The 72,089-nt window shown below is 43.1% G+C and overlaps 2 protein-coding genes across 3 annotated transcripts in view; one reads left to right on the top strand and one right to left on the bottom strand.

The window, feature by feature from the left end:
* Positions 1–15,334, top strand: part of atp2b3a (ATPase plasma membrane Ca2+ transporting 3a) — a gene marked incomplete at both ends in the record, with an annotated part of 173,604 nt that extends 158,270 nt beyond the window's left edge. Inside the window, 3 exons of the mRNA XM_084333459.1 lie at positions 765–857; positions 14,700–14,880; positions 14,994–15,334. Of these exons, the coding sequence (XP_084189585.1) occupies positions 765–857; positions 14,700–14,880; positions 14,994–15,334 (615 nt within the window). The remainder of the gene's footprint in view (positions 1–764; positions 858–14,699; positions 14,881–14,993) is intronic.
* Positions 15,335–24,768: 9,434 nt separating this feature from the next.
* asxl1 (ASXL transcriptional regulator 1) lies at positions 24,769–70,183 on the bottom strand. 2 transcript variants are annotated; one of them, XM_084333893.1, is made up of 10 exons: positions 70,070–70,183; positions 64,478–64,691; positions 59,810–59,964; positions 48,882–48,966; positions 44,524–44,649; positions 39,389–39,555; positions 38,067–38,163; positions 30,362–30,467; positions 28,888–30,010; positions 24,769–28,290 (listed from the first exon to the last, which is right to left on the bottom strand). In XM_084333893.1, exons 1-10 carry the CDS (start codon positions 70,154–70,156, stop codon positions 25,393–25,395), a joined length of 5,058 nt encoding a protein of 1,685 aa, XP_084190019.1. In that variant the 5' UTR covers positions 70,157–70,183; the 3' UTR covers positions 24,769–25,392. The 2 variants fall into 2 exon arrangements, with proteins under 2 accessions (XP_084190019.1, XP_084190020.1); XM_084333894.1 differs by lacking the exon at positions 44,524–44,649.
* Positions 70,184–72,089: the final 1,906 nt, after the last annotated feature.

Raw genomic sequence — 72,089 nt, 5'->3', positions numbered from 1 at the left:
GTTCTGATGGTTTTGGGGGGCTGTCAGCGGGGTGTATTTGTCAGCCAAGTGGCTCCGCTTGGCCTCCCTTGTGCAGTAGTGATGCCAAGCTAAGCCACTAACGATACAGAACGATAGGTTATGACTATAACCAAGTTCTGTTAGTTAGGGGCGATGCTTGGCATCAGACGGCCGCTGCAGCCCTTGTCCTCACCTTGTGGTGAAAGCTTGGGAAGGAGGAGAGCAGGTGACCACACACCTGCTTATGAAGGTAAGCTGATGAGGGGTGTGGTCAGACTAATACTGGTATTAGAGGTACATTTGTGGTTTATTCAGTACGCGTGCACGTACGCGAGATAGTGCAGTAGTGATGCCAAGCATCGCCCCTAACTAACAGAACTTGGTTATAGTCATAACCTATCGTTGTCACATCTTCACTTCCTGGTTCGGCATAGAGGAGTGAAAGTCTTTGTTCTTGGCTACTTGGCTATAAAGTTGTACTAAAAGAAGGCAATACAAATTTGATCAAAATGTAAAAGTTAGCAGCACTAATTTACAATAATAAGAGTTTTCCCACCTGAAATATTTTTTTCGTTTTGAAGACTTTTGCCCATTCACCATTTATTTTCTATGAAACCTTTAAACTTCATCATTTACAAGAATTGTGTGTGTGTCATACCACTTCTAGCTATGATACCTTCCACCGACTCCTGCTGTGCTCCTGCAGTGCCGATTCCGTATCACAGTGTGCCTGTAAATGTGTAATACCTCTCTCTTTCCTACAGATGGAGGTAGTGAGTACCTTCAAGAGAAGCGGTTCGTTTCAGGGCGCTGCTGTGGTGCGCCGCCGCTCGTCGGTGCTCAGCCAGCTCCATGACGTAACCAATATTTCTACTCCCACTCACGTAGTTCTCTCCACCGCCAATGACACCGGGGCGCCTGGGAGTGAGTTTCTGACGTCCATAAAAAAGATCATTAAAAAAAAACAAGGGTCCCACAACCACAATTATAAGAAATGAGCATGAGTGGAATAATTGTACCCGGATGTAGATATCCGTCCTGCAACTGCCATGAAACATCCACATCTAAAATGTGCAGGTGTTTGAATTGGTGGGTCTGGTTTGCACGCATGCATGTGTGTGATGAAGGATGACAGGCTTGAGCAATGTAATATGACCTGACTGGCTGCATTTGAGGTCTTCTGTTTGCACCTTTCTCTCCCTTTCTCTAAATTCTTTGTGAATGAGTGTATTTGTTCATTTGTCTCTATTAGCTCTAATTCCTTTCTTCACTACCTCACAATCTTAATCTATTGCCTTTTTTGCTGCTCTATTTTTGCCGGTCGATGCACTTAGTTACATTAAAAATAAATGCATCCCAGTATTTAAAGCAAGGGTCAAACTTTAAATTTTTTTTTTACATTTCTTACACACATATATATATATATATATTAGGGCTGTCAGTTTATCGCGTTAATTAGATTAATTAATTACCATTTGCATGTTCTTGGTATCTGATAGGGACATCTATGGATCTCAGGGAATGTATTCCCAGTGTCAGAAATACTGTGTCTGTTACTAGGCTTGAGTAAATTGTAATGAACCAAATGAGAATATCAATTAAATTTGTTTTATCTTTGACTGTGAATAACACCATGCTAAAATTTACCAGACCTGAAAAATCTAAGCAAATGAATAAATGGAAGATGATTAAACAGAAGGTTTTGTAGATACAGTACTGAATTCTGCCATGATTATAGAATATAGAATATCAGGCCTAAAATGGTTATGCGATTAAAACCTGACAGCACTAATATATATATATATATACATATCTTCACTGTATAAAGATACAGTAACACACGACGAAGCAGCATGCTCCATTCAGACAGATCAAGTTTGAACACACTGCTGAATACTAACAAATCCCAGAATTTGGAAACAAGTGGAAATGTATGTGACAATTTAGTTTTGAGGTCACATATTTCTTGGTAATTGTAAAGAAATGTCCTCATTAACAAACACTTTCAGTGAAATCCAGGGACATTGCTTTGGTCTTCCCAAAATTACTTAAAATGTTGTTGAATAAATTGCCAACACTATGGAATAAAATCGACATCTTTTGAAAACTATGATCCTCCGACTAGCAGTATTTAGCTATAGCTAGTTTAGACCACCCCAAATCAGCATTAATGGTTTGTTTATCACAGAGTCTGGTTAGCATGAAATGAGTGACTCCATTCACTTTACACGGAGCGGTTAGCATTAGCTAGCAGAAGGTTTAGTTTGTTTGGAACTCTCCAAGTTAATACAACGTATACATTTCCTAAAAGGAGAGAATCCCTTATCACAAACATGAGCACAGATAAATTGGATACTTATATTACGACAAAATATAAGTACGTTTTCTATGTTACCTCCAGACGCTCACGCATCAAAGTTTGTCAGACTCAACATCAACACGTCAGAATGCCATGGAAATTGCCATTGAAATCTTTTAATAATTTAGTTTTTTATGTATTCGAGTTTTACGTGTTACTCTTATCAAGGATCAAGGAGACCCCCCTGCCAAGTGAGTTATTTTGTCCTGGGCACAGGCCTCACGCACTGCGGCCCTGGTAACGCTGCTTGGATATTTAAGGTATTGTGAAGTGTGGATTTCAAGAGTCACCACATCAAAATGACATTATCAATCCTAGGGCGATCTTTTTTTAAACCGAAAAGAGTAGGGAAGGGCTCTCTGCTGACCTAAATATGGTGTGATGTATTGCATGATATACACACACCAATGTACTTGGATAATCTTTTTTATTTTTATGGGTAGAAAGGTAATGTACGATTTATAAAGTGCATTTGATAATGTTACAGCCCAATTAGTAAAGTACAAAGGATATTGCCTAGACATTTGTATTCATATTCCCAACATTTATCCCTAACCCATAGCACAGATACCAATCTCAAGTGGTCCTTTACAGATAAAAAAAAACTGAAATATGCAACAGTAAATGGAAAAGATTAGGCTACATGTGGCAATGCTGTTACAGTTTTTAGAGAAATTTTCTGAGAATTATCAAGTCATTGCCACAAGACACTGGTACATATCCTGGAAGTGAAGTGTTAACCAAAATTCCCTATATTAATTTCCTGCCATTTTAGAGAGAGAGACATTCTTGTCCTAAGCCCAGTGTGAGCAACAAATTACCTTTGCTTCTGGAAAGGGTGCTTCTGTCAAAAAGTTTGAAATCGTATATCAAAGGTATGGCGTCATAATACAATGGGGAGAGCAGTCATATCAACAAATAAGGAAATCAATCATGTAAACTTTCGAGTATACTGCAACCTTTTTGATTTTGTTATGATTCAATCTTTTTCTTCTCCACAGGCGAATGGATTGCTATGTTAATTAATTTCATATGTAACAAACAAAATGCCTTATTCATTCCCCCCTTACAGAGATAACTTTGTTCTTGCCCTCCTTTTTATGTAGGTCCAGTTTGTGGCAAGTGATGCCTCAAGATGCCTTACGTACTTTTTTTTTTTATTTTTTTTTTTACTTGTCTTTCTTGTCACAGTCGCTCTTAATATTTGTGTTCTGATATTTTCACATTCAGACATACAGTATGCACGGCTATGGATACACAGTCATTTTATTGAATAATTGGCAGGTCTTCCAATTAAAAATGATTTATTCCATACTTTAAATCTTTTAAATGTAATTAATTAAAAATCAATGGTACAAGATACACATCTGTAATCGTATGAGGTTGTTCATCCAAATGAGAGGAAACGTCCATACACTGGTACCTATAGTTAATTATTAAGTCAACCACTCTATATTTTTTTAATATGCAAAACTAATCCTACCTTTAGTTTAGCAATTTTTTCCAAATGTCACAAACATCATTGCAACATATTGGCATCGGTGTACAATCAGAATCTAGAGGAATTTTCAATGTATCAAATATTTTGTCCACAGTACATAAGACATCTGACTGTAAATGGCACTGTACACATGTACTGTAAGGAAATTACTTAATCAATATACAATCTCCACAAAATTGAATTATGGAGAAATTATATCAGATGAACTGGGTATAGGTACAGTATCACTATTATGTTATATCAGATAGCATAGAGATATAATTAGAATGAATATTGTGTTATATCAGATGGCGGCAATAGAGACACTGTATAGGTAGAATCACTATTGTGTTATATCAGATGACGATAGAGATATAGGTAGAATCACTATTGTGTTATATCAGATGGCGATAGAGAGTGGCAAACTAGATGTTTATTTATAATAATAATAACTTTATTTGTATAGCACTTTTCATACAGAAGTTGCAGTTCAAAGTGCTTCACAACAGTGAAAAATACAGGCATAAGCTAGCATAAAAAAGATAGAGAGGTAGCAAGGTAAGGTAAATCACAGTGTTTCACATTAGGATCTAGCATCCCAATAGGCTTCTCTGTTTACAGTTTCATTCAGTAATACAAATAATAAAAATAGAATAGACAGAGTAAAAAAATAAGTGCGGTTTGATTCAGTTTAAAAATACGCTAAAAATTATCAAATAGAACGGACATACAACAGGGTATTTAACATACAACAGAGCAGTGCATCAGTAAAAAGTAAAAAGTGTGATAAAATAGTTAAATAAAAATATAACAGAGCAGTGCATCGCTCTTAATCAGTTTTGAATTACAACAGAGCAGTGCTCTTAAAATTACAGTGCATAGGACCGACACATGAATTTGATAGGAAGTGTATACAAGTAGGCAGGGTAAGACAAGTGCAGGTAAAGTACAATTTGTGTCAGGATGTCCCTGATGTTTCATTTAAATGCCTGAGCAAAGAAATAGGTTTTAAGCTTTCTTTTGAAGATGTCTAGTGAGTTGGCTTCCCTGATGTTTTTGGGCAGTTTGTTCCATAGTTTTGGGCGTAGTTGACAAAGGCTGCATCACCGATCCTCTTTTGACTGTTTCTGGGAGCCTCTAGTAGTCCAGCAGCTGATGATCGCAGTGTTCTTGCTGGCCTGTAATTTATTAGAGTGTTGGCGATGTAGCTAGGTCCCTGTCCATTTAGAGCTTTGTATGTAAGGAGAAGAACCTTAAAGTAAATTCTAAATGTTACAGGAAGCCAGTGTAGAGCAGCTAAGTTGGACTAATGTGCTCTCTCCTTTTGGTTCTAGTTAGCAGTCGGGCTGCAGAGTTTTGGATTAGCTGAAGCCTCTCTGTGGTTTTCTTAGGGAGACCTGTGAAAAGTGCATTACAGTAGTCTAACCGGCTAGATATGAATGCATGAATTAGCTTCTCAGCATCATTTTGATTAATAAATGGTCGTACTTTTGCTATATTTCTGAGATGGAAGAACGATGTTTTGGTCACTTTGTTAATATGATAATTGAAGTTTAGTTCTGAATCTATGATAACCCCCGAGACTTGTGACCTCAGATTTGATCCAAGGGGTTAGTCCTCCCAGGTTCTTTATTAACGTTTCTTTTTTTGTTTTGGGGCCGATAATTAGAATTTCAGTTTTGTTCTCGTTTAGTTTCAGGAAGTTCTTACTCATCCATTTATTTATTCCCAATAAGCAGTCTGTGATGGAGTTAATAGCTGTATCATTTGGTTCAGTAGATATGTACAGTTGTGTATCATCCGCATAGCTATGGAAACCTACATTATGTTCTCGGATGATATCACCCAGCGGTAACATGTAAAGGGAGAAGAGTAAAAGACCTAAGCAACTCCCTTGTGCAATTCCATAGTTGTTGTCATATATCTCAGACATGTGGCCTCCTAGTTTAACATAGAATTTCCTCCCTCTGATGTATGTTTTAAACCAGCTTAGCACATAGTCTGAGAAACCGACAAGGTTTTCAAGACGATTGATTAGAATATCGTGATCGATTGTATCGAATGCTGCACTGAGATCTAGCAGGATAAGGAGGATACAGACTGGGACATGTTTAAAGGAAGCGCCAGTGACGTCAGCGAGTACGCTGATACCGTTGTGAGTTACATATCAACTGTGGCAGACGGTATTGTCCTCACAAAGAAGGCGCAGGTTTTCCCAAACCAGAAACCTTGGGTGGACAGCACTATAAGAACAGCCCTGAACTCACGCACCACGGCTTATAACCTGGGCAGAGAGTCAGGAAATATGGAAGAGTACAAGGCTTCAGTCTACACTCTGCGCAAGGCTGTTAAACTTGCTAAGAGGACATATGCTGAGAAACTGGAGACACAAATGGCACAAAACGACACAAGAGGCTTGTGGAGGGGACTGAAGACAATAACTGACTACAAAGTCAGCGCCCCCGAAATGGGGAGCGACGACGCCTCTCTCGCGGACAAACTCAACTCCTTCTACGCTCGGTTCACTGGCGCACCGGCTGTTGTGGAGGGGGGGGGGCAACCGCGGGGGGGCGGGGGCGCTCTCTCATTGTCGGAACACAGTGTGAGAAGAGCATTTATGCAGGTGAACACCAGGAAGGCTGCGGGTCCAGATGGTATAACAGGACACATACTTAAGTCCTGTGCAAACCAGCTTGCCCCGGTGTTCACCGCCATATATAATCAATCCCTGGCGGAGTCAGTAGTCCCTGCCTGCTTCAAGATGTCTACCATCATCCCTGTACCGAAGAAACCCTCCCCAACATGCCCAAATGACTACAGACCGGTGGCACTCACCTCTGTGGTCATGAAATGTTTCGAGAGGCTGGTCAAGGACCACATTTGTGCCTCTCTCCCCAGTGATATGGACCCTATGCAATTTGCATACAGGACAAACAGGTCCACTGACGACGCGGTCTCCCAGGTACTGCACAGCACTCTCTCCCACCTTGACCGTCAGAAGGGGGGCTATGTGAGACTGTTGTTCATTGACTACAGCTCAGCGTTCAACACCATAGTCCCCACCAGACTGGTGGACAAGCTGATCGAGCTAGGTCTGAGCTCCGCCCTGAGCGCCTGGGTACTGGACTTTCTGAGTGAAAGACCCCAGGCGGTCAGGGTGGGGGGTCAGACCTCCAACACCATCACCCTGAGCATCGGGTCCCCCCAGGGCTGTGTTCTAAGCCCCCTGCTGTACTCACTCTACACACACGATTGTGTGGCCAAGTTCAGCTCCAACTCCATAGTGAAGTTCGCCGACGACACGGTGGTGGTGGGGCTGATCTCGGACAACGACGAGAAGGCCTACCGAGAGGAGGTTGAGGTACTGGAACGTTGGTGCCAGGACAACAGCCTGCTCCTGAACATTGGTAAAACCAAGGAGCTGATCGTGGATTATAGGAGAGGACAGCAGGAGACACACACACCACTGATGATTAACGGGGCTACCGTGGACAGGGTGAGCAGCTTCAAGTACCTGGGGGTCCACATCTCAGAGGATCTGACATGGTCAACACACATAGACACAGTAGTAAAGAAAGCGAAGCAGCGCCTCTACCACCTGAGACAGTTAAGGAAGTTCAGAGTATCGGGGAAGATACTCCAGTCCTTCTACTCAGGAGCTGTAGAGAGCATCTTGACCGGAAACATCACTGCCTGGTATGGGAACAGCACGGCACAGGACAAGAAGGCCCTACAGAGAGTGGTGCGCTCAGCCGAGCGTACCACGGGTATTGCGCTACCTCCCCTGCAGGCTCTATACAACAAGAGGTGCAAATCCAGAGCCTGCAGGATAATGAAAGACCCCCACCACCCCAATAACAGCCTGTTCCAGCTGCTGAGGTCAGGCAGACGCCTGCAAACCCCAGCTACTAGGACGGAGAGGCTTAGGCTAAGCTTCTTCCCCCAGGCCATCAGAGCCTTGAACAATGAACATTGAGAGACACAGAAACTGAACTATCCACACACAAGCACACACAAGCACATACACGACACGCACGCTGAGCACGCTCACACACTAGCAGCCACTTTAACACTCATGCCGCACATACGCACACTTATGGCCAGAGGAAAGGCCACTTTAAATTAGTATAACATCAGGAACAGTGTATTGCACTACTAAAGCTACCTAGCATGTCCTATATGCTCTGTAAATACTATGTACAGATACCGAGATGGCACACCATGTACCTGTTTATTGCACTGTTGTTTTTTACTGGATTCTATTAATATGTTGTACCACTGTATTTTTATTGGATTCTATTATATGTTGTACCACTGTATTGCACATCGTCGCGGGCAAGACCAGCCGCATTTCATTGTATACCTGTATGCCGTGACAATTAAAACTCTTGACTTGACTTGACTTGAAGGATGGAGACCTTATTCTCGTCAGAGTTTAGTCTGAGGTCACTGATTATTTTGGTGAGGAGCAGTTTCAGTGCTATGATATTTTCTGAATCCTGATTGAAATTCTTCTAAAATGTTGTTTTCTTCAAGAAAGGAATCAATTTGAACTGAAACTATCTTTTCAAGTACTTTACTAATGAATGGTAGGTTAGATATTGGTCGATAGTTTGCCAGTACATTACTATCCAAGTTAGTTTTTTTTAGTAATGGCTTTACAACTGCTGTTTTAAAGGCGTCTGGCAAAATACCAGTTCTAAGGGAAGTGTTGATGATATCTAGCACAGGGCTTGAAACACGATTAAACACCTGTTTGAAGAAAGCTGTAGGTATAGGATCAATGTCTGAGGTGGAGGAGTTACATTCTGAGACAGTTTTGCAGAGTTCATCTAATGTGATGCATGTGAATCTTCTCATGGTTACATTGCGCGGTTTGCTGTAATCAGCTTTATTTCCATCACGAGTAATTTATTTGAAAATATAGCATCAGATTTCTTTTTTAGACATAGCACAATAATCACATTTAATGTGTTATCATAGCCTAAACTACCAGATAAATTACATGCACAGAATGTTTCCCAATTACAGAAAGTACAGTAGTTCATGCTATAGTTGTAGTAAGACATACATCTCCTCACATAATTAAAAAAAGGATTCTTCATACTTTCCCCTTGTTTTGAGTCATAATGATAATTGGACACCATACTCGAACGTTTACAATTTCAGGAATTTTCAAGAGATGGGGACTTACATGTAAAAACAAACAAACCCATCCATTTGTTGATAATTTGCTGAATGAGAATAAAAGAGGCTCCTTGGAATAAGGAAATAAGACAGTGTTGAAGTGTGTTGCGTGGGGGACATGCTGCACCTCGTCTGTTGCCAAGACATTCACCGCCAAATTTGATTTCATTGATGAACATTAAATGTACATTTGATGTACAAAGCTCGAAAATGACTGCGTTGAAAAACAATCTGACTAATCTGAGTCAGGTAATCATGAGTTTGTAATTCCAATAGTGTATCCTGTCTGGTGTTTGGACTATTTTTGCTTTTGTAAGGTTGTCCTCTCAGCTACACAACGTTCGCTCTTAGGTACACAGTCTTACCCATGACTTTTTTCTTGTTTTTCTCAAATTCCAGAATGCTAATCTCATTTGAATATGCTCAACTCTGCTCCCGTAAAATGTCAGACCAATTGAATAAGTGGAACTCTCTCTGAGACCATAGGGCAGAACTGACATAACTTTAGTTTCCTGCGCGGCCCACCTGTATAGGGATTTATCATTGGGAAAATGTATTATTGGCTATTGTAATAATTCTGCCTCATGAACATTGGCAGGCTTTCCATTTTTGCACAAAACAAGTTCCCTTCTATCACTAACATTATTGGTTAACCTCTTAAGCCCGGAGCCCTATTTTCTGAAAATCCGCCTAAAATACATACCTAAGTAAATGGAATATTGCTCCACTTCTACAAGGCCCATTTGCATGTTGTTGGTATCTAGGGACATCTATGGACCTCAGTGAATGTATTCCCAGTGTCAGAAATATACTATTACTAGGTTTGCTTAAATTGTGATGAAACAAATGAGAATATGAATTATGATTTTTCTTTGCATCTTTCACAGTGAATAACACCATGCAAAAAATTACCAGACATAAGAAACTGCCACTGAGCTCGTTCAGTACCTTCTTGAGATCACTTGTACAAACAATCTAAGGACATTAATAAAGGGAAGATGATTAAATGGAAGGTTTTGTGGCGGCTAGGTGGTGTAGTGGGCAAGGCGCTCGCCACCAACGCAGGAGACGCTGGGTTCGAGCCCAGCTCTCGGCGTTGCTACCAGCTTGGCTGGTCGTTCATACTAACACAATTGGCAGTGTTAGGGGTTGGAAAGCTGGTGGGTGGGTCCTGGTCGTTGTAAACAGCGACTCCTACAGTTCGGTCGGGGCGCCTGCTCAGCGAGGAAAGGATCTAAGGGGGGTAGTGTGATCCTTCCACACGTTATACCCTCTCAGTGAGAGTCCGCGCTGCCAGGTGAAAAGAAGCGGTTGATTGGCTACACATGTGTCGGAGGAAGCATGTGATAGCCTCCACTCTCCCAGACCGACTGTAGGGGGTAGGTGCGCAGCGACCAGGAAGGGGATTGGGAATTGGCATAACGACTAACATTGGGATGGGAGAAAAGGAGGGGGAAAAAGATTTAAAAAAAAATTGAATTTTGTAGATACAGTACTGAATTCTGCCATCCGGACCCATGCAATTTGAAATATTATTATAGAATATAGAATATGAAGCCTATACATTACCTTATTATAGCCAACTTGCACACTATGGATCAGGCCAAATCTACTCTTTCCAATGGCAGAGTTCAATTTGGATTTAGTATCGGCGTGCATGAAGAACAGAATGAAATCTACTGTATGTACAGCTCCGCCATTTTGAAATTGATTTCAAATTGGATGGTTGCTAAATGCTCACAATAGGGGAGACAAACTAACTGCGCTCCAATATATGCCAATAACGTTCAGTTTTGTGGTATATAATCCAGAGTAATAAGATAAAAAAAAATCATAAGCAACTCATTTGCTTGAAGGGAGCTAGAAGCCTTTGGGAAGTGTAGTTTAAAAAAATCCCACCGCTCATTGAAAGCTCTGGATGTCCTCTTCTCAAAATGACTATAATATCCATCATTCAGCAGCGGCTGCTAATTCAAAATGGTGGATCTCCGCGATCACAACAATACATTTCAAAAACTAAAATATCACTAATAACACTTTAACTTATTGGTAAACAAACGTATTGCTGAAAATATACACTATGACTGCTGTTGTGACATGGTTATGATGTTTACTCTTGAATACGTTTGGGGGGAAAAACTCTAATTATGTCAGACAGTGTAGAGAGCTTGATTTATGACGTGATGTCATTTTGGGACCGGTACTGGTCCCGTCGGGTGGAAGAGTAAGCATTTTTGGTTGAAATAAAGTTAGTTATAAGGTTGTTTAATTTGTTGTTAAAAAATAACTACACTTACCAGTAGATCGCCTGTCGTTCAGTGCTGTCACCTGTCAGCAGCGCCAGAGTGAAGTGTAGTTTCTCAGTGAATGAAAACATAAACGTTATTTTGCTACCTTTACGATTAATTGCAAATTTTTTCATGTTGAGCTATAAATTGTGGATGAATACACACAGAAAGGTACACCATGCCAATGTTCATGCTTTATTTGTTTTAAACGAGACGATTTAGAAATGTGTCCATTGGAAATACATTGTGATTTCAAGAGGGGTGGACCGTGCGGGAAACAGCAATGGCGTAACCACTACACCTCCCCTATCACTTTGTGTTTGCTGGTGAAGTGCGATATGAACATGAGTAGGAATCTGTCATAAGGAGGCAGGGACAGAGCTACCCATGGCTGAAATTGCATGGGCTTTGACACGCAAGTTGAAAGTGCTGTATGTTTTATTTATCTATATTTAATAATCATATTGGCTCTGTTTCCATGGCATACATACCCCAATTTTCAGCTAAAATGTATGTGAAAAATAACATTAAATAGCAACGTCTGCTCTATAATATTGATATCCGTTCACCATGCAAAACTAATGAGTACTCAAACAGCTGAATAGCTAATACATGCAGACTATTTATTAATTATATCTATAACATTATATTAGACAAAAACTTTTAAAAAGTAAGGTATAACTCCCTAATCACTTGGAGGGAAGTCACTGGTCTCAGTACAATATGATAATAACATTTAACCCTACATTTCATAATTTCATTCATTCTTATGCTGCTCTACCTTTGCTTCATCACCACTGCGTCGAGAGACAAGCTTGCATACGACCTGCTGAATGTATTTTAATTTTAATTCTTTTATTTACAGCATGGCACTATATGAGTGTCGCCGCTCTAGCTAGCCTTCTTTTTTGCATGCCAAGTGGTATCTAAGTCTTGTCACTAGTGTCTCTGAGCCCTCTTTGTCCGTGTCTATTAACTTTTAGTAGGCATTCTGTTGCTATGAGTTGCCAAGGTGTAAATGCATGCGATACAGTTTGTCCGATTCCAATACCGCTTTAAACCAGTTTTGAACCAATGAATACAGTTTTAAACCAACCTACTTTGCTTTTAAGGAGGGTAAAACTTTTTGTTGTTGTTGTTGAAAGCTTGCTAGGCTACTGGTTGCATGGAAACTAGGCATCTTGTGTATGACTCGCAAGATGTGATCTGTTTTTTCTTGGGCAGCCCTCAATCCAATATTGAGTCCCTAAAATGGCCCTCAGTCATCAAAACTTTGAGAACCCCTGATTTAAAGAGTATTTATTTAATCATTTTGGAATTAAACTCTTTACATTGTCCCTCTTCAGAGGATAATTCTTGGACCCAATTGTTCTATCATCTGGCATCATATACCAGTCAGTAGGCCTATGCAGTATGGCTGCAATGCAATTCCAATGGGGCAACCGTGCAATAATCAAAAGATTTGCTTAAAACTGCAATAATAATTTCTTGACCGCATCTTTCACATTTTCAAAACTTTGTATGACCACCTGCTATCAGAAGGTCTCGTTGAGTCATGGTGTCCTACTCAATCAACCCTGGGTCACCAGCGGCCAGTCTGTTGTTATTCCATCATTTATTTTCTTTGTTGACAAAACCTGTACCATGCTTTAGCTCCGCCTATTTTAAAAACAGAAAATAAACCTGCATTCTTTCCCCATCGAATCTATTAATTACATCAATATTGATCTGTCAGAACAGTATTATGTTTGCAGGTGATGTATTTAATGTTAGCTATTGTCACCTTGTTCAACAACCAGGAAATGCCCCAGGAGGCAGTTACTGTATATTGAAAATGGTTATGCATGAAATAAAAAGAAATCAGCTAATCTTAGTTACAAGAAAATTGCGTTAGCAAGGCAGTGTTTGTATTTACAATGCGTGTTTTGTTTGCTCAGAAAACAATCATTGCAATTTTAAAAGCAGATTGTTTAACTCTGAAAGGACGTATGTTGCCAACTGCCCAGAAAAATACAACTCGCTCAGTAGTGGTTCGATCAGTATTGTGCTAGAAATCAGGGGTTCTCAACCTTTCTGCTGCCAAGGCACCCCTGTGTTCAATAAAATATTCCAGGGCACTCCTACATACGATAAAGACTTTTCCGGTCCTGTCTTTTTTGCTACAATGATGACAAAAGTGCTTGCTTTCAAAATAATGTTTATTTAAGAAACCGGGAAACACATTTGTGTGTATATGCAGGCTATATATTGCATTATTAACAGGTGTTTCAGGTCTACTGTTGACATTACACTGCTTGTAGTAGTAAATCAAAGAGCATATTTCTTTAAATAAAATTACAGAACATTATAACTAAAGTGCTATCTGTTGCAGCTGCACTTTTCCATAAAAATAGCATAATATTTGGATAAGTGTGACCATTTCTCAAACTGAAAATCATGTATTTTTTTTTAAATACAGAAAAGGATCACTAAAGTGCTATCTGTTGCAGCTGCACTGTGCTCCATAAAAATAGCATATTTGGATACGTTTGACCATGTCTCAAAAACTGAAAATCATGTATTTTTTTAAATACAGAAAAGGATCACCAAGTTACCATTTCTCAAAAAATAAAATAAAATAAATACAGAAAATAAGCACTCGTTCACTCAGTGGAAATTTCTAGCTCAATGCGAGGTCTGCTGCTGCTGGCTAATAATACGGTCAATACGTGGGGAGATCTTTGACAAGGCAACACGCATGTCATCCTCAAGGCTCAACTTGGCCCTATATTTTGTTTTCATGGATGAAAAGCCAGCTTCACACAGATATGTGGTGCTGAATGGTATCAACACCTTAACTGCTGCATCATGAGATACTTGGTACTCAGCACCACACTCTGAAACTAGCTCTCCAGGTGGTATCAGATGAGATTTCAATGAGTTCTTCCAAGACTTTGGATGGAGATGTGTCAGGAAGCTTTGTCTAAATGTTGTCTGTAAAGGTTTTTTCTAAATATTTATGTTTTATTAAATAATAATTTTCAGATTTTGAGAAATGGTCAAACTTATCCAAATATTGTATTTTCATGGAAAACAGTGCAGCTGCAACAGATAGCACTTTAGTGATAATTTTCTGTAATCCAAAAAGAATAAATTTTTTGTTTGTTTGTTTTTCTGTGCTAGATGAAAATTGTGTCTATAGGTTGACAAGAACCACAAATAGTGTCTAGGTTGACAAGAACCTGACAAGAACCACAAATTGTTGTCAATAACCACAATAATCCTTTAAGAGGATATGCTAGACCGCAGTCCTGTATATTGTGAGTTGAGAAGGTTGAATCTCCCTCAGCAGGTCAATTATCTGTTTCCATCATCCTTCCGCTCCCCCTTTTATTTTGACCATCAGATCCGAGTGGTGAGAGCATTCCATAGCTCTGTCTATAACGGTATGGAGAGGACGGACTCCAGGAACTCCATCCACAAATTCATGGCGCCACCACCAGAGTTTCTCATCAACGACCTGGTCCACAACATTCCCCTGATCGATGAGACGGATGTTGAAGACTCGCTGAGGTCTGACCACAACTGCGAGGCATCTCCTCCTCCTCATCAGGCAACGCCCGCATCCCCATGCCCCCAGCTCTCTCCACCTGCTGCCCCATGCGCCCAGCCCTCTCCACCTGCCTCCCCATGTCCCCAGCACTCTCCACCTGCCTCCCCATGCCCCCAGCCCTCTCCACCTGCCTCCCCATGTCCCCAGCCCTCTCCACCTGCCTCCCCATGCCCCCAGCCCTCTCCACCTGCCTCCCCATGCCCCCAGCCCTCTCCACCTGCCTCCCCATGCCCCCAGCCCTCTCCACCTGCCTCCCCAAGCCCCCAGCCCTCTCCACCTGCCTCCCGATGCCCCCAGCCCTCTCCATCTGCTTCCCCATGCCCCCAGCCCTCGACCCCCACATCCCAACGTCCCCAGCCTCCCCCTCGTCATCGCCGCAACTCTCGACCCAACTCGAGTCCCCTGGTCGCCCTCAACTGCAACAATAACGCAGCCGAGAGCAGAGTTCGCGTGATCCCAAAAAATTCTGCCAGTCCCCGTGCCAGCCCGTTGCACAACTTAGAGACATGTTTATAGAAGTTGTGGGAGATTTAAAAAAGAAGGTGCATAAACGAAGACACCAACAAGTTTGAAGGACATTAATACGACCTGATAAAGAAAAGGGAGAGAAAAGGAGCCAAGTATTCACCTGGAAGGACTTCTCTGGTTGGGATGGATGACCAATCAGGAGCCAATCTTTCTTCCCTACTGCTTTTCAACCCACACTGTCTGCTTAAGAATACGCTCACATCCTCTCAAAAGGCTGCCAAATCAAATGCCTCATGTGAACCCAGCGCCAGAACTGCTGCGGTGACATTTTGAAATGTATATCTTGGCATGTGATTAGAGGACGTGGCAGAACCAAGAAGGAGCTGGCATCAATTCTTGCTGCTTAGATTAAAAGACTCAGCTGAGAACTGTAATGGGGTTCAATATTCTTTTTCTTTTTGACAATATACTTGTTCCAATTATTACTGTTGTTGTTATTACTACTACATTTACTACCACAATTATTCTATTCTGGTTAACGATGCTTCATCGATTAGCTTTATCTATCCACCACGTATGTATGTATGTATGTATGTATGTATGTATGTATGTATGTATGTATGTATGTATGTATGTATATATGTATGTATGTATGTATGTATGTATGTATGTATGTATGTATGTATGTATGTATGTATGTATGTATGTATGTATGTATGTATGTATGTATGTATATATGTATGTATGTATGTATGTATGTATGTATGTATGTATGTATGTATGTATGTATGTATGTATGTACCGTTTGTCCGTTCACTTAAATTCTGTATTTGTCTTATTTGTATGTCTGCTTTTATATACTCCCTCTCTGGTCACATCCCCAGATTTCCCTTTGCTGTGTTTACAGTATATGTGTTGTGTCTTTAAAGGTAAGAAGGAAAAAATATATATAAAAAAGAAAAATTTACTTAAAGGGGACATGTACTGCTATTCCTAGCACTATTTGGGCAACTTTACACAATTCCTGTTAGTCTATTGAAGACATCTGTAAGGTGTTTTTAAAAAAAATGCATTGTTTTATATTTCTAGCTTCAAGATTTCAGGCTGTTATGGCCCCGCCCATAAGCACTTTGAGTGACAGTCAGTCCACACAGTCTGCGACTGGTAGACAGAGAGAGATAGAGAGAGAGAGAGAGAGAGAGAGAGAGAGAGAGGGGGGGGGGTGCGTGAGAGAGAGAGAGAGAGAAAAAAAAGACAGGCCGTCTCTTCCTTTCGTTTTTTCACTCCCTGCGGCAGCTTGTGGGGGGGGGGGGGGCCTCCCTTCCTCCCCTCTCCCGTGTGGCGCGGCAGGTCGTCCCCCCCCCCCCCCAAGTGCTCCCTCCCTCTCTCTCTCTCTGTCTCCCTCTCTCTCTGTCTCTCCCTCTCTCTCCCTCTCTATCTCTCTCTCTCCCTCCAGAGTATGCAGAGGTGTCGGGTTTCACTGCCTCGCAGTATGAGGAAGTGGTTTTCCACTCGCTGTCTAGTTTATGTAGATTGTGGGCGAGCATTAGCTACAACCACAGAGCCAATCACATCACTGTCTTCTACCCAGAGCCTGAATGACGTGACTCAGGCCTTCAAATCAGGATGGACTAATTTACTGGAGCAGGAAATTATCTGAGCTGAATCAGAGCAATCCGCCAATATGGTATTTAGACACTAAAACACATTGATACTAACTCCTATTACTATAATACAATGCTAGACTGAAAAATGACATTTATAGTACATGTCCCCTTTAATAAATTTAACATTTCAACTTCACTAGCCAAAAGATTAAGTCATAAACACACATGGCAACTTCAAAGACAAATGTTAACGAAATAGTGCATAATGTTATTTAAAAGGAAAAAGCACTTCCCATGATTAGACTTCTCTTCACGTACTGTAGATCTGTCCTGATTGTGAAACTATTCATTTGTACGCTACAGAGTACAGAGAGAAATCAACAGAACTGAGTATTCAAAATATCAAGGTGTGTGTGTAAGAATTAAAGGAATTTATTTAAATTATTATTTCCCCTGTGTGTTCTCTTCTTTCTTGCATTGAAAAATAATTCTCAATATGATTCAAGTTGAATAACAAAATAAATGTTTAAGAATTCACACACTGTAAGATATTCCTGTACCCTGGGGCAATTCTGGTGATATACCAACATACTGTTACACCACTGTCTCCTAAAGCTTTATTGAAGAGAGAGAACCCTCAAGTTTGTGATGTAAAATGTGGGACTCCTCCATAGACAATGAATGAGGCACCATGATTGTGGAGCCATAAAATGTGGTGTTCTCATTATATTTATATTTAAACCTCATTTGGGTGTAAGAACTGGCAGAAAAGGGCCCACAGAATTGTTATAATGGGTGACATTCCCCTTTAGCTTTGTGAAATAGTACTTTTATTGTAGGTGTGTTCTATCATTGATGCCAGTGAGTCTACACATCTTAAACGGGATAGTTCAGATTTTTGGAACCTTTGCCCTAACCCATGATGTTGTCGATTGGTAGAAGGCTTTCACAGCACAGTCCATGCTGTTCCTCATACTAGCTTTGCTTAGTTAGTCATAAACTAGGAATGCGCCGATCTGATACCCGATATCGATACCAGGCAATACTAGAAAGATTTGATGGATCGGTATTGGCTAACAGATACATGACCGAACCATTACCTAAATGCTTCTGGTGTGAAAAGCCAGGCTCCTGTTCGCTCGAGAATTGACACTTGATGGCACTTCTGCATCCTGTGTGCCCCCGGCCTTAGAATTAAATGACCTGCAACGTACCACATGTGGGCCATTTTTAGGACGATTTGCCCACCGGCACTTTGGCAACCCCTAGTGGCTCGGGTGTGCATATTTTGTAATACAATATATATTAGGGATACACCGAATGGGAAATTCTTGGCCGAAACCGATACCGAAAATAGAAAACAGTTGGCCGAAAACCGAATGCCGAAAATGATTCATAGAATAGAATTTCTTTTACCAATGTTGTGGAACATTATGATTATGGAAAAATATATGATTATGGCTAAACTTAACTTAAATAATAAATAATCACTATTATGGGTCCATAAAACATTTATTCAGCACTTCTGAATGCATACAGCACATTAATTCCATCTTTTCTCTGGCTGCCGCGGCGGACATCTGTGCTCTACTGAGCGCACCTTTCTAGTCCCCAGTTGAATGTGCTCTCTTGACTCGGCACAGTAGACGCGCGACGTGTATGCTCGAGAAAGATTATATTATCAACGACAGACAGCGTCAATGTGAGAAACACTATCCCCCCCCCCCCTCTCGCTCTGAAGAATATGCATATTAGATCACTCAGTGATTAACCGCGACGGGCATATAGTAAATAAGGATGTTAAAGACACATTTATTGGATGCGTTGCGCGCAGAGTTTACATAGAAACAGCGCGACTCCCAACAGCGCGACATCATCACAACAACACGCGTTAGGTTACAGGTTGTTTCTGTTTCGGTATTATATTTTCGGTGAAAAAACTCTTTCGGCCGAAAGCCGAAAGGCAATTTTTTGCCATTTTCGGCCGAAAACTTTCGGTAGCCGAAATTTCAGTGCATCCCTAATATATATATGTATATATCGAATTGAAGGCTTATTTGTTGCCTGTCGATAGCGACCAAATCCGACAGAATCCGTTCAGCGGTTCTCGAGTTACATGCCGGTATTTGAGGCTTGTGCAAAGTACACGGTATTGCGCAAAATACCACTCCCGACTCTTGGGGCTCTAGTTCCGTCAATAATTTGGCGATCTCGAAAATGATTGTGGAGGGTTGTAGCCAATGAGTGTGGCTTTCCAATGATACCCCACGTGGGGATGTATGAATAAAAAAAACAAAGAAAAACGAATGAGCGGAAACAGGAAGAGAAAAACAGCCGAATGAATTGTCTATGAGAAAACTGAGTTTTTCTTTTGTACACAGTTTACCAAAATCACTCCTAATCACTCATTTCTGAATGGATCTTTATGAAATGTGGACATGTACTACTACATAAGGCTTCAGGCTATGGGTCCGTATGGATTTGTAATTGTAAGCCATACCACCTTCTGGGGAAATACTATCCTCTGGACTACTAACTACTACAGAAAAACTTGAGTAACAAGTTTTTCTACAACTCAAGTTCAGACCTATGTTACTCTATTTCATTAGCACTAAACGTGAATTTTCCTTCTGGAATCAGAAACTGATTCCAGAATGTGATCTTTCAAAAGAGACCATGGCTCATGCATGTGCTATACGTATAAAGTATGTTGTTTTGGTTTGCAAAATAAGTATGCAGTCCTCAAAAACTAAAACTAAAATGGCCAGGGAGACTCATTGCAGGTTAAGCGGTTAATGTTGGTTTTATTGTAGATATCCCTCCAATGAAGGGCAATTATTTATTTTAACTCAAAGATGTCATTTAAGGGCGGCCGGGTAGCGCAGCGGACTAAGCGTCTGTCTACCACCACAGAGACAGTGGGATCGAATCCAATGTTAGCGGGTGGGAAACCCGGCGAGGGTGGGTCCTGGTCATTGTAAACAGCGACTCCTACAGTTCGGTCGGGGCGCCTGCACAGCAAGGGAAGGATCTGGGAAAGGTAGTGTGACCTTCCACACGTTACACTCTCCCAGTGAGAGTCCGCGCTGCCAGGTGAAAAGAATCGGTGGGCTGTGTGATGTGTCGGAGGAAGCATGTGATAGTCTCCGCCCTCCCGGACCGACGGTAGGGGGTAGAGCGCACAAGAACCAGGAAGGGGATTGGGAATTGGCATAACGACTAACATTGGGATGGGAGAAAAACCGGAAAAAGAAGGAGGAAAAAGATAATTAAAAAAAAATATGTAATTTCAATTTAATACTATTGAATTTCAATGGTCATTTATGACCATTTCATATTTTTCTTTAAACATTTTAACAAGAATTTGATAAAGTAATTGCCGCTGATTTGAGGTAGGATATCTAGAATTAAGCCAACATTGGTTTTGGAACACCAAGGCCAGGAATACACAGGATGCAGAAGCGCTGTGAAGTGTCAATTCTCAAGCAAGCAGGAGCCTGGCTGTTCACACCAGAAGCCATCTCTCTGCGTCGGAACAGGGAAGAGAATGAATAGGAGACGATGACCTCACTGAAGACTCAACACACTTCATTAGCGAGAGTTTCTAGTCACAAACATTATCTTTATCAATGCCCAGCATCATTTGACATGGTTTCAACATGGCCACTCACATCGTATAAATGTGCTATTAGCTGTTTTAAGAATGGAGCATAAGATTCAAACTTGTGATGTCATCAGGTGTGAAGTCTGGAGCTGTTCCAGACAATAAATGGGGACCCATAGAATGTTTGGGTATTTATACCCAAATTAATTTCATTCTGTTCTCAGTTCTGAAACAGAACAGTACCCATATACTCGGAACATTCCTCTGGGTGCTCAGTGTCATCTTTACCATCTTTCCCAATTCATTGTCTATGGAGCAGCTTCAGACTTTATACGTGATGATATCACAAGAGCTTTAGTACTCTAGTTTTTGGATTTGGGAATCACTGTCACTAATATTCTGGACCATCTTAGACCATAGGAATAATTCCCATTAACACCAAAATGTCATTTTAACCTAAAAAGGACAAATGAAGAAACATAATGTCTAATGAAGACAACCAATTCAAATTTAAAATGCCATGGTAACCATTTAAAGGTGCTATAGTCAGGTCAATATATATTTGGACAGACAAGTTTGTCTCTGTACACCACTGAAAGGTAAAATGTCCTCAGTTGTGCTATTATGTACTATATATATATATATATATATATATATATATATATATATATATATATATATATATATATATATATATATATATATATATATATATATATATATATATATATCAATGTGTTCTCTGTATATATCATAAGTGCAGTAATGTTGTTGTAACACTATGGGGTGCTCTAACTAAAGGTAGAGGCGCACATCTGTTTCACCGTGCTGAGCTTATAAAAGGGGTGTCCACCTGCTCAGCTCTCTCTCTCATCCTCTCAGCTGCACCTTGGAGTAGCAGGTGGATGCTGCAACAATGTTTATGACCCATGTGAAATAAACCAAGCCAAAAAGGCTAAAGAGTTCATCGTCTCTCATCGATTCCTTTCCTCCGAATGCAACGCAAAGATAAGCTGCAGTCATTATCTTAACAACCACCACAATGGAATTTAAATTAAACAATTTCAGCTTTAATTTGAGGATATTTACATCCAAATCAGGTGAAGAATATAGGAATTACACGTTTCTACTAGTGTGCCCCTCCCCCCTTTTTTTTAAAGGACCAAAAGTAATTGGACAAACTAACAATGGATAGCATCACAGCTTGGTATGGGAACTGCACTGCTCACAGCCGTAGAGCAATAGTCGTTAAGACAGCTCAGAAAATCTGTGGCTGTGAGCTCCCCTGCATACAGGACATCTATAACAGCCGGTGCATCAGCAAGGCCCAGAAGATCATAAAAGACCCCAGACATCCCAACAACAGCTTGATCCAACTGCTGCCTTCCGGGAGGTGTTACCGCAGCCTCAGAGCCAGGTCCAGCAGGCTCAAGGACTCGTACTTTCATCAAGCCATCAGACTCATGAACACTATTTAGTCATTCAGATTTTATTGTATATATTTATGCATTTAAAGTACCTTACTTTGATTTTATTCTACTGTTGCACTTTTTATACTGTGCTTTATACTGTGCCTCTCAGCAGTCACCTTTTTCATACATCATTATTATGCTGGTTTTTATTGTTTTTGTGTATTGTTCTATTGTGTATTCTATTGCCATGCTGTAAGTCGAGGGGGCAAAACCCAAGAATCTTGCTCTTTTTCGTATGAGAAATATGACAAAGATGCAACAATAAAGCTGAATCTGATCAAGATTTCCTCCCTGGTGATGCTCTCTGCTGTAACCATCTTCAACAAGTGAAATGCATGCTCAATTGGATTCAGGTCAGGTTATAGACCTGGCCATTGCATAACATTTCACTTCTTTGCCTTAAAGCTCTTTGGTTAGTTTCGCAGTATGCTTCGGGTCATTGTTCATCTGCACTGTGAAGCGCCGTCCAATGAGTTCTGAAGCATTTGGCTGAATATGAGCTAATAATATTGCCTAGAATTCATCCTGCTGCTTTTGTCAATAAATACAAGGGAACCTGTTCCATTGGCAGCCATACTGTACATACCCACGCCATAACACTACCACCACCATGGTTCACTGATGAGGCTTCGGATCATGAGCAGTTCCTTTCCTTCTCTTACCATCATTCTGATCTTTGGCTCATGTCCATATAAATGTTGTTCCAGAACTGTAGACCTACAGGCTTTTTTTGTTTGCAAACTCTAATCTGGTCTTCCTGTTCTTAAGGCTCACCACTGGTTTATATCTTGTGGTGAACCCTCTGTATGTGGTGAAATCTTCTCTTGATTGTTGACTTTGACACAGATATGCCTACAGTGCCTCCTGGAGTGTTCTTGATCTGGCCAACTGTTGTTAAGTTTTTTTTTTACTTCACCAGGGAAATAATTATTCTGTCATCCATCACAGTTGTTTTGCATGGTCTTCTGTTGTTGCCGAGCTCACCAACGCCTTCTTTCTTTTTAAGAATGTTGATGTGGCCACATGTCTCTGGTGGGTTTGTTTTGATTGTTCAGCCTAATGGTGGCTTACTTCACTGATGCCAGCTCTTTGGACCTCATATTGAGTCGACAACAAATGCAAATACCACACCTGAAATTAACTCTAGACCTTTTATCTGCTCCTTGTAAATGAAATGAGGGAATAATACACCAGAGCACATGCACCTGAGCAGCCAATTGATTGTTGTAATTCTTACACCGTTCCATCTGATTTGGATGTAAATACCCCCAAAATGATGAAGACTGTAGATAACATTTTCTTTTTCCTTTTTTATTATTATTATTAACACATTAATTGCCAATAACGAGTATACTCGTTATTGGCCGCCATGCGTTGAGTGCCAACAACGAGTAAACTCGTTTTTATGATCGTTGTTTCTTTTATTCGCTATTGGCATTCATAATTCATCCAGGAAGCCTCCGGGAGCCAGCTGGACCCTGTCTGATATTGCAACGCCTCAATACCGCCGCCTGGTGGATTTCGGGCGAGTTACTCCACTCTAAACCGGAAGTGGCGCTCGGTGCATCGGGGAAAAAGCTCCGCCAGAGATATCTTGTAACGTGGATCAATATACACCTCGAGTGAATTGGATCGCTTTCGAGATGCAAGAATCAATATGCTTTCGCCGTTTATTGCGTCATACAAACGGAAAATGGATCTAGCAGATCGACGTCAAATAATTGGAATTTTCTTCTCCAGACGCATCGGCCAGAGGAATCTAACGTTATTTCCAGCTCGATTGTCCATTTATTTCATTGCAATCTGTCCGATCAACGTATGGCGTTTTACTAAAGAAAGCCGTTAGTGACAATCAAGGAATCGTAAACGACCCACCCCCCCTTTCCTTCACGCATGATGGAGCATAATGTATAGCGATCATATGCATTTGAAATTTTTAATATAGCGTGTATAGGGACGAAACGCCAATCGATAATGTATAATACGCGTCAGGGCCTATAGCGCGCGTTCTAGGAATTACTGCTATACAGTCTAAAAACACTTATATTCTCGACGGTACTAACACGACAATGTATGAATGGAAAAATATAACGTTCCCACATCCGGAATGATATATACCAGATGTCGAATGGGCCATAGTAATGTCGATATAGCTATAATATTTAAAAAGTTAGAGCCCTGCAAAGAAGGTGAGCCACTCCATAGGCTTACAGCACTGGCAGAGAGTGGTAAAGATGGGCATACTGCATGGCACCCAATGTGTTAATGGTTTTTAATTTTTATATAAATACATCCAGAGATTTTAGAAATGTGCAGAATAAAAGTATTGCTTTTCCCCCAAAATAATGAATTCACGTTATCATTTAAATGTTGTTGGCTCGTCCAAAATGTATGTTATTTACATTGTCGTGTGCATGTACCCCCTCCCTACTTTCCATTTCCCCCGTGGAATGCACCCGATTGGATAAATGACATACTGGTGCTCTAGTGACATCTAGTGGCTGAATGTTATCTATAGTATGTGGTGCACTCCCAAAACATGATTGTTGTGTCTCAACTGGAAAGCAAGAAAGGACAAAAGTAATTTGGTCAACTATTTGTATTGCATGTAAGGAATTATTAAGTAATATCTTTAATAAAACTCACCAAAAATCTATACCTCATTAATTGGGTTTCTACAAACAAATTCAAACAAAAATAAAAAAATTGCTCAATCATGACTTTTTGATTAGTATACTGTGCTTCAGTGAGTACAGATGTGACTTTGGGAGAAAAACGTGAAACAAAGGAAACGTTGTTTACTCCTTTTTAATGGTTAAAAAAATATTTCTTTTGCGCAAAGAGACAAGAACCGGTCCTTCCGTGCCAAGCAGGAGAGGACCGAAACAATAACAGCCACCATTTTCACACTCAAATGATGACAGGTGTCATGATACGATGAGGTAAATGTTTTTGAGAAAGAGAAAAAAAAGGCACAATTTACAATCAATCATGCCTCAAATCCACAATAATAATAATAATAATAATAATAATAATAATAATACAATAATAATAATATTTTTTTATAATAACATAACATCAGAACGGCTTAGAAAAGAATTCTGCAAAAAAAAAGAAAAAAAAACAGACCAATTTTATAATACAAGGCAACATTTAGCCCGTCAGATGCCTCCCCATCCTATCTATTCTATTTAAAGGTTCTGTACACCTCTGAGCCCCGTGTTCCCAATTCATATCCTCCTCAAGTCCTGCAACCTAATACTTTATATGTCGAGTAGTAATAAAGAAGGAGGCGTTCCCACCTCCTCAGTCAAGTCTCGGATAGGATGAACACACTATCTGACCACCAGACACGACACGCACAGTTTGGAGGGGCCGATACAGTCATCGTGGCAGAATGCACCGCAGCCCTGGCACATGATCATGGCCTTTAGGCGGCACGAGCACTTGAGTGCCACCTCCTCGGCGGCGCTGTCCGCAAAGGCCTGGATGCTGAGCGCGGCACTCTGGCCGGAGCCCAAGCGCGGCCTCAGCTGGAGGACACTGTCGGCGAGGCTCCGCGAGAAGCCGCTGCCGTCCATCACCGACACGTTGGCCGTGTAGCTGAAGCTGGCCGCCGCGCCGATCCCCACTCCCAGGCCTCCGCCCTGCTTGGGCAGTTTTCCGTACAGCTGAAACGGAAGGGAGGAGGTGGAGGAGGAGGAGGAGGGTGAGGAGGAGGAGGACGGAGAGGAGTAGGGGTTTTTGCCATGCTCCTTCTTGGCCATCCTGGCTAAAGTCATCTCCATGTTAAGCAGCCCCTCCATGGCCCCTCCGCTCAGGTAGCCGTCCACACAGTTCCCAGGCTCCTTTTTGGTGACGACCAAGGGGGAGGCGGGGGAGGATTTGGCGAGAGCTTGACACGAGGGCCGCGAGTTGACCTCGCTCTTTACACTGGTTGCAGGCGAGAGTGGCTGTTGGTGCAACTGTGAAGGCCGCCAGTTGATCTTGATGGTGGGCAACACTTCTGAGGGGCAGGGGTCTGCCTGCGGGGGTGAGGGGCCATTGGGCGTGGTCCGGCTGGGGGCCAGGGGCCTGTCTGGAGTGGCCCCCCGAGAGGGCTGAGGCCCAGGAGACTCTTTGATAACAGCGGACTCCACAACCGTTGTGTTCTGGGAGCTGTAGTCCAAGCTGCGTCTGGAGGAGGAGGAGGAAGAGGAGGAGGAAGGGGGCAGGGAGGTGATGACTGCTACGGCTCCAGGAGGTACAACACCGCTGGGCTGCTGGGACAGGTACTGTTGCATGGCCGTGGCCTCCATCAGACAGGAGACACCGCGGCCTGCCCCTGACGCAGGGGGTTTCTGCTGGCTCTGAGAGGACGAGCACGAGTCGGGGCTGGGGGATTCTGCTGCCGTCTCGTGGGAAGCCCTGAGGCGCAGGCCAGGGTTCCTAGCTGGTGGAGCCCTAGGCTGAGGCCCTCCTGGCAGCCTGTTGATCTCCAGCCTGCTGGCTGAGTGGGACTGGGGCAGGACCTTCTCCAGTGGCAGACTGCCCTGCAGCAACTGGGTGACCAGAGGGTTGTTGGCCTCCACACTGGACACAGGCCTGGCTGAACTGGCTAACCTCTTGGAGCCTGTAGCAGCAGCAGTAGGGATGAGAGCAGAGGGCTTCAGGCCCCCTCGACAGTCCTCCTCGGCAGAGCCCCGGCTGGATGTTCTGGCATCATCGGTGGGCTCTGCTTTGACCAGGATGTTGCTGCTGTGGCCCCTGAGGCCCTGGGCGTGGGCTGGGGTCAGAGCCTGTTGGCCCTGGGCGTGGGCTGGGGTCAGAGCCTGCTGGTCCTGGGCGTGGGCTGGGGTCAGAGCCTGCTGGTCCTGGGGATGGGCTGGGGTCAGAGCCTGCTGGTCCTGGGGATGGGGGCGAGCAACCAGCTGCTGCTTATGGCTGGGCAGAGGGTGAACCAGGCCATTAGGGAAGCGCGGCTGGATGACAGTCTGACCGTGGCGGTTAGACACGTGAGCCTGGATGACTGGCTGCTGGTTCTGAGGGGGGATGCGGATGACAGGCTGCCCTTGGGCACTGCCATTTCGCTGGCTGGCCAGGTGGTGGCGCCAGTCGCTCTCAGGATGGTGTTGCTGCTCGTACTCCTGGCCCTCATTTTCACAGTCCGAGGCCGTCTCGGTGGAGTCACTGTGGCCCCCGGCCTCATCCTCCTCCCGGGTCGAGGAGGGTGTGAATTGGAGCGAGGGGGCCTCTGTCTGCTGTCTGTCTCTGCCTGAGGGAGGGGGAGCCTCCTGGGGGCCTACGTGGTGGGAACCATGCTGGATAACACCTCCTCCTCCTCCTCCTCCTCCTCCCCCTACACTCTTGCCTTGGTCTCGCTCCCACGACTGAGAGGAGGTGGCCAGTGTCTGGATCACATCCACTCCCTGGGCCCCAAACCTGGGAACTGAGTCTGGGATGGAGGTGGGTGCCAGAGGGGCACTTTCACTACGCTGACTGGCCCTCTCTGAGGTGGTGCTGGAGGACGCCGACCCCTGGCTTGGGCCTGGGAGGGTGACCGCAGAATCTGACACGGTGTCAGGCTCCACAGCTGGAGATGCAGCGGCCTGGTCCGACAGGCCGTTGGAGGCGCTTTGGATCTGGGCCGCCGCTCCTGCTCCCTCCTCTACGGCCATCTGCTCCCTGGCCGGCTCGTCCCGAGGAGGTGGGGTCGGGGTCGGGGGGGCCTCGGAGGACGGGCAGGTCGAGGTGGTGGACAAGGAGGGGGAGGGAGAGGGCTGGGGCGTGGGCGGCTGCGTCGAGGCTCTCTCTGCCACTTCTACATTGGGAAGCTGTAGTTGTGCTCCAGACGGATGAGGGCCTGCAGACGATTCGTGCTCCTCCACCCCACCACCTCCCCTTCTTCCACTTCCTCCTCCTCCTCCGTCTCCTCCTCCGTCTCCTCCTCCTCCGGGCTCGACAGGTCCTGGGTGCTCTCGCGCTCGTCGTCCGCTGGTGCGATCCGATAGCCCAGCAGCAGGCCGCAGCCCGTTCCCCCCGCCCGGCCCGGCCCCGTCGCCAGTGGCTGCAACAGCAGCAGCGGCCTCGCGCTGGGCCCGGGCCTGCTGGGCGCGGGCTTTGATGTCCGCCAGGGTCCGCGCCCCCCCCGTGCCCGACCGCCGCGAGCTCTCGCCGGGGGGCACGATACGGGGACAGATCTGGTAGGTGGGGGGCCCCTTGACCCACGGCGGTTTGATCCTGGACAGTTGAATCTGCAGGAAAAGACACACATGGCGACAGGTCAAGGGTTAGACAACCCGGTACATAATGTAAAACATTTCTGTAAACATACAGTGAGGTGCAAAAGTACTGGACACTGATTTCAACTTTTAATCAAATGGTGATGGTATGAGGTCAATGTTCAGAATGTCTGCTTTCATTTGATGTGCCTTTTTTTATACTATATCAGAACAATGTTATTCTATGGATAGCATGACTTAGCTAGTGATGCACGTTTATGAATTAGCTAGTGATGCACATAATTAGCTAGTGATGCACATATGTGACTTAGCTAGTGATGCACATATGTCTTAGCTAGTGATGCACATATGTGTCTTAGATAGTGATGCACGTCATATGTGTCTTAGATAGTGATGTACATATGTGTCTTAGATAGTGATGCACATATGTCTTAGCTAGTGATGCACATATGTGTCTTAGCTAGTGATGCACATATGTGTCTTAGATAGTGATGCACATGTGAATTAGCTAGTGATGCACATATGCATTAATTAATATCTGTTGAGCGCTTTCCTTTCTCTCATGGACATAATGAAACTATCCGCTGGTGTTGAAGTCGCAGCTCATACCCGGATAGGTGGGACCTTGGGCTCCTCGGTTGTCGGCTGCGGCTTCTCTGAACGGACACTGTCGATTGTGGTACGAAAGGACTGACGGTCGTCGAGCCGCGGCCTCTTCTCGGGGAAGCTAGCGAAGGCCTGGGGCTCGTCGGGCCTCCTCTTCTGCTCCTTGGGCTGGGGGGCGGCGGCGGCAGGGGGCGCGGGGCTGGCGGAGGGGCTGCTCTCGCGGCTGCTGGTGGCCGTGCCCCCGGTGACGGAGGTGACCGCAGACGCCGTGTCATCCAGCGGGTCGGCGGCGGCAGCGGCGCTGGAGGAGGCGGACGAGGACGAGGAGGAGGAGGAGTCCAGGCCTGCAGCAAAGGGTCCCTGTGTGTCGGAAGGCGAGGAGGGAGAAGAGGCCGGGGAGGAGGCAGAGGAGGAGGAGGGGGACGAGGAGGATGGGGAGGAGGTAGAGGCAAGCGCAGGAGCGCTCTCTTCTTCGGGGAGCAGCCGTGCCACAACTTCAGGCTCCTCGTTGGCACTGATGGAGGCGGGGCTCGGGCTGGGTGTGGGTGTGGGGGAGGGGGAGGGGGAGGGAGAGGGAGAGGGAGAGGGAGAGGGAGAGGGAGAGGGAGAGGGAGAAGGAGAGGGAGAGGGGGAGGGAGAGGGGGAGGGGGAGGGGGAGGGAGAGGGGGAGGGCGAGGGAGCTGGCACAGTGGCGGGCACAGTGGCGGGCACAGGGGCGGGCACAGTGGCGGGAACAGGAGCAGGGGAGGGCTCTGGCTCCAAGGAGGCACACTCCACAGGGAGCTCCAGACCAGACTCCAGCACCACCTCTCCCTGGACCACGGTGCTGTCAGACATCGGAGAGCCCACGGAGACAGAGGTGTCCGGTGAGGCCCTGGCCTCCGCTGGCTCTGGAGCCGGGAGGGCGGGAGGAGCGGGGGCTTTGCAGAGGGTCCGGCGTGCCCTGCGCCGCAGGTCGGCCCTCGTGCGTCTCCTCATACGGCCGTCCCTCCTCCGGCGGCCCACGCTGCGCCTCTTCGGGGTGCCAGCTGCCACCACCGCGACGTCGCCGTCCAGCACACTAGCTGCCACTTCACTGGCTTCACTCATGGTCAGCTTCAGAGATTCTTCTCGTGTCAAACCGGACCTGTGGGGCAAACAGGACAGCTCGGTTCAAAGGTCACTACATCATGCAGCCCAGTTACCCATTCATACAGTATTACAGATTGAGCCCCACTCTAATTGAAACAAACCAATATACAGTATATTGTAGACACTTCTGCCAGGCAGGTTGAAATTCCAAGATAGGGATACATGGGCTGTGCAAAGAAAGCTCCCAATACATTGTCAAAAGGACTATCAAAATCATCCTTGTTGCCAACATTCAAAAAATCGGAACTATCACATTAACCCCCCCCATAATTCTATCCCAGATTCAGTACAGGAGGAAACACTGACTGACATCATCATCTACTGGACAAATTGTATGCTTCCTTACTTTTGGCCATGGTATTCTTCAAAGAACTTCTCCTTCCACGCCTCCACCTTCTTCTCCTTCTCCATCTCCTGGCGGAAGCGTACCTGCATCTCGTGGGTGAACTCCCCTGAGGAGGTGAAAAAACACAGCATAGGACTAAAGGTCTATATATATATATTTATAAATAAATGGATACTACTCAAAATACAGACAAGATATTAAGGTTTCCTCATCGGCCGGTTTGAATATAGTATTTTTATGATTTACCAGAAGTGCTGAGTCCAACATAGTCCAACATAGTCTGGTGGAAACGCACTTTATCGTCCATAATCATCATCCATATAATCCATTTAGTCTTTTTCATAATATCCAATAGTTCGCTCTAGGCAATCGCCATTGTCGAACGGGTCCTGCTCACTGCTACTCGCACCCTACTAGTAGAGTCCCTAGTTGTTTGGGGGCTGTGGGGCCACCCACACTAAGCTGGCCCATGCATGTTCATAAGGTAGGCGATACTGCCACCTGGCGGGATTCAATCGTCATTGCAGGTCCAATACACCCTCACAAGCGCTTAGTATGAGAAAATCGAGGAAAAGGAAACAAAAAACGAGATATCTCGTGTTTGGCGCTCAACGCTTGGATTTGAAACACACGAAATCTTGTGTTTGGCGCTGCATGAGTTAAAAGTATCACGCCAGAATAGTTTTTGGTAGGGCTGCTCGATTATGGTAAAGATCATAATCGCGATTATTTTTGTCAATATTGAGATCACAATTATTTAACACGATTAGTACATAACCTGGTTCAAAGGCTTGATCTGGCTTAAAAACATGACCTGGCTCAAAGTCGTTTATCTTTTTCATAATCGTTGGAAACCAAGATCGTAATTGAAAATAAAATGTGATTAATTGCCCAACCCTAGTTTCGAGCATATTAATCATGGCCTTATTCATACATCTGCTGGAAGGGTAGAGATTTGTAGATGATTCATGCTCTAAAGATTGGAGGTGAAAGTTAGAATTTAGAGCAATATTATTTAGCCGCTTTCGCTGTAAGCTAGTATGGCATGTTTGGCATCAATGGATTCCTTGCAATGTCTTTAGCCCACTACGGCCTTCAAAGAACAGTGATGTTAATGCCGGATGATCCACCGGCTAAGCAGTCTGAAAGCTTGAAAGTAGGGTTGAAAGTAAAGCCAAGTTGACCAAGGTCAGGACTGAGGAGGAGTTAGAATAAATTTTAAGGGGGCGGCCGGGTAGCGCAGCGGACTAAGCGTCTGTCTACCACCACAGAGCCAGTGGGATCGAATCCGGCTGTGGTGCCTCCGGCTTGGCCGACCGTCCATACTAACACAATTGGCAGTGTTAGCGGGTGAGAAGCTGGCGTGGGTGGGTCCTGGTCGTTGTAAACAGCGACTCCTACAGTTCGGTCGGGGCGCCTGCACAGCAAGGGAAGGATCTGGGAGAGTGTAACGTGTGAGTCTGCGCTGCAAGGTGAAAAAGAAGTGGTGGGCTGGCTAGTGGCTACACATGTGTCGGAGGAAGCATGTGATAGTCTCCGCCCTCCCAGACCAATGGTAGGGGGTAGAGTGCGCAACGACCAGGAAGGGGATTGGGAATTGGCATAACGACTAACATTGGGATGGGAGAAAAACGGAAAAAGGGGGAAAAAGATAATAATTCTTTTTTTAAATAATTCATTTTAAGATTATGGTCATCAGGGCGGCTAAGTGGCGCATTGGGCAAGGCGCTCGCCACTAACGCAGGATATGCTGAGTTCGAGCCCAGCTCTCGGCGTTGCTACCAGCTTGGTTGGTCGTTCATACTAACACAATTGGCAGTGTTAGGGGTGGGAAAGCTGGTGGGTGGGGATTAGACGTTGTGGACAGCGACTCCTACAGGTCGGTTGGTGCACCTGTACAGCAGAATTAGGAAGTAACGGGGGCAGCTTGAGCCTCCCACGCGTTACTCCTCGCCACTGAGAGATCGTGCTGTGCAGGTGAAAAGATGCAACGGCTGCCTCCTCGTGTACCGGAGGGGACACGTGATGCAAGGCTTCGTCCTCACTGCAGCCGACCAGTGGGAGGCATAGTCTAGCAACGTTCGAGACAGGGGAGGAGAGAATTGAAGGGAGAATTGGCGAGGCGAAATTGGGATGGGAGAAAAATAGAAAAATAAGGAGAAAAAGTGGATAAAAATGGTCATCAATGAGGCGGTCTGATTGAATTATAACATACATTTTTCACTTTGAGATATAATTGAAGTTAGAAATAGGCCTACCATTATGCTAGTTTAATAAAATGTTTATTTTATTTTAAAACTCAAATTCATAATTGTATTCAATAAAGATATTGAACATGAATGAGGATGGACGTTCCATTTGGACACAACCTACAGAGGTTGTGTGTGCAAGGTGGGTGTGTAACAGGGAAGGTTGCCACCCATCCCACTCCTTTATGAGTCAACGACAAAATCCATTAGTTTTGTATTACTTGAGTGAGAATAAAGGCTGAGATATGCTTCAATGTTGGCTGTCGCCAAAATCTTGCACGTGGGAGAAACATAGTTCCATGGGTTGCAGTACACAGCCGAACCACTAGGTTTGGAGTTCCTCTGCAAGTCTTTCTTCGATTTGGTCCATGTTTGTAATGTTTTCAAGTTTCAAGTTTCTTTAATAGTTGTCATACAGAAGTACAGAATACTTTCATACAAAATGCTTCTTACTGTTACGCTCCAGAGACTGTGCTAGACAAGATAGTATCAAATAACATAGTATAGCATGTAATTTAGAAGAAGAAAATGAGGTCACAGTGTTCGGTATAGACATATGTACAATGTTCTGAGTTACCATATAATATACAATACTATGCAGTGTACTAATGTACAGTACTATCTAGTGCAAAGCAGAAATGGGATGAGGTACAATTTAGGTACAATTTACAGTAAGGTGTACGAGTTGTAGTGCAATCCTTCATCAATAAATATAAAGTGTGGGGAGTGGGTGCTACAGTGTGTTTGTTTAAAGTGGGTGTGTGCTATAAAGTGTGTGGAGTGGGTGCTACAGTGTGTTTGTTTAAGTGAGTGTGTGCGTGTGGATGTGTGTGCTATGTGCGTTTGGTGGTTGTTGTTGTGTAGTGTTCATTCATTGTTCGTTTAGCAGCCTGATGGCCTGGGGATAGAAGCTTCTAATGTAGTTAATCACGATTAGGGATGCACCGATATGAAAATTTGCCGCCGATACCGATTGTTCAACTAACACAATCGGCCGATACCGATATTTGTGGCAAACAAAAAAAAGCTTATAATTTTTTTTTAAGGAAACTACTGTATATTTGTATGTCTCTAAATGTTTTGATGAATTGAAAATGGAGGACCCTTATGTAAAAAAGCCGAAAGTCTTTTTCTGGTCTTCATCCTCCAGTCCACTGTTGTTGTATTGAGCTGTACTGTATTGTACCCATTCTGCAATCTGTTAATAAAGTTTTCAATCAATCAATCAGACAAATGTATAGAAAAGGTTTTATTATAACCATATAACAAAAAATTATATTATTGTTTATGAAAATGTTTTAGCCCTATGCTTGACTAATTATTTTAGGCATGGCAACAAATAAAATAATAATAATAAAATGAATAAATAAAATATTAAATAAATAAATAGGCTACACGTCTCTTTTTGTGTTACAAATTGTGCTCACCGATATGAACATATGCCTCTTTACTTACTTATGGTACTTTATGGTATTCCACCATGCCATGTGTGTTTTTATTTTATAATGCTCATGAGTCATGATTATTGCTGAAGTCTGAGTCATACAATACTCACTGGCTTTCATAACCTAACAGACTAACTTGTCTTGCTCAAGATTTGTTTATGAGTTTTAATAAGAGAGCACTATCTCTCTCAACCAAAGCAATGCAGGTAGACGGCAACAGAACAATTTTGATTGACAGTCGATTCTTCCAATTACGTCACACCGCTTGCACCCACCTCTGCTGTTCTTACCACCAATCGGCAAGCGCTTATTCGTTTTTTTACTTCCGGGAAGTCCGCCATTGATTTACACGAGAGAACCAACTACAAACATACCGTAGCTAATAACGTTAGCTCCCCGCCACCCACGAGTAGACTACCAGCGCTCCGCAGGAGTACCAAATGAGGCATGATGATGACTGCAACAAATGTTATAATAAAAGCTTTTCTATACATTTGTCTGATTGAAAACTTTATTAACAGATTGCAGAATGGGTACAATTCAGTACGGGCTCTCTGAGCAAAGGAAGGAACTGAGATATGAATGACCAACAACAATGCTATATGGTCGGGTAAATATGCTGATGTTATTGAACGTGTAACTATAACGTTAATGCCACAAAACGAATGCCTTTGTTAACACTTTGGGTGCCGGGAGCCGTCTTTAGACGTCTTTGCTGGCCATGCTAAAGTTGCCGGGGGACGCTGTACGTCGTCTTTATATCAATATTTCAAAAATCTGCGATCGGATTCATAATGTCCCTCCGCTGGCCTGAGATCCACCAGCAGGACCCACTGAGCTCTCTGGCGGTTCAGGAGCGCCATCTGGTGGCCGATCGGCGCAAGCGCTTAACAGGAAGCGCACTAGAGGTTTTGCTAGACGTCCGTATTGCTTCCGGCCACTCGGTACATGTCCCGTGACTCTAGCTTGTCACTCTACATAGCGATCGATTGCCAATAACTCGATAAACAACATGATTTGGACGTATATACCATTATACAAGCTGGAGATGGACCGGGTAATAATATATCCCATAATGATAAAATTTCTACTCGACGATGATCGCCCAACGGCGCGCGGAGACTGGGGTGAGTTTCAGCGTGTAACGTTACCGTCTTCGATAATAACTGATATTATCAACATTTGACCCACATTAGATGATTGGTATAACGCTGCCCACGGAATTATAAACGCCCCCTCGCCCATCCGGTCAACATCAGATGACGTGTAGTAACTTCTAGAAGTACGTCTAGTTGGAATTTTTTATATCGCGCTGATTGCCATCAAACTGTATTTCATCATCAATATAATGCATTTGGGGCTATATATCACGTTCTGGAGAAAGCTGCAGAAAGAGATGAAAACATACTTATACATTAGACCATACTTTACTATGAATATGTGAATGAAAAAGTTTAACGTTGCTACACAATGAACAATACATATAGGACTTTGAATGGGCCCTAATAATGGCAATGTAGCAATAGAATTTAAAAAGTTATAGCCCTGCAAAGAAGGGGACTTTCTCCATAGACAAATAGCGCTGGCAATCTATGGTATATCATTAATTTAACCTTAGGCAACCAAAGTGTTAATCATAAGTAACTTTGATGCAGTAGTGTGTGTGTGTGTGTGGGTAGGGGCGGGTTGTGCAGGTCGCTTGACTGAAACTTTTTTCAAAGTTTGAACGTGTGGACCAGATTGACGCGACACAAATTGACGGATATTTATCGGCCACTGCCATCGGCAAATCTGAGTTTATCGGCCAGGCCGATGGCAGTCAACAAGGCACTTATCGGCCGATACCGATACCCGACCGATATATCGGTGCACCCCTAATCACGATCGATAATGGAATGCCCCAACCAAGCTCCTGAGATGATAAATGGTAAATGTGAAACTTAAAGTATGTCAGGCCCAGCCCAGGGCAGCGGCCAATCACAGCTCTGTGCCGGTCGACGTCAGCTCAAGCCGATTTGACGCACAGTTAAATGTTTAGCTAGCTGCACGTAGGCTGCATACAGTCTTGATAGCATGGGAAACAAGCCAGTAGGGATGCACCAATCCGACTTTTTCAGTCCCGATACCGATACGATACCTGGGTTTGGGTATCGGCCAATACCTGAAAAATGCATACTGGGAATCCGAAGGTGCAGTACCGGCCACATCCTACCAGGCGGCGGTATCGAGCACCATTTGAAACATTGAGTCTTGAGCTGTGCATCGATTATATAGGTCCGGGCGGACTTTTCTTTGTCGGACAAGTGTAGCGGTTCTAATGCTCGGATTGAGAAGAAACAATTACTCCCATGGTGGATTCTGTGTTGGATTATGTTTGCGGAATGATGGACATCAATACTTGGAATGGCGATCAGATAATTGGAATATTCTTTTCGGGGGAACATCCTAGTCAAGGTAAGGGCTATATGGTATCAATCTTGCGTTGATCCAATAATGTTATTCATTGCGATCCGAGCGTATGTGTGTAACGCTACTCCATAACGTATTCCGTTGGTGACGATCAAAGCATTATTGTAGCGTGTGTAGGGACAAAACGCGAATGGATTTGGTATAATACACATTGCGGCTTATAACCAGCCTCTCAGGATCATTCCGAAATAACACTCATATTCACCACGGTATAAAACGGGAACGTATGGATGGAAATTTTTTTTATTTTTTGCATCTTGACCGGAAGAAACCCAGTGTCAAATGACTATAGTATTGTATCCATAGCTATAATATAGAATATAGTTATAGCTCTACAAACAAGGTGACGGACTACATTGGTTTAATGGGTGGCATGAGCATAGCCGTTTCCCGGAATAGGCGAGGCACAGAATGTGTTAAAAGTCTAGGGCTGTCTTAAATACTTCGAAGCTTCGTTCGATGGCACAAGCTTCGAACCTAAAAAAATAAAACAGACGTTTTTTTTGCCTCCAAAATCTTGCGCCTCCATTCCAATGAAACGAAAGTAAGCGGCGCCTCAACTCCACCTCTCTACAACAAGCATGTGGAGATTATCTGTGTTGAAAACAACAAGGACATGTGCAGCAGACATGTCGACGAAGAAGTCATCAGACGTGTGGTTACACTTTAAAATATACAAAGACAATGCCCAAAAAGCCGAGTGCCAGATATGCCAGAAGAAAATGGCATATCACAACTCTACAACAACGTTGTCAAATCACCTAAAAAACGTAAGTATCGTTGTACACGACGGCGACGCCACACAAAACATTAATAAGGCTATGCCTATGCTGCTATGACTAATGTGTTACCAAGTTGGCTAATTTAATTGTAATCATCTGCTTTTGTAGGTGCATTGTCTGATATAATTATAAATTAAATATAATATAATTGTTTGCTTGATAGACGAAGGTTGCAACATAATTATGTAATGTCATGTCTTTGGCTGCGAGAGCAGCCCCACTGCACCCAGGCAGCGCAGCCGAGTGAAACCTTGTTGGCTGTGTCACAGTCACAAAAGGGGCTACTTAATTAATTAATCCAATCCACTTTATTTATAGAGCACATTTAAAAACAACAAAGTTTACCAAAGTGCTGTACAAGTCCCACAACATAAGATAAAAAAAGATTATTATTATTATAATACTATTTTTTTTTTTCTCTCTCGAAGCTTCGAATTAAAATCGAAGCTCGGCCCCGAAGCTTCGATTGCCAAAAAAAAGCTTAGAAGGTCAGCCCTATAAAAGTCCCATACGTTGTCTTTTACATTTGTATTATTGTTTCATAATATCAACATGCTTATGCTTTTCTTCCCAGATTATTAAGATTAAAATGTTGACCCATTTTATTTAGCATTATTCTAATTGGCCAGACTTGGAAGTAGTGATGTTCACTCTGTCTGCTTGGCTGGTGATGGTAGATCTCTCCAGCCTTGGAAAAGGGCAAAGTAGATCCCATATCCCTGCAGTAAATAAGTACATGTTTAAAAAGCCTGCCACTCACCCTCGGCTAGCCTCTCCTTCCAGCTCTGGGAGGCGTGGGTGAAGAACTCATTGTTGAGGGCTGAGCTACTTAGACGGGCCATAGCATCTGGTCCAACCTGAGGAGAGAAAGAGTGAGTGAGTAAGACACAGAGAGAGAGAGAGAACCGGAGTAGTCAGGGATGTAACAATCATCCAAAATGTATATTCCAACACGTAAACATTTGATGCAGCATTGAAATCATACGTTTTTACAAAACTTTGTAAAAAAAATTATTTGAGACATTTGACTATAAAGGTATAAATGTGACGGGACCAATTCAGTTAACAACGATATGCCTTGAATTCAAGGCTTTGTTTAAAAACGAATATGAACCCATAATAAAAGGTGCTCCGCACCAAACATGGCAGCGGTGATACGCATACGTTTGTCTCAAGGCTAGTCCTGCATGTATCAATAATGCGCATGTCGGTGAATTTATGTGTGCCATTATTACTATCTAAATGTAATAATTGTGGAATATTATTATAATGAGCTGTATGTGTATAAACCAAGCATCCTAAGATCTAGCACACTCAGGAGAAAAACAGAAAAAAGCATTTCATATAAAAGTATTCTGTATTTTTGTATGACAACTAATAAAGCAACTTGAAACTTGAACTTGTAAATAAAATGTATTATTAAACCACCTTAGACCATGCACTGTGTTGCATCATGGGATTGTTTCTCTCCCCTTGATGTTAAAGGGATATTTTAGATATTTTGACATGAAGTGGTATGAAATACATACCGAGACCCAGTGTCTGGCTGTGTAGCGGGACGCTTCAGACAGCACATGGAGTCTGGTAACAAAAGTTTTAACCCACACCACAACATGCAAAACAAATGTTTTAACCATTCATCCACAACAGAATGTAATAGTCCTCATGTATTTCTGATACTTGATTCTTCTCTCAGACCAAGGCAACATCTTGGAACTATTTAGTTTCTTGGGAAAGCCAATGTATAACGACGCACTAAGGTCTAGCCATCTAGTTCCAAGATATTCTATTGACCTGAGAGGAGAATCACGCATCAGAAATACACGAGGACTGTTGTATTCTGTTGTGGATAGTTAAAACTTTTGATTGCATGTCGTGGTGTGGATTCAAACCTTTATGGTACCGGACAGTGTTTGTCTGAAGCTGCCTTGCTCATTCAGAACACGGCCGGAACTTTGACCACAGGCCTCAGTGAGTCAGCTAATGGCTATGCATCCATTACACCATTGGCAAGTGTTTCTACCACGTCATAACAAAGAAACGTGAACCATCCCATTAAGACCCTTTCTGCTTACAACCAACCTGGCGGTCGACCTCAGGGAGGAGCTGAAGTAGCTGCTGTTGCGAGTGTGCAGGGAAGGCGGAGAAGGTGCGCACATTGATGAGGGCCCTGATGTTGGTGTTGACCAGGATGGAACCAGGCGTCTCAAAGTCCACCTCCACCCCTCCTCTGCTCCTCTTCATGGGTCCTGACCAAAGCAAGCCAGGCCGTTAGCTAAGACGCTTGTGCCAAGCTATGGAGACACTGACCAATACTAGAAATGAGCCACTGGAGTGTATTTACAAAGCACTCTGTTTTACCTTAAAAAATACTAGCAAAACAAAGTCTATCTAGGATTGTTACATTATTCTTATAAGTTAAAGGGATAGTTCAGATTTTTGGAACCCTAGCCCTATTTCTTACTTACAATCCAAGCTGTGCAAATTCAAGTCCAAATATATGCTGCATACTTCCTCATACTAGCTCCGGCTAGTTAGCCACAAACCAATGCAAAGTCAACAGGGTCCAGCTCCTGTCTGTAAAAGCTGACTGAGGCGCACTGAAATGTACTTTGTGTGCACTGTGAAGTAACTTTCAATAATAATAAACTTTATTTGTATTGTATAGCCCCCTTCATACAAGAATTGCAGCTCAAAGTGCTTCAGTGCAGTAAAAAAAAGACAGGCGTAAAATGAGCACAAAATTGGCAGAAGTGCAGACATAAGATAAGTATAAAACGAGCATAAAATATATAGCAGCGAAATAGACAAGGTCAAGGTAAGGCATAGAGCAATACATCACAGTTTTTCATATTAGGATCTAACTTCTTAACAGGCCTCTTTGTTTACGGTTGGATTCTATGGCCATTTTAAAATAGACAGTAATAAAAGAGTAGACAGAGTAAAATGATGCAATAGTGCAGTGCAATAAAAATTGTTACAGTACAATAAATCAATAAAAAAGCCCTCATTTACTATACAATAATCACAGTGTTGATGTAATGAGTCTAGGCGGCACAAGGCATAATAGGTAGTAAGATAGAATTAGCATAGAACTGAATGAATTTGACAAGTGCATAGAAATAGGCAGAATAAAAATAGTGCATCAAAAATACTGATAAGTTGTGTCTTAACATTTGAAGAGTTGACCTCCCTGATATCTCATTTAAATGCTTGAGCAAAGAGTATTTTGAAGATATTTAGCGAGTTGGCTTCCTTGATGTTTTTGGGCAGTTTGAGTCAAGGAGCCTCAGTCAGCTGGATTTGGCTAACTAGCCGGAAGTTAGGAACAGCTAGGAACAGCATGGATTGTGCTGAGAAGGGCCTCTACCGATCAACATCCTCATCGGTAAGTAAGAAATAGGGCTAGGGTTCCAAAAATCACAACTATCCCTTTTAATAAGACTGCAATCTCTGCCTTAGACAGCTTTGTGAATATGACCCCAATTATGTTTAGCTCAGCAGTCAAAATAATGACATAAAAAGCCAGTGGGAGGAAGCCCTTGAGTTGTGGACATTATTTTGTTCAGTGGAAAGCTATCCGGCTGCAAGCTAGCCTAGCTTAGCACAAATGAATGGAAGAGGATACAGATCATCTAGCCTAGCTGTTGGCCAAAAACACCTCTTCCAGAGTTTTAAGCTAAGCTAGCTGGTCCGTATCAGCTTCCATTTATGTGTGCTAAGGTAGGCTAGCTTGCAGCCGGATAACCCTCTACTAAACGAGAGGAAATCAGTATCCATCTTCTTGTCCGACTCTAGAGAAAACGGTAAGCTCATTTCCCATAATGTTGCCTTGTTCCTTCAACTAGTTGGCCAAACATAGCATTCATTAAACAGTATAGCCGTGTTCAGTTGATTTGAATCCTAATAATATAATATAGATTTCATTTATATAGCACACTTTAAACTCAGTGAGCTCTCAAGGTGCTTCACAGCAGAAGGAAAATAAAATAAAAAATAAAATAAAAGGTTTAAAACATGAAAACATTTATGTCTCTACCTTTATCACTCCATGCCTCATTAGACAGTGTAGGTCTACTAGTGTGGCCGTTACAACACTTTCAGTGTCTACTTTAGCATGTTGTACAAACAACTGGCAGGGTATTGTACAGGTGTTATCCTGCCATGATTAGCAACCAGATGAGAACAAGAGCTTGCTGGAACCAAATAACTGTTGATTCAGCCTGCAACACTATCCTTTTCTCTCTTCATGATCAAGAAAGCGGTAACGGAGAAAACAACTACTCAGCCTATACACCGGTTGCCTCATCAGTAGGGTTGGGCACCGAGAACACCGGTTGCCTCATCAGTAGGGTTGGGCACCGAGAACCGGTTCTAATAGGAACCGGTTCCTAACTTCCGGGTTCTGGAACCGGAAGTAACATATTTGCATTTCGATTCTTAATTTTTATTTATTTTTTTACTTTGTTAATTAATACCCTAGTTACAGTACAGCAACCAAATTAAACTGTATCAAGTCAACTGACAATGTGAATAGTATGAAAATAAATTAAGATTTTTCACAGAAAAAAAGATTTTCTCCTGCGAAATAAGCTGTGACCTGTTTTGACCTGCACCTCAAAGAATCGGAATCGAGAATCGGAACCGGAATAGTTCAAATCCAAACGATGCCCAACCCTACTCAGCAGTATCAGCATCTTAACACTTTGTGCGCCAATAACATATATACTCGTTATTGCCCACCAGCGGTTAAGTGCCAATAACGAGTATACTCGTTATTTGGTCAAACGTAATATGCTTTTTTTTTTTATCTACTTTTTCTCCTCCCTTTTTCTGTATTTTTCTCCCATCCCAATTTAGTCGTTATACCAATTCCCCCCTCCCCTTCCTGGTCGTTGCGCGCATTTGCCCCCCACTTGCCAGTCTAGGGAGCCCTGAAGTCCATCACATGCTTCCTCCGACACATGTGGAGACAGCCAGCCGCTTCTTTTCACCTGACAGCGAGGACTCTCACTGGGGAGGTGTAACGCGAGGGAGGATCACACTACCCTCCCCAGTTCCCTCCCTCGCTAGTGTGCAGTAGGGCTGGGCGATATGGCCTAAATATTTTATCTCTGATTTCACCTAACTTCACTTAAAACAAATAAAACGTGCCTCTTGATCATCAAACAAGAATGAATTGCCCTATTGGGATTAATAAAGTGCAAATCTAACTTTCACCAAACATCACTTTTTGTCAAATAAAAGGTGAATAAAAAAGATTTTTTTTTCTTTTTTAAATCGTCCTAGATCATTAATTCGAATTAATCGAAAAATCTATTAATCGCCCAGCCCTAGTGTGCAGGCGCCCTGACCGACCTGTAGGAGTCGCTGTTTACAACGACCAGGACCCACCCCACCGGCTTTCCACCCACTGACACTGCCAATTGTGTCAGTATGGACGACTGACCAAGCCGGAGGTACCGCTGGCAGACTTGTGGTGGTAGACAGCCGCTTAGTCCGCTGCGCTACCCGGCCGCGCCAGACTTTAATATTCTATACACTCTCATGGACCTCTGTGTTATCATTAAAACTCATTCTGAGACCCCGAGAGTGCAGTGCCGGCCAAATCCTGCTAGGTGGCAGTATCGCCTACCCTTTGAAACCTTATTTCACACTGTGTGTTACACTTTATATGGTCCGGGTGGAGAATTTGGACCCAGGCAAGTGAAACGCTTCATCCGAGCACCTTGGAACGCGTTCAGCACACTTGATGCATATTTTGTGCCATTTCATGTCAGGGACCCGATGGACATCAATACTGGAAATCGCGATCAGACAATTAGAATATTCTTTTTGCAATACCTCCTATCAAAGGTAAGGACTATATGACATCAACCCTACTTTGATCCAACAATGATTTCACATCGATCACAACGATCAACGTATGTAGTATTCAAAACGTATGCCGTTGCTGATGATCAGAGCATCACAAAACGACCCCCCTCCCCTTTGATACCTTCATGATGAAACATAATACCTATTATATACCTTTGATTTGGAAATAATATCGTGTCCAGGCGAGAAACGCAAACGACTTTCACAAAATGCACATAGCGCTCCATGACTCAGCTTCCAGGAATTAGCCTGGATCACTCTGAAACTATAGAATATTCACCACGGGATAACACGCGAAAATGCCTATCTTTTAGCGTGGCCCATTGACTATAGGGCTGAATGAGTTAAGAGAACTGTATCAATCGTTCACTTTCAATTCATGACTTCAAAGTAGTGCTGTCAGGCGATAATTTTTTTTTTATCTAATTACAAGATTTGTAATTAATTAATCTAATTAATCGCATTTTAATCGCATAACCATTTTAGGCCTGATATTTTATATTCTATAATCATATTTCAAATTGCATATGTCCGGATGGCAGAATTCAGTACTGTATCTAGAAAACCTTCTGTTTAATAATCTTCCCTTTATTCATTTGCTTAGATTTTTCAGGTCTGGTAAATTTTTGCATGGTGTTATTCACAGTATTCATCATTACAATTTACTCAAGCCTAGTAACAGACACAGTATTTCTCATTCCCTGAGATCCATAGATGTCCCTAGAATCAGATACCAAGAACATGCAAATGGATCATTTAAAAAAAGAAAAAATTGTAAATGTTTATTCTACGTTATTATGGAATGAATGAGATTTATAAAAAAATTTAATAAAAACTTTTTTTTTAATTAATTTTGTGTTAATTTTCATAACGCGATAATTAGCTGTGTAATTAATTAATGTAAAATTAACGTGATAAACTGACAGCCCTACTTCAAAGCAACATTTTATTCCCCTCTTGGAAGCCGGGAGGTGTCCAAACTGTCCTTTAGACACCTGCCTTCTGTAGGTAACTGGTGTGTAGAAGACTTAGGAGTAGCCTACAAAACATGCAACAAAGCTCCCCACAGTCTTTTTTATTGCAATTAAAACATTAAGTGAAAACATTTTGGTTTTGTTTAAACTGCAGTTAACTTCATGTGTTTTGCAGTTAATCCGGGGAGGGGAGAATTAAGGATTAAGGTTTATTAAAAGGTGTGTGATTTGGTGCCTCGAGAAGTGGTGTTAACGGTTTACTGGGGAAGAGAGGGGGTTATTAAGGGGTTATTGGGGGCGAGACGGGTGGGAGGGAAGGTGGGGTGCTGTTCCTCTGGGAGGTGGAGGGGGCGTTAAGCCCTGTACCTGAGCGGAGGTTGTGCATGCTCTTGAAGTGCTGGGGACGCTTCCAGCCCAGTTCAGGGCAAGCGCGCAGCGTGGGGCCTGGACTCCCCCTAGAGCATTCCCTGGCCCTGCGCCTCCCTGCTGCTCCTGAGTGAGGGGGGAGGAGGAGGAGGAGAGGTGGCAGTGGGGAGCCAATCAGACACTCAGGTCATGTGTAGAGATAGGGAGGTGCATGTGAGAGCAGCTCGGTTGATGTTTTAGCGACACGGGGGGCCGTGAGGAAGAGGGAGCAGCGAAGCCTGGACCACAAGAGGGTAGGGGAATTGTGCGTGTACACACAGACACACACACAGACACACACACACAGAAGAGGGAACTAGTAGGTTCCCTAGCACACACACTAAGGCTGCTTGATTATGGCAAAAAACGATTGTGATATTGCGATTATTAAACACAATGACTCATTGATTTGAATGACTCCCAAATTAATTTTTTAACTTTTCCGTCATCTTCTACAAGTTAGCAAAGAAGTTTCAAAATAACTGGAGAAACTCCTCCCTCTCAACACGAGTTAAAACTACTAATTGGGCTTAGGGGGAGGGGCGGAGCGCACCGTTGTGAAGGAAGGGTGCGCTGCATTTACAACTTCAAGTAAAAATTTGAGCAACATGGCATGCGGCACAATCATACTTTGATAAAGACATCTTGGTTGATTATCTTGTTTTCAGGATCACGGAAAGCCAAAAATCTTAATTGAGACTCGATTAATCACCCAGCCCTAACACACAAACACACACATACACAAAAGGAATGAATGACAAGAGGCAGGAGTTTAAACATCTACGCTACAGTATGTCTCATTGGAGAATGAATCAGGACGTGGGAATCTCAGCATGGGCAGAAAGTGCGGAGCTAAGTGGGTCGGATGTTCCGGGTGGATATTTAATAGAGCTGGGGCGGGTTTGGGGGGGCGGATCTGGGGGGGGGGCGAGGTTTAGGGGCGGGTTGGCTAGTCAAAGACACAAGACACAGCATAACAGGGAGGAGCAGAGGTAACACAGGTGCAGAGGACAAACTGTCCTGACGAAGAATGACAAGACAACTAGCAGTAGCCACACACAGAAAGGAGGCGGTTCCCGTGAAGCCTGGGAAATAACACAAAGCCTGGGAAGAGACACACAGAGAGGAGTGGGCTCAAGATCGACACGTTCGCCGGGGAGGGTGGGATTGACACCACAGCACGACGAAGACACTGAGGTTATATATGTCATGAATCCCTGTCATACAAGACATCTTGGTTGCAAACAACAGGGGATCGTAATCATGGCATGTCGCGCCATATTGTATAGCAAAACGAGTCATGAGAATACTATGAATAATAAAGTAAATCCATTCTGTTCCCCATGTTGATGTTTAGTCATTTCTCCTTCACTAAACATTGACATGTCCCCTCCTTCAGACAGGAGCTAGATGGTGTGCAGATCTCTTTGTTCCAACATTGTATGGTATTTTTTGATCCAGCACCATCTAATTAGCCCTCCCCTCCTTCAGCAAGCAGCACTGAGGTAACATTGAGCATGGCATTTATAGGTAGTGTAGTGTAAACCTATGTGCCATTGAGCAGGGCATTTACAGATAGTGTAGAGTAAACCTATGAGCATTTTTATCAATGGCGTTACCCTTTCATATGAGTTTATTTGGGAATGTGTTAGACCTACATCCTCAATGTTGAATACGTTTTTTCCCTTTCTCATTAAAATTGCATCACTAAATTACATTCTGTATTTGTATACTGTTGTATACTGCCCTAATAAAACAAACAAACAGTCAGAGGGCCTGGTGATAATTATCTACCGTCTTTTAGAAGGTTAGAGAGAACTATGAAATCTAGTTTACATCTGTTGAGCAGACATTCTGGTAAGAGATATTTGATGAGACCATTTCTTTGACTGACCCAGAGGACCTGCCTGCAATAGTGAATGTCTCCAGACTCCCCATTGTTGAAACACACATTCTTTGCGTCATGGCCGGGAATTGTCTAGTCTTGTTTGTTTGTTTGTAAAAGATGACAACAGATCTTATTTAACACTTTGGACGCCAGACCCGGTGATAGTCGGGTTATCTCGCCATGCGTTGAGCGCCAGGACCCCCGAAAACCTGAGTATAGTCGGGTTTTCAACGTTATTTCTTTTATTCGATATTTCCATTCATTACAGGCACACGGACATCTGGGTTAACATGGGGAATCATTCTGAGAATGCCAATGTGCAATACTGGCCGCATCCACCCAGGTGGCAGTATCAAGCACCCTTGGAAACGTGATATCTTGGCCTGTGGGTCGATCAGAAGTCTCCGGTCAGATTTCTATTGGTCGGGCAAGGGGACCGATTGTCCTGATCGGATTGAGAAGCGTGAATCGCTCCCGGTGCATGATGTGTGGCGGATTATGTTGGCGACACGATCGACACCAATACTGAGACTCGCGATCAGATAATTGGAATATTCTTTTTGGGGTACATCCTAGTGAAGGTAAGGCCTATATGGTATCAATCCTTCTGTGATCCAACCATAATTTCACTTCAATCACAATATGTGTGTATTTTACTCCACAACGTGTGCCGTTGGTGATGATCAAAGAATAAAAAAAACGACCCCCCCCCCCCCCCCCATTTCATGCATTCATGAGGCAACATAATACCGATAATATAGATGTGATTTCAAAATAGTAGCGTGTACAGGCGAGAAATGGCAACGTTTTTAGTGAATTGCACATTAGGGCTGACCTTCGAATTTTTTTTGGCAATCGAAGCTTCGAGGGAGAATTTTTTTTTAATTTATTATAATATATATATATTTTTTTTATCTTATGTTGTGGGACTTGTACAGCACTTTGGTAAACTTTGTTGTTTTTAAATGTGCTCTATAAATAAAGTGGATTGGATTCATTAATTAAGTAGCCCCTTTTGTGACTGTGACGCAGCCAACAAGGTTTCACTCGGCTGTGCTGCCTGGGTGCAGTGGGGCTGCTCTCACAGCCAACGACATGACATTACATAATTATGTTGCAACCTTCGTCCATCAAGCAAACAATTATATTATATTTAATTTATAATTTATAATTATATCAGACAATGCACCTACAAAAGCAGATGATTACAATTAAATTAGCCAACTTGGTAACACATTAGTCATAGCAGCATAGCCTTATTAATGTTTTGTGTGGCGTCGCCGTCATGTACAACGATACTTATGTTTTTTTTAGGTGATTTGACAAAGTTGTTGTAGAGTTGTGATATGCCATTTTCTTCTGGCATATCTGGCACTCGGCTTTTTGGGCATTGTCTTTGCATATTTTAAAGTGTAACCACACGTCTGATGACTTCTTCGTCGACACGTCTGCTGCACATGTCCTTGTTGTTTTAAACACAGATAATCTCCAAGTGCTTGTTGTAGAGAGGTGGAGTCGAGGCGCCGCTTACTTTCGTTTCATTGGAATGGAGGCGGGAAGGTGCCTCTTACTTTCGTTTCATTGGAACGGAGGCGCAAGATTTTGGAGTCAAAATTAAATAAAAAAAAAAATTTAACCGATTAAAAAAAAAAAATTGTCCGAAGCTCGTGCCATCGAACGAAGCTTCAAAGCTTCGAAGTATTTAAGACAGCCCTATTGCACATATTGCTGCATAGCATAGTTTTCTGGGATTATACAGGATTATTCTAAAACTATAGTCATATTCACCACGGTATAAAACGGGAATGTATGGATACAATTTTTTATACTTTTCTTAATTTTTGCATACTTTTTGCATACTTCATTTTTATTATGTTTTTTGGTCAAATTTATTTAAATGTGGGTCTAGTCTATAAAATGCTGAAAAACTAAATAAAGCCAAGAGTGTGTACATTTGTATGTGTGTTTTGCTGACACAAAGAGAGAGAGAAAGAGAGACAGGCTGTGATACACCAAGCAATTTTTGGGGCAATGTAGAGGAGCCACAGGGTTAAAGATCTGTTGAAATAGTTTCCTGGCCAGATGTTCCCATGTGATTAAAGCAATAACACTGAGGCAGCTCCTTGGAGCACTGCTGCCAATCAGTGTTTCCCCAAAAGCTGTCCTGTGGATCAGTGACCTCAAAGAGAAGAGACCCATATGAAAATATAGTATAGTTTCCACTATAGACATATCACAGAAAAGCTAGTAGTGATTCAAGACAGTAGTCATGGAATATTATAGAAATGTGTGAATCACTAGGGTATTCCTGTGGTTTCAACATAGAACGTCTATGGTATTAGGTACACAGGAATACTATCACTTGTTTTTCTATGGGGGGTAGAGTGAAAGAGAGCAACAGAGAGAGAGGCCAGAGACTATCTGTCCTTACCAGATGGGACGTGCTCTCCGTTGACTTTAAGCGGGGTGAGGACGACCCGCGGCATCATCACGGCCTTCTTCCTCTGTCTCCCTGACTGCAGCACAGAGACATGAGGCAGGGACACAAGAGACATTCATATCTTCATTTGTTAATTAAAAAGTGTTTCTCTTTTTTTAGAGCACTCTGTTCCCAAACACATAATCCAATCAATATTTAGGAACACAGAGAAATAACCCCTGCAACAGACTGGAAGTAGCAGCATGATGGCCGGACGTGAGAGGCTTATGTTGGCGCTAAAGCAAAACACCACTTTTTAGGGATAGTTCAGATTTTTGTAACCCTAGCCTGATTTCGGTAGAGTCCTTTCTCAGCAGAATCCATGGTGTTCCTCATACTAGCTCCAGACCGTTAGCCTCAAACCAATGCAAAGTTAATGGCGTCAAGCTCCTGTCTGTACAAGCTGACTGAAGCTCAGACATTTTTTATCACAGGTAAGTAAGAAATAGGGTGTCTAAGGTTCCAGAAATGGGAAGTAACCCATTATTGTATTCTGGGGTCACTGCAAGTGCATCTCCCAGTGTATTTATATGGAGTCCAGCATGCAGAGAAAATAGCCTTGACCCAGATTTTTGCCCGTTTACCCGTCGGCAAGAGGAGCTCCTAATGGCCGGTGTGAAGAGTGAGGTGGTGCCTTCAGCGTCTGTTCAGCTTCCAGTGTGTTTCAGCCCCGAAATCTGAATTCACTATTTAAACCGAGATATAAAATCTGAAACTGCTCCACAGAGAATGAATAAACACTGATTTTATGTGCCCATGTGAGCTTTACTTAAAGCTACACTAGGGGTCGTTTTGAAGAAAATATTACCTCTACAATAATTGGTTAAAAATGCTTGAATATTGTTTATAAATCTCGACACAAATCCAAAAAGTTCACCCTTTGAAACAAAGTGACCCAACTTAGAGGATGTGATCTTTGTCTGGTAAATGTGGTGGGAGGGTAGGATCACCACAGATAAACAGATCATGTCTAGTTTCTAACTGTTATTTCTTTACCTCCAAAACTACCCGGTGCAGCTTTAACGTAATCGGCTCAGGAACCAGAATAGGTGCCGCCTGGGTATTTTCACGGTCACAATCTTTGCTGTATCCATTCTCTATGGAGTAGCTCTAGATTTAGCATCTTGATGACATCACATTCCTGCTTCTCCAGTCCGTGGCTCTGGGCAACTTAAAAAGGATAAATGTGTTTATATATAATATTTTCTTCTTCGAGACTAAATCTACAACTACTCTCCTTTGCAATTTTTCAATTGAGATGAGATGACAAAGAAAATCCATGGCTTTTTCCTTTCGGTGCTATGTATATCTAAATCAGTTCAGCATGTTTTACTCTCCATAGATAAGGCAGACATAATCTCTCTAATTGCTGTATGCTTTCTAGATTCATAATCCACCTGCAGACTGCACCTCTTAAGTGGTCCGCACACGGCGGACGAGCGACGTCGCCTGGCGATGTGATCCTCTGTCGCTCAACGACAATCGCTTGGCCCCCCACACCAGAGCCGACCGTTCAGGTATAATCTAGATATATGTGTCGCTCTGTCTAGCTGGGGGTGTAAGTATTGTTATGCACCTGCTGAGAGAGAATGTTTTTTCGCGGAAGACGCTGTTCTGTTCTCAACCATCATTTATTTGGACAATAAACCTTATAAACCACATCAGCTGCAGCCTGGACATTAAATCCACAACTTCTTTTGTTACCAGAGTATAAAAACACTAGTAGGTGCATCGTGGCGCATTGTTCATTCATTAGTTAATGACAAGCGGGTACTATAGCTTCTCCAACTAACGTTATTTATTTAAATTGTTCCTGTTAATAATAATGAACATAAGTAGCATGGTAATAATACGTAGGTTATTGATCAATGAATGTATTGATAAATTAATGGTGTACAAATGATACACCAATAGAAGTAATGTTATTTCCTCATTGTCCTTGCTGTGCCACTTGCCGTCACCTCAAAATAAAGGTTTTAGCCAGGCGACTGAAATTGCTACACGACCGTCACTTCAAAATCTCCTGCCGTGTGGGTTCTCTCATTCATAACAATGGAGGCGATAGAATTCTGTCGGTCGCCTCGCTTAAAAAATCGGTCGCCTCACAAATCGCCCGCCGTGTGCGGACCACTATAGTCATCTTGGAAAAACTATGATAGTCACATGTATTGCAGTGATGAACTATACTGAGCAGAGGGCATGTTTACACACCTCCAGTGTACTTTTTGTGTTCTCTGTCACAAAAATACTACACAACACGTGATCGTTTCCGGGAACCCCTTTCCTCCTACTGTGCTCTATAGCGCCAATTTCATCAACTAGTGGTCAAGAATTTCATTATACTGCAGGGATACTGCAGCACGGTGGTATAGTGGTTAACACTACAGCCTCACAGCAAGAAGGTCCTGGGTTTGATTCCCGCTTGGGGACCAGGTTGCTGGGTTGCCAGGTACCGAGGTGGGGTATCTTGTTGGTCTTTCTGTGTGGAGTTTGCATGTTCTCCCCGTGCTCGCAAGGGTTTCCCCTCCATGAAAAGAGATAAACCCAATGGAAAAACATGCAGAACAGATCGCTAACCCTGGCGAAGACAGACAGGAGCACTTGGATTGGTCAAGCACAGAGAAGAAATTTCATCGGTGACCCAAAATAATGCATGTGTGTTCCTATGTATCACCCATTGCATGTGTGTGTTCACTGCATGACTATGTTGCAATGTGTGCTAAGTATGAATAAAGACTTCTTCAAGTCAAGTTTAATCTTAACACTTTAACTGCCAGAAGACGAGTTTAGGCGTCCTTCCCCGCCATGCTCAAGTTGCCGAAGACGCCGTAACTCGTCTTTGATATCAATATTTCTAAAATCTGTGATCGGATTCATATTTCCCATCCGCTGGCCTGAGACCCACCAAAAAGCCCCACTGAACCCTCTAGCGGTTCAAGAGCGCCATCTGGTGGCCGATCGGCGCAATCGCCAAACATGAAGTTACTTGGACGATGTGCTGTTCAACCATATTACTTCCGGGCACTCGGTATATGTCCCGGCACTCTAGCTCGTCACAATACATAGCGATCCGTTGCCAATAACTCGATAAACAACATGATTTGGACGTATATACCATTATACAACCTGGAAATGGACCGGGTATTCCAACATCCCATAATAGGAAAATGTATACTCCACGTTCATCGCCCAACAGCGCGAGGAAGATACGGTAAGATTCAGCGTTATTTTTCAATGTCTTCTATACTAACTGATCTGATGAACATTTGACCCACATTAGATGAATGGTATAACGCTGCCCACGGAATTATAAACGCCCCCTCGCCCATCCGGTCAACATCAGATGATGTGTAGTAACTTCCAGAAGTCCGTCCAGTTGGATTTTTTTATATCGCGCCGATTGCTATCAAACTGTATTTGATCATCAATATAATGCATTTGGGGCTATAAATCACGTTCTGGAGAAAGCTGCAGAAAGAGATGAAAACATACTTATACTTTAGATCATATTTTAGTATGAATATGTGAATGAAAAAGTTTAACGTTCATACACCCTGAACAATACATATAGGACATTGAATGGGCCCTAATAATGGCAATTTAGCAATATAATTTAAAAGGTTATAGCCCTGCAAAGAAGGGGAACTTATCCATAGACAAATAGAGCTGGCAACCTATGGTATATCATGAATTTAGCCTTAGGCAATCAAAGTGTTAATCAAATTTTTTATTAGAAAATAAAATGGGGGGGGGGGGGGGGGTTGGCATTTGGTTAGAGAACGTTCGTAATTCATTTGAATAATTGCTTTATTTTTTTTCTCACCACAATCCTCCATTATCGTCCTCATACTTGCTCTGGCTAGTATGTCACAAACCAATGCAAAGTCAATGGGGTCGATCTCCTGTCTGTACGAGCTGACGGAGTGCGCTGAGACAGACTCCACAGTGCATACAGAGTAGATTTCAGTGAGCTCCAGTCAGCTTGTACAGACAGAAGCTCGACCCCATTGACTTTGCATTGGTTTGTGGCTAGTCACAGCTAGTGTGAGGAACAGCATGGAATGTGCTGAGAAAAAACATCATCATTGGTAAGTAAGAAATAGGGCTTTTGGTTCGACAACTATATAACCCTTTAAGTCTCCACATCAGAATCAGAATTGCATTGGTGCATTTGGTGACTATGCATGGTGGGCGTGGGCGATTGGGGGATGAGGTGGGAGGAGAGTGGTGGGCGGTTGGGGGATGAAGTGGGAGGAGAGTGGTGGGCGGTTGGGCGATGATGTGGGCGGTTGGGGGATGAGGTGGGAGGTTGGGGGATGAGGTGGGAGGATGGCCTGTGCTCAGGTGTCTGGTGTTGCTGGTCCTGATGGAGCAGCACTGTAACAGGAGTATCAGGTACGTAGTATCAGGTAACACCTGTAACAGGAGTCTCCAAGCCACATGTGTTGATACTCAGGAGTTCATAAGTTCACAGCTGGGGAGCTCCCTCGCCATATTACAACATTTCCTATGCAGCTGCAGTCATCCCCAACACGACTGATGTGGCTCATCTCGCGCTGGAGGCCACACGGGTTGACATTTTCCACTAATACCTGGTAGCACTGCAATGAAACAACGCTCGTTTGGATGAAGAAACTTAAAAGGTATAATCTGTAATGCCGTCAAACAGTGACCTCTAGGCAAAAGAGCGCCGCTTGGTACCACACTTTGTTTTACATGTTTTGTTTTGGTGTAGTGTGTGGGTTGTAGTTAAATGGGGATTAGGGATGTGCAAGAATAATCAGTACTTAGCCGGTCGCTGTAAATTAACCATATATATTAACGTTCATTCATTAAAAAAATTTATATATATGGGCGGCTGGGTGGCGCAGCGGACACTGCGCTTGTCACCAACGCAAGAGACACCGGGTTAGACTCCGGCTGTCGGTGTTGCCTCCGGCTTGGGCCAGTCGTCATACTAACTCAATTGGCAGAGTTGGCGGGTGGAAGTCGATGGGTGATAATCTGGACGTTGTGGACAGCGACTCCTACAGGTCGGTTGGGGACGCCTGCACAGCAGAGACAGGAAATGGCGGGGGTAGTGTGAGCCTGCCACACGTTACACCTCGCCAATGAGAGTCCGCGCTGGCAGGTGAAAAGATGCGACAGGCTGCCTCCTCGTGTATCGGAGGGGACACGTGATGCAAGGCTTCTATCCTCCCTACAACCGGCCAGTGGGGGGCATATGCGAGCAACGTTCAAGACAGGGGAGGGGAGAATTGGCACAGCGGGTAATTGGGATGAGAGAAAAAGAGAAAAAGTGGATACAAAAAAAAGGTATATATATATTATTTTGTATTAATTTTATAGGGTAAATGTGTATAAATGTTAAATAAAGTGAAGACATGATAATTTTTTTTATGTCGTATACGAGTAAATTAATTATGTCATGAGCATTTTTCTCACCGCCGCCAGAAAAGATTTCCATCTATACTAGCTCTCCTAGTAACACACCTCAAGACCTTTCACTACACTGGACATACATGTGCCTCAGTGTGAAGTATGTGTTGAGTTCTAACAGCATGTGCCTGTGTATTAAACTGTCAGTGGGAAGATTAATTGAGCACATGTGAAGTAGCCTACTGTAAACTGTGTGAAGTGAAGAAAGTGGAAAACAGGTGAAATGTAAAACAGACTTTTTCAAACGAGTCAGACCTTTGAAGGCTAAAGTCAGAAGAATCAACAGGCTGGCGATTATCAAAGGACTGTCTGGTCATGGGTTATCAAAGGACATACAATACGGCCCAAGAAAGACCCTGGGAATACCATTATGAAGCAGAAAAAGGTTGATGGCATCATGACTGTTTTGTGGGCTGTTTCAGACAAATTAACAAAATGGTTATGCACGCTTTTTATTGCCAGTTGTGTTGATGATTAATAAGGATAATTGATGACGAACATATCACTGTAGGCCCCACAGCTAGTGGGCGTTTGTGCTGTGTGGTGAAATTAGTCTGGTCAATTATAAGTTGTGGGCATATACTGTTTACTCAGAAGATGCAACAATATTTGTATTTATACAACAGGTAGGTCCGATCACGCATTGTGATTGGTCGAGAGCGTTCTAAACCATGAGTATATTAATCCAGTAGCTGCCATAAATCCTGCTCGCAGTTTGGGGTTGACGCAATTTCTCACTTGGACTAAGTCTAGCGGTCCCTGGACATGAAAAATCACAGAGGTGATGGTACGCCACAGCGGGCGAAATGGCCGCAGTCGCCAAATAAAAAATGGCTGCCTTCGACAGGTGAACAGGCCAAAAAAATTTAATAATAGATATCACTATGAAACTTCCCCAGTTTATTACTTACATAACAAATAAAAAAAATTATTGGAAGTTTTCTGAAATGTTATATTTATACATGCAAAGTAGGCATTACCTCGTAAAACATGCGGTAATTTGCATATACTAACTTTTGTTTCAGAGAGTAAATACACATGCAATACCTCCATTTAGCATGATTCTTGGATGAGAAATCCATTTCTGATATTCGTATAACCATTCTGGGCATACCACTGGCCAAGACGGTGATCAAAGGCACACATACTCACTGGAGATGACAGCATGAGCAAGGTGGGGACCAAACATGCAGCGTTGGTTTCTGGCCCAGTGCAGTATCTGACCCACTTTGGGGAGGCGGACACCTTGTCAGAGCAGGACACAGAACTTGCAGAGAAGTACTTAGTATGCGTTGTAACGGTCACAAATGTGCCTGTTGTATTTCTGTGTTGTCGTTTGGTTGCAGTGCCGTGTTTGGTCACTGGGTGTTGTTTGTGCCTAATGTAGCTACAGGTTTGGTTTTATTTAACCTGAGCCAGTGATTTCACTTCCTGCTTCACCCGACGTCTTGACAGCAGCGTCAAGCATCAACTTAATTATTTATCTAGTAACAATGTGGCTAGTGTTTGTGATCACCATTTTATTCATATAGTTGTGTACATCGTATGGTAATAGTCCTCTTTTTATATTGTTGTTAATAAATGGGTATGTAGTACAGAATCCCAGAAGATACAACGTCTGGTGGGCTACTTGCTTAACTATCCTGGTGCTATTGTTTTCGTTCTGACAAGTTGACGTTACACAGCCAGACACCGTTACAGCGTCTGGGCAGGGGCCAGGTCAAGTACGGCTGCTGAAACGTTTGATGACCTCAGGGGAGAGATATACACCAGTGCCAGTGCTGGGATTTACACTTTCCCCCCTACAACCAGTGTTGTCAGAGGCCATATCAAATGAGGCACCCTTCTTGTGCACAGGGCCTGCAAACCTGGGAGGGTCATCAAAGAGAAGTCGCCTATTCTCAGTCCTTGCCCCTCAATGGTGGAACGAACTTCCCACCACAGTTAGGACAGTCGAAACCCTTCCAATCTTTCGCTGTCGACTAAAGACGCACTTTCATTATTTTTGGCCAGCTTTTGGCATCATCTCTTGAGTTGTGCTTGGAGTCCGTTCCATATTACAACAGAATGTAAATAAAAGTGAGTAGAGAACAAAGTATTGATTGATTTATTGATATGACACAGGTTTCACTCTTAACACATTAACTGCCACGGAGTTTGCCGTCTCATACCACTCTCTGCCACCACTCTAAGCCTATGGAGATGTTTACCTTCTTTGCAGGGCTATAACTTTTTAAATTGTATTGCTAAATTGACATTACTATGGCCCATTCAACATCGATTATCTATCTTTCAGGATGTAGGAACGTTATACTTTTTCATTCATAGATTCATACGAAAAGACCGTCTAGAATATAAATATGTTTTTATCGTTTTCTGCAGTAATTCCTAGAACGTGAGTTATAGGCATAACCGCATATATAGATTATCAACTGCCGTTTGTTGCCAATACACGCTATATTAAAAATTTCAACTGTACATGATCCTAAACGTTATGACTGATCATGCGCGGATGAACGGGGGGGGGGGGGTCGTTTATAATTCCGTGATCGTCAGTAAATGCTTTATGTAGTATGGGTGATATATTGATCAGAGGAGTTTGCATTAATAATAATAAACAAACATGCTGAAACTGACGTCAGTGTCCTCTTACCGTTCGCAGATGAGACTGGAGGAAAAAGATCCCACTTATTTGACGGCGACCTACTAGATCCATTTCCGGTTTGTATAATAATAATAAACGCCCAAATCATATCGATTATTGAGTTATGGCAGCGATCCATATGTACAATGTGTGTCTAGAGTCCCGCAACAATATGTGAGTGCCGGACGCATTTCCCCGGTACACGGAGATCATCAGAGATCGATTTCCGGTTGTAACTCGCCCGATCACCACCAGGCGGCAGTATTGAAGCGTTGCAGAGTTGTGCAGGCTCCCACTGTATCAGCCGAGGCTGGGTGAGGGCATTCTGAATACCATGGTGGAAAAATTAAATATGATCTCAATAACGTCATACGCCGTGGAATGGCAGAATTAGCATGACCTTGAAACACGTTGTACGACGTTTTTGGCGCAGGATGTGTTAAGGTCAAATTCGTATCACACATGAATTTCATTAGACTTAATTACACCTGTTTTTCATATAGAAGGGTACATTGTGGCCTATGTCTTCGGTATAGCAAAATGATTATCAACATCACAACCAGCCAGAATGGTCATAACAACATCAGAAATGGATTCCCCATCCTAGAATAACGCAAAATGGAGGTGTTACATGTGTTGTGTATTTACTCTCAGAAACCAAAAAGTTAGTATATGCAAATTAGCACATGCATTATAAGGTAATGGCTTATTTGCATGTTTAAACATCAAATAAATGTTTTCTTTGTAGTTATGTGGATAATAAACTGGGGAAGTTTCATAGTGATATCTATTATTTTATTTGTTTGGCCTATTGTCGAAGTCAGCCATTTTTTATTTGGCGTCTGCGGCCATTTAGCCTGCTATGGCGGACCATCACCTCTGTGATTTTTCATGTCCAGGGACCCCTTGACTTAGTCCAAGTGAGAAATTGTGTCAACCCCAAATTGCGAGCAGGACTTATGGCAGCTACAGTATAACATGAGTATATTAACATGAGTATATTCATGATACACTCACGGTTAAATCACCATGAATATACATAGCAACAAGACATCTTTACGAACTATTTTTCTACGCCAAGTTCACTGAAATCAATATAAAATACCCTAGAATTGTCTGTATTCATCCTATATTTTTCCTGACGGTGCAACTTGCTGTATAGAAGCAATAATACACTCTAACCCATGGGATGTCATGAATATTGCCACTCTGTGATGCCTATGCCACTCAAGCTTCGCTTTCATAGCTGCGGGCGCATCACAACCGTGGCAATATTCATGACATCCCACGGGTTCTCGTGTATTATTGCTTAAATATTGGTTCTCTGCATATGGTGTTGTTTGTTGTGGAAGCGAGAATGACTACGTCATCATTTACACTCTCTGTCTGCACCTGTTCACACTACGACACAACCCCATCAAATGAAAACGGGAACTGTACTGTGGACATGAGTTTCAGTCAGTGTTGCTACTAATGATGAGTAAATTACAGTTATGTTGCAGGTGCGCTGTATTTTTGTAGTTAGCTAACATTATGCATTAGCAAGCACTTGTGTGACGATGAACAGCAGTGTTCTCATGGATGATCGCTGTGTGTAGCCTATGTTGTGCAGATGTCGTCTGGTAAGATTAGATATGTATTGTCGTGTTGAGAGAGAGAGAGAGATAATTAGAATGTGAAATGGGCAGATTGCACACACGGCAGACCACTTGGAACCACATTAAGTAAAAGAGAGAAAAAACACAGCTAACAGGTTTATCCGGTTAACCCATTCAGTGCCAACCACGAGATTAGTCGGGTTAACACGCCATGCGTTGAGTGCCAATACCCGAGAAAACTCTGGTTTTAATCGTTATTTCTTTTATTAGCAATATCCATTCATTTTTCATTCATCCAGCCTGACGTTATCATTGGGAATGGGTCTGAGCTTGAAAAGGGCAAATACCAATGCCTATCGTCTCCCGGATAGTATTGCACATCATTGGATTGGATTGGATGGGACTGTGCATCAGAGAAAAACTCCGGTGCGGGCAGAGAAAAACTTCCCATCTCGGGCAAGCAGTATCTGTTACCACATTCACTGGGGAGGCTCGGAGCAGCTTTCGATTATGTGTTTTGGTGCTATAACGTTGGATCAATAAACGCTATCAATATTTGGAATGGCGATCAGGAATTGGATTAATCTTTTTGCAGAACATCTGATCTGAGGTAAGGACTCTATGTTACCAGTCTTGGGGTAATCAGATGTTCCTATCACTGCCATCGCAGCGTGTGTGTGTGTGCGCGCGTAACGTTAGCCGTATCCACGGCATGGATAACCGATTTTTCAGCCCGCTTCTCTAGCGTACATAAGTACACATATACTATCGATAATCTAGCGTTTATTTGAAAACTATTCATATATCAGCCGAAAAATTACAACGTGTTTTGTGTATTCCAGTAAATGGCTATTATCGCGGATTTCTCTGGAATTCTCCAAAATTAAATCTCCAAAACTATATTCGTATTCAAACCGGTATAAAACGGAAATGTACCAATGAAAAAACAATCCGTTTCATACATGTTGACTGCAAGCAAGTCATTGATAAGCGAGGGGTGTTTTAGACCCATAGCCATAATTTAAGATATAGTTTAGGCGTTCGCAAATTTCCCCCGAACTCCCATTGACTTCCTTACTGGCACGCTAGCCCTAATATGGTCAAAGGGGCATGGCTCTGAATGAGTTAATGGATTACTGATGTTTTTGAACATTGAATACAATCCCTGAAATAAATGTTTGTTTACATGGAAGTCATACCTGTCTGGAGCGGCTGAGTCTCGTCTGGGCGTGTTGGGTCTGTGCATCGGTGCGTCCCTGTTGTCCTGCTGCCCTGCTGAGGCGGGTCTGTGGCTGGCTCGGAGCCTGGGGTTCTGTGGAGGATGAGGCGCTGGACGAGCTCTCATCTACAGAAGCTGTGGAGTGGGGGCAGGACAGGACAGTCAGAGGATATCAGCAGGGTACCACTCTTTTTGAGAAATCATTTTCCAGGAGTTTTCCAGGAACTGTCCAGGGTTTTTTCTCGACAATCTAGGAGAGCACTTGCTCAAAAACAGTCTATATTTTACAGTATAATTTAACCCGTTTTATTCCTCCTTTTTTAATGATGCAGGGTTCAGGATGAAGTGTCAAGTTCATTCCAGGTGACTCCTTCACCCATCACTGCAAACTGTACAATAAGGTCATCTGGCCTCCTGTTGTTGTTAGCAACAACTCCTTTGTGCCAACAATTCCTTGTAAATGGCGTAAGGAAATTACTGGGGAAGTAGCACTGTGCTGTAAATTGCCATAAAACTCAGAAAGAAAGAAAGAAATAATACAATAGGTGCCTCACTTTTGGTGCCTGGCCCCTAAATAAAATGAAAACTGTTACCCTATTCTCAGCTCTGCAGTATTCTTGAATAATGCCTTTCATTTTTGTCAACATGGTACAATATTGGGTACCAGTGGTTCCAGCTATGTGCAATAGCTTCGTTGCCTTGCCGTGCACGTTTAAATGTGCTCCAAGGCAGGCTCATTCACTGGGGACTGTTATAACATGCTGTGTTTTTTTCTTTTCTTTTTATCTGGGAAATAAACAGAGCCACACATCACACACACACACATTAAAAAACATGACTACACATGTACACACTATCTCTGATCTAGGCCACGGCTGCCTGTGTCACATGTAACCATAGCAACTAATACATCTGTAGATTGTAACATGACCATGAATCTATAGGTTCTCTGCTTTATTGTGCTGTAACATGAAGAAAATAATTTAGGTTCTTTGCTTTATTGTGCCGTAACGTGAAGAAAATAATCTATGTTATCTGCTTTATTTGTTTGAGCTCAACAACAGCAGGGCTATTATTATATTATATAAAACTCATATGCACATTAAGGTTTATTCTCACAATACCAGCCTGCTGTTGAGAGCAGAGCATCCGAGAGCTGGTTTAACAAGGGCCCCTTGTTTTGCCTTCAAGCAGTGCCTTCCCACGTAGCAAGTTGGGCCAATGTTGGCACCGACCCCATGACCTTTCCTCTAGCGCGATAACCAGGCCAAACTGAGAACAAGATATGTCATAAAGTAATGGCAGATGTGCCATAAAATTAGCTGTACACAATCATGACCCTAAGAGGAAGACATTACATCTATGGATTTTGGTGTCCCCATGACCTTTCCTCTAGTCCCACCGTGTGGCCAAACGTTACATTTTCAAATGAGCTCATCTCCTGATGCATTAGTCATAAAATATTGCATGTGAAAAACATGGCAAAGTGGGGACATTGTCCATGTGGTAGATAATTAGCCATTTGCATATTTAATATTTTCATATCTGTATGTATCTCCTTTATTTTAATTCCAGTTTTATATACCTTTTGTGTGAGTGAGATAGAGAGTGTTAGTGTGAGTCAGCGTTTCCGTTAGCCGGTAATTACCGGTATTTGACCGGCAAAATCTGTTGAAGTCCGACATATTTAATCTCTCCGGTCTTAATGTCCGGTGAAAATAATTCCCTGAGTCTAAGCACAATTTGATTATTTGAATTGTATTAACACTTTGACTGCCATGAAACGTCTTTTCACGTCATTGCTGGCCATGTTCAAGTTGCCGGGGGACGCTGTACAGCGTCCTTATATCAATATTTCAAAAATCTGCGATCGGATTCATATGTCCCCGCCGCTGGCCTGAGATCCACCAGCAGGACCCACTGAGCTCTCTGGCGGTTCAGGAGCGCCATCTGGTGGCCGATCGGCGCAATCGCCAAACAGGATGTTGAATAGAGGTTGTCATGACGACCGTAGTACTTCCGGGCGCTCGCTATAGTTCATGGGACTCTGGCTCGTCACGCTACACGGTGATCGATTGGCAATAACTCGATAAACAACATGATTTGGACGTATATACCATTATACAAGCTGGAGATGGACCGGGTAAAAATATATCCCATAATGATAAGATTTCTACTCGACGATGATCGCCCAACGGCGCGCGGAGACTGGGGTGAGTTTCAGCGTGTAACGTTACCGTCTTCGATACTAACTGCTATTATCAACATTTGACCCACATTAGATGATTGGTATAACGCTGCCCACGGAATTATAAACGCCCCCTCGCCTAGAGCTGCCGCGATAACCGCATTACCGCGGTATCGCTGTTGCATCACGCTCACCGCAGAGTTAGGCTGAATACCGCGTCACCGCTGTTTTTTATCATAATAATAAAGTTGGCTTGCGGCTTGCGGCTCTGCAGATATACCCTACTCGGTTCCAAGCGACCCTATTGGTCCAGCCTGGCTCTGCGGCTCTGCAGATACCCCCTACTCGACGCCTCTGAACGAAAACAGAACGCCGCCATCTTTACTGCCTCGCTAAGGATGCATTTCATTCAGGATTTGTTTGCGACAGAACCAAGTGCAATAAACAAAAAAGAATGGATTCACTGTGTATTCTGCCTTATTTATTGATGAAACAAAACCGACATCAACCCAATTTACCACCGAGCGGAGAGTTTAGTGTCACAACAAGATCGCTGATGTGTTAAGTTTGTTGTTGTTATCCGATATACACGAGAGGTAACGTTAAACCCGGGTTTGCTTGGTAGAATACACAATGAGAGGTAACGTTAGCTTTGGCAGAATAGACGCAACGAGAGTCTGGTTAATGTTGTTATTGATTGATTGATTGAAACTGTGTTAAACTCTGGCTTGCTGCATCTATGCCCACGGAGCTTTCAGTGTACACAAGCGAGCGGCGGCGGCCCCGCCTGCATCCCCATTCCCCAAACGGAGTAGTACCTGGCTGCAGTGGAAAAGGAACGAAGTACCAGGTGCCTAAAGCGGGTCGAGTCGAGTAGGTAATATGCAGTGGAAAAGCGCCATTAGACTAGAGGCAGGCTATAAGAGTAGACTAATACAAAAAAAAAATCATTCAAACTTTTTTTTTTTTTGTGCGCACTGTGCGGTAACTACCGCGGCGGTAGGAAATATTGCGCAAATTCGTGCGGTAAGGAAAATATCAATACCGCGGCAGCTCTACCCTCGCCCATCCGGTCAACATCAGATGACGTGTAGTAACTTCTAGAAGTACGTCTAGTTGGAATTTTTTATATCGCGCTGATTGCCATCAAACTGTATTTCATCATCAATATAATGCATTTGGGGCTATATATCACGTTCTGGAGAAAGCTGCAGAAAGAGATGAAAACATACTTATACATTAGACCATACTTTACTATGAATATGTGAATGAAAAAGTTTAACGTTGCTACACAATGAACAATACATATAGGACTTTGAATGGGCCCTAATAATGGCAATGTAGCAATAGAATTTAAAAAGTTATAGCCCTGCAAAGAAGGGGACTTTCTCCATAGACAAATAGCGCTGGCAATCTATGGTATATCATGAATTTAACCTTAGGCAACCAAAGTGTTAAAATAGGCTAAAATTAAATAGCCTATGCGATGAACGAAACAATCATTACATTTGTTTCATCGTTGCTTCTAATAATGACAACGACGTTGTCAGCGAGAGCTTAGTGCTGGGTGTGCGAACTTTTGTGAAGCTGCAGAGCCGGAGCAGCAGCAGCACAGTGCAGTACTCCAGCAGTACTCCAATTCAGCCATTTGCAATTCAATGTTGGGTGGGGGGCGCTGCTGTGCGGTCCCCAGAAAAGAGCCAATAACAGCTGAATCTGCTGCTCTGCATCGACATACTCTCGCAAATAAGTCATAAGTCATTGGGAGGTGGAGAGAGAGAGAGTCGTCACGCAAACCCACGATAATGTTGCCGTCTCTCTCTGCCAAATTTCTCAGTTCTTCGCTTGATATAATTAATACAAATGTCCAATATAACGGAATTCGTTAGCTCATAAAAATGTGATTATAACAGACTGTTGTTTATTAATGTCGGGCGACTGCCCACAGACACCTATTTGATTTAAAGTCGGCAGCAGCACGAGTCTCGGGACTTATTTTATTTGGAATATAATGACTTTATACGCAAAAGTAGCCTAGTTTTAAGTAAAATTATTATAAATCTACATGCCTTGATGATGTCATTCTTTTGTTTTGTTGTCATTCTTTTGCCTATCAATTGTTTTTAAGCTCAATAAACTCTGACCGGAATTTCTCTCATTTGACTGGTAGATTGAAATCTACCGGACACTGAGGCCGGCAACAATTTTTTCTAACGGAAACCCTGGTGTGAGTGTGAGTGAGAGTGAGAGTGAGAGTGAGAGAGAGTGTAGTGGAGTTTATTGTCTAGAACCACAAGGAGTCAGTGGAGGTGTAGTAATGGAGTTTATTGTCTAGATTAGAACCACAAGGAGTCAGTGGAGGTGTAGTAGTGGAGTTTATTGTCTAGAACTACAAGGAGTCAGTGGAGGTGTAGTAGTGGAGTTTATTGTGGAGCCAGGCTGTGGCGGCGTGGGCCTTACCGTCATTCTCTCCACTGGCGGCGGCGGTGGTCTCGGTGGAGTCGCAGCTCTCCTGCTCCTCTGCGGTGCCGGCTGAGGCCGGGCCGGGGCTAGCTGTGGTACTAGTGGTGCCGGCGGTGCTGGGGGCAGTGGTGGTGGCAGCAGTGGTGGTGCTGGCCGCATCTGTCGCCGTCTCTGACGCTGTGGAGGTCTTGGTCCACTGGAGGGAGTTCTTCTGCAATGGGGGCATGGGACAAGAGTCTGGGATGATTTCACCTCAGAGAAGAAGTGGTTCATCAGAGGAGCAAAAAAAAGTATGCCTTTTCTTTTTGGCCAGTTCAATAGACCCTTTACCGTTGCTCAACAATGATGATGTTTCTAGACAAAACTGTGCTTTTCTCTCCGATATGCATATGCACCTTTTGGAGAGACTCCAGGGCACTGATCCAGGAATAGTTTGAATGAAACCATGTGACGTCCCAACAATTTGTCCGTGCAAGCATGTCTCTGGGGTCTCTCCTCAAAAAATGTGCGTGCAGTTTGGAGACAAAAACTAGTTTTGTAACCATTATTTTCAGTGTTTGGCCATTTGGATGTCTTGAACTACCGTATTTTTGTTTCTTGAAGAAGTGAATTATCAACCGTATTGTGTAAACCTCTAAAATACTGGGTTGATATGTCTATTTTATGTGTATCTGCCAATTTAATGGTTTTATGTCTATTTCATATGTATCCGTGACAATCAAACCATAAACAAAGAGGCCCATTAAGATGTTAGATACTAATATGAAAGGTTATGTGATTTAATGTTTTATGCCTTATCTTGACTTTGTCTATTTTGCTGCAGTCTATTTTATGCCTAATTCTACGTCTGCACTTTATGCATTGCTCTTGATCTGCCAATTATGTGCTCATTTTATGCCTATGTCTTTTTTACTGCTGTGAAGCACTTTGAGCAGCAATTCTTGTGTGAAAGGTGCTATACAAATAACGTTTATTATTATTACACACTGGGGCTATGTAGCTGGCTAGTTCTAAGACATTTACGTAGATCTGAGAAAAGACTCGAGCATCGGAAATACATGTGGATTGCAGTATTCGGTTGTGGATGGTTAACATCTTTCTTTGCATGTTGTGGTGTGGATTAAAAGCTTTTTTTGTTTCTGGAGACATTAGCTGCCCAGCTCACTCAGAACATGGGCAGAACCTCAATCATGGGTCTTGGTAAGTCAGCCAATGGCTATACACTCAACTGGCAAATATAGCATACCCTAACATAATATATCATAATTTGAACTATCCCTAACTAATACAGAAATTGTCTTGAAGCTAGAGCCATATGAAATCCGCGTTCACGGAATCGCGGACGGAATCGCGGAATTGAGCAATAAAAATGGGGGGGGAAAAAGGGGAAAAAAATAATGTTGTGGGACTTGTACAGCACTTTGTTCAACTTTGTCAGTGCTGTAAAGTTTAAACCTTTTTAAATCTTAGACAAACAAAACACTTTGCTTTCATGAAATATTGTAAGCCGTCATTTGAGGCTTTATAAAAGCAGCACAATGAACACAAATCTGTCAGTGCCGAGTCCGACCTCATCTTAAATAACAAACAGCATTGCTTGTTGTAGTTAACAAAGAGAGGCAGAGTTGATTTTGCACACAAAAAAAAAAAAGTATAATTTTTTTATTTTTTTTTAATAATCAAATTTTATTAAAAAAAATAAAATAAAAAAAATTCATATTCGAATCCCATGCCCATCGAACGAAGCTTCGAAGTATTTAAGACAGTCCTATTAACACTTTGACTGCCGGGACACGTCTTTTCACGTCTTTGCTGGCCATGCTAAAGTTGCCGGGGGACGCTGTACAGCGTCCTTATATCAATATTTCAAAAATCTGCGATCGGATTCATATTCCCCCTCCGCTGGCCTGAGATCCACCAGCAGGACCCACTGAGCTCTCTGGCGGTTCAGGAGCGCCATCTGGTGGCCGATCGGCGCAATCGCCACACAGGATCTTGAATAGAGGTTGTCATGACGACCGTAGTACTTCCGGGCGCTCGCTATGGTTCATGGGACTCTGGCTCGTCACGCTACACGGTGATCGATTGGCAATAACTCGATAAACAACATGATTTGGACGTATATACCATTATACAAGCTGGAGATGGACCGGGTAAAAATATATCCCATAATGATAAAATTTCTACTCGACGATGATCGCCCAACGGCGCGCGGAGACTGGGGTGAGTTTTAGCGTGTAACGTTACCGTCTTAGATACTAACTGCTATTATCAACATTTGACCCACATTAGATGATTGGTATAACGCTGCCCACGGAATTATAAACGCCCCCTCGCCCATCCGGTCAACATCAGATGACGTGTAGTAACTTCTAGAAGTACGTCTAGTTGGAATTTTTTATATCGCGCTGATTGCCATCAAACTGTATTTCATCATCAATATAATGCATTTGGGGCTATATATCACGTTCTGGAGAAAGCTGCAGAAAGAGATGAAAACATACTTATACATTAGACCATACTTTACTATGAATATGTGAATGAAAAAGTTTAACGTTGCTACACAATGAACAATACATATAGGACTTTGAATGGGCCCTAATAATGGCAATGTAGCAATAGAATTTAAAAAGTTAAATGGACTGTTATATCTTATTAAATTGTGGAAATGTATTCATTCCCACTTATTAAACACTATTTCTGATGGTAAAATGTGCGTACAAAGCAAAATACAGAATTGTGAAATATTAAAACGGAAAAAACGGAATTTGGAAAAAAATCAAATGGAATTTGGAAAAAAATTCAACGGATTTCATATGGCTCTAATTGAAGCCTGGCTATTCCAAGTGAGTGGAGAAAGGGTTTTGAACCACACCCCAGCAGGGAGAAAGGGTTTTGAACCACACCCCAGCAGGGAGAAAGGGCTTTGACCCACACTCCAGCATGGAGAAGGGGCTTTGAACCACACTCCAGCATGGAGAAGGGGCTTTGAACCACACTCCAGCATGGAGAAGGGGCTTTGAACCACACTCCAGCATGGAGAAAGGGCTTTGAACCACACTCGAGCATGGAGAAGGGGGTTTGAACCACACTCCAGCATGGAGAAAGGGCTTTGAACCACACTCCAACATGGAGAAAGGGTTTTGAAACCAGGAGCGGTGAAACACATGTAATCTTGTACAAACATTACGAAGAAATTGTACAAACATTACGAACACTTCTGACAAATGACTACTGTGCCTGTGAAGCGAATATAACAGTGCTGAGCATGTAGGTTTCCAGATACAACCCTTGTTATTTAATTTTCAAGTCATCTGTTACTGAGGTTCAATACAGCCCCGAAAAATGTGTTTACCTACAAAATCGAACTGTTAAGACAGAAAGAAAAAAAGATAACCATTATTTACGTCAGGATAAATTGGTTCTACTAATTCATTCTATAATGATATTAAGACACTTAACCCCTAATTGCTCCCGATGAGCAGGTTGGCTCCTTGCATGGTTGAATGTGTGAGAGAATGGGTGAATGTCAGGAACAAAATTGCAAAGCGCTTTGGATAAAAGCACTATATAAAAGCACCATTTAAGACACCATTTCAATTGAACATGAAATTGTTTGTAAATCATCAGCCTCCTTGTAATTGGCAGGTGTTCTGTGGTTCCAATGATTATGCTCTATAATGATATGAACAATGGTATATAGATTATATCATACCTGCCATAAAGGCATACTTTCAGGTCTTCCTAATGTACTGGTCCAGCCGAGCAGGCCTGTAGGTACTAATGTACTGGTCCAGCCGACCAGGCCTGTAGGTACTAATGTACTGGTCCAGCCGACCAGGCCTGTAGGTACTAATGTACTGGTCCAGCCGACCAGGCCTGTAGGTACTTAGCCCCTTTCGTGACTGCGATGCAAGCCATGATTTTAAATGTTTATTAGCAACGCCGAGCTTTCAAACCCCGCCGCGTGTGTGTGTGTGTGTGAAACCCTAATTGAACGCTGGGTACCTTTGAAATTTATATCTGATATATTTTGGACCCACCGCTAGTTTTTAAGCAGTGCTTGGTGGTGCAAATTAACCTGGCTATAAGTGACTGCGTATTCGAGCCCCTGGCTTGCATCGCAGTCACGAAAGGGGCTAGTAGGTACTGTACCTTGAGTGTGAGCAGGCCTGTAGGTACTGTACCTCGAGTGTGAACAGGCCTGTAGGTACTGTACCTTGAGTGTGAACAGGCCTGTAGGTACTGTACCTTGAGGGGGCTTTCTCACTGCCATTCAGGGTCGAATCAGCTCCGCTCCGTCCTCGCTCAGTCCTTCCCCCCTCCCTCTCCCTCTAGTTTGCGTACACACTGCAGGTTTTATTTACGGTTTGTGTTTTGAGCGTGTAAGCTTGCCGTAACATACGGTGGTGGAAACTGGATGCTGATATAAAGAAACGAATAACCAATAAATATGAAGTTATATTTGAACCTGTTGTCAAGCCTTGTCAATATAACCCACCCCCTGTTCTCACGAATGGAACTGGTGTCGTGGAGTCCGCTTTGAGCGTTTTCCAGGGTTAACGCTAACGCTAAGCTAACGTTAGCCTATTTATTACTAGTTAGCAGCTAACATTGCTTGTGTCAATTATATCGTCATTGATCTACCGGTCGATCACGACCGACTGGTTGGGCACCACTGGTCTATAGAAATAAATGCATTCGAACAAGAAACCAATGTATAGTAGACATAGCAATGGCAAAACAAGTTGCCAGGCCTAATGCGAGGCAGGGAAGTATTGTGCTTGTAACGTGGCTTCATATTTTCATCCACTGCAGCCGTGAGGCTCAACATGCTTGTTTGGTTGAGGTCTGAACTCGCCAAATTGCCCATAAATATAGTTTTTGTGGGTATTGTCCAGTTGTTGCTGTATGTTTTTATCTGCCCAAAATTCAAGCAAGCCTGAAAGTATTACAGTAAGCTACCACGCCCCCCGCTCCCACTGGCGCGCACCCGAGACCACCTATTCCAGCGGTCCAGGTTTGGAGTGAATCAGCGTCCCTGGGGACGCGGGGGAGCGTTCTCAGTAGGACGACCACAACCTATTTGGGTGCGATCGGGCTGTGATTCGACCCCGAATGGTTAGTGAGAAAGCAGCCCCCCCCCCCCCCCCCCGGCCTGTAGGTACTGTACCTTGAGTGTGAGCAGGCCTGTAGGTACTGTACCTTGAGTGTGAGCAGGCCTGTAGGTACTGTACCTTGAGTGTGAGCAGGCCTGTAGGTACTGTACCTTGAGTGTGAACAGGCCTGTAGGTACTGTACCTTGAGTGTGAGCAGGCCTGTAGGTACTGTACCTTGAGTGTGAACAGGCCTGTAGATACTGTACCTTGAGTGTGAACAGGCCTGTAGGTACTGTACCTTGAGTGTGAACAGGCCTGTAGGTACTGTACCTTGAGTGTGAACAGGCCTGTAGGTACTGTACCTTGAGTGTGAACAGGCCTGTGGGTACTGTACCTTGAGTGTGAGCAGGCCTGTAGGTATTGTACCTTGAGTGTGAACAGGCCTGTAGGTACTGTACCTTGAGTGTGAGCAGGCCTGTAGGTATTGTACCTTGAGTGTGAACAGGCTCATGCGTCCAGGCAGCTTGAAGAAGATGCTGTCCTTGACCCGGTCTCCTCTCACCTGGGAGTGCAGCATCGTGACCAGACAGGCCAGGGGAGCCGTACCACTGAACAGACAAGCATTCACTTCAGTTCAAGCTTATGTTGTTTTAGGATTCATCATTATTATTAATATTATTATTATGCATTTTAAACAAGTTGGTGACAAGAGTTTCCCCAATTAGTAAAAAAAAATGTAGATACAATTGATAGATCGGCCATAACACATTTGACAATTCAGGACAGTCAGGGACAAAGTGTTTTAACAGGGGGAGTGGCCTTCTGTTCATTACTCTATAAATGCTCATAGGACGATAACTCAGTAGGCTGGGGGGCGTGGCCTTCTGTTCATTAGACTATAACCTTGTTCCCAGTTTTATCTCCTCCGTGAGATAAAGCCTGGTAAAGAACTACTGCCGAAAGTGTGTATGGGGTAGAATTTCCGGTGTATGTACTTCCCCTGGAAGCTGCCTCCGAATGGACCAAACTTTACCCGAATCCTGTCGGCAAACAAGCTAGAACGTCCCGGTCATGTAGTAAATTCTTCAGGCAAAGCCGTTGCAGTGGCTTAAACGAGGAAATATTGTGCACGTTCTATAATTGTTTTGTCGAAACCGGAAAACCTGTATCCTGTACTTCTGTTTACACAATTTAGGAGGCATATCTTTACCAGCCTTCTGTTCATTAGACAAGACTATGATGCCGATGCTGAAGACCAGGACTAGATGTGACTGATGGGCCAATCAGAGCAGCTAGATGTGACTCATGGGCCCATCAGAGTAACCTATGTTTATTATGTAATATTTCAGAGGAAGCCGATTGGATATCGGAAATGACTTGATTCTGTTGATATCAAGGGGGAATGGGGGATAGACATCAAAGGGCTTTAGTCATAATTTTCACAACAACAACAACAACAACAGCTCTCACAATTTGGGTAAGTTTACATCAACATACCTTCTGTAAAAAATAGTGTGAGATTGAAAAACCTGACTTTCATTGTACTGCATCTTTAAATAACAAAATGCCAACACTCTGCTAAAGGCTGTTGTGAACTTGTGGTGTGTGTCTTATTTTACTTTTTTTATATTAAGTGGTATGAAATACTTGCCAGTCGTGTAATAGATGCATAGCCATTAGCTTACGTACCAAGATACCCATGGTCAAAGTTCTAGCAGTGTTCTGAGCGAGCCGGGCAGCTTCAGACCGACACACAGGGTTCGGAAACAAACTTTTTTTTTCTTCTAATCGACAACAGAACATGCAAACAAACATTTTAACCACCATCCACAACAGAAAACTGCATTCCTCATGTAATTCCAATGCTTGATTCTTCTCTCAGACCATCTTGGAACTATGTAGTTTATTGAGGAAGCCAGTGTATTACTACACACTGTCTAGCGGGCTAGTTCCAGAATATTGTGTTGGTCTGAGAGAAGAATCAAGCATCAAGAATACATGTTGATGTATGACTGCTGTATTATGTTGTGGACGGTTTAAACCTTTGTTTGTATGTTAGTGGTGTGGATTCAAACCTTTTTATCATCGGACCCCATGAGCCAGTATGAAGCTGCCTGGCTCGAACAGCCAGGGCTAGAACTTTGAGCCTGTGTCTCGGTACTAAGCATCGACTGCACTACTGGCAAGTATTTCATGCTTTTCTACTGTAAAGCACGTTGAGCTGCAATTCTTGTATGAAAGGTGCTATACAAATAAAGTGTATTATTATTATTATTATTATTATACCACATAATATTGAAAGAAAATCCAAACTATCACTGTAAGACACACACAAACACACTCACACCACAAAAGCCTTCAGTAGAGCATTAGCATTTTGTTATTTAAAAATACAATATAATGAAAATCTTGTTTTTCAATCTCATCGCATTTATTTTTTACAGAAGGTATGTTTGATGTCTATCCCCCTGAGTATCAACAGAATCAAGTCATTTCAGATATCCAATCTG

Source organism: Notolepis coatsorum, assembly GCF_963971535.1.
Source record: "Notolepis coatsorum genome assembly, chromosome: 17".
NCBI classification, from domain to species: Eukaryota; Metazoa; Chordata; class Actinopteri; order Aulopiformes; family Paralepididae; genus Notolepis; species Notolepis coatsorum.
This window is presented reverse-complemented; position numbering and strand designations above follow the sequence as displayed.

Excerpts from the sequence above, each read along its gene's own strand:
- asxl1 (XM_084333893.1), bottom strand. The coding sequence starts at position 70,156 with ATGCTGCACTCCCAGGTGAGAGGAGACCGGGTCAAGGACAGCATCTTC. Across the intron at positions 64,692-70,069 it reads TGAGCCTGTTCACACTCAAG|AAGAACTCCCTCCAGTGGAC; the intron begins GTACAATACCTA and ends CCCCCATTGCAG. Across the intron at positions 38,164-39,388 it reads TCCCTGAGGTCGACCGCCAG|GTTGGACCAGATGCTATGGC; the intron begins GTTGGTTGTAAG and ends TTCTCTCCTCAG.